A 72,089-nucleotide genomic window follows, 5' to 3' on the forward strand; every position below is an offset into this window, starting at 1 on the left:
TAACCTTGACCGAGCCTGTTTGGAACGCGTGATTGTCACAAGAATATTGCAGGGGCTAATTGCTAATATAAACTTGAGTTCTTGGGTACTGTTCGCAACCGCTATTACACCTATAACCACAGGCAATTAAATGGACACAGTATATGCCATGCCTTGAGCTGCAGCAATCAGTACTGTGTGGAGGCCATTTTTAGTTTAGATGGACAGAAACGTGGTGACACGAGATGGGTGAGCAGTGCCCGGCTCCCCCAAAGCAGCGCGGTTGCCGGGTGCGGGGAGGCACGCTGCGTGCCGCGAGGGGGTCCCTGAGCCCGGAGTTGCCGCCCAGCCTCGCGGCAGGAAGGGGACCCCGAGCGGCACAGCCACCTTTCCGCTCCATCGATCGGCGCATGATATCGCATGCAGTTCCAGTGGCCCAACCGGCAGCATTTTCATATCTCGCATCGCAACGAATGCCACGTTGCAACCACATGCGTTTTGATCATCTCCCGTTTGCTAGCAACCTGGCCTGCCTTTCCATTATTGAATGATTAAAAGTTAGAGAGGTCGTCGATTACCTAGTTTTAATCGGTTGGTGGATTCTTGGATAAGGCTAAGGCCCCCACGGGCCCTAAAACCTTTTATTTCTGAGGAGGCTTGGCTTTGCTTTTGGTGATTCCTATGAAATTCCTAGAATCCAAACAACCATGAGTTAAGAGGACGAACAAGCGCGTAAACTGGTGTAATATATAGATATGTACGTGCTGACCTGATTGTCAGATCACTCTATTGCCAAATGAGATACAATATATGTGTTTAATTAGCATGTTTTCCGTCATAACATACCCCCTTCAGTTAAAAATGCATGGTGTTTTGGACATCTTCCAGAATATATAGGTTGAAAATATAAAAAAGGTACCCATAGATTTGTTTTGAAAAATAAAATACATTTTTTAATATAAATACTTTTGTATTTTGTAGAGATACTCTAATATAAATAGTAGTTAAAGCTATGTTTCGAAAGTCGTGAAGTTTGCCCACGACATCTAAGTATTAGTGACCAGAGTAAGTACTCTGTATAGGAGAGGCGTTTGGTGATTTCCTATCGATTTGATTTTCGTTTGACAATAATTTCGAATCAGGTTTATGCAAGAAACAAAGGCTTTCTTTTGATTTGACGATAATTTCTTTTGACTACGCGTCAGAAGACGAAAATAAAACCGGGCTGCCCCAAAACCGCCAAAAGAGAATATTTTTCTGACCGTTTTTCCATACATGTGCAAGTACAATATACAAAATTTTCCGAGCGCTGCATTTTACCCCTCGTGAAATTACTTGTCTTTGGCTGCCGCTACTTTTTCCGTCACAAAGATGAGGCACCACATCGATCGCGATGAATCCGGCGGTCCAGTGTGGTCGAACAAGCAGTCAACTTGTGTGTGTCGTTGAACCTAGCTGGACCACTGCACTCGACAGATATTGCTAGGCTCCAGAAGCTCAGCCTCCCCTAAAAGGTGGAAAAAATTCCATGTGCATGCACACATCTCCATCCACAGTGAGGTGGTTGCAAGTACCCACTCCTCCATGGTTACTGTAGCAAAACACAATTCACTCCCACCAATTACTGTAGTAGATAGTCCAGCCGAGCCACACGCATTCGAGCCTGCCCAACCATGCCACGCCACGTGGGTGTGTCCTAGTCAAGCTCGCGTGCGCTAGTGGTTGTTCACTGTATGAAAAAAATCTCAAAAATAATAGGTCATAATCGTTATGGATGATGGGTGTCGCACCCATCACTCTGAACGTATCACTGATGACTAGTCATAAGTGACGAGTAAAGACCCGTCACAAATAAAATCATTAGTGATAATCAAAATTTAATCCGTCACTTATTAAGGTTATAAGTGATGGTTTATAATTGTGACCCATCACTTATTACAAGTTATAAGTGAAGGGTCACAGTTATGACCCGTCACTTATGATTGATTTATGTTTTTTCACGTTTTTTGACAGACAAAAGTTAAAAAAATATTATTTCACTCGAGCCATCTCAACGCATGCCTATCACCACTGGCCACGGGTCATTTTTATTTTTTCAGCACTATTTTCTATCTTTACATAGAGCAGGAATCGAACCCGCCACCTCCCCTCGCGCGCACGTGTTACCACCTCAGCTATCGTGTGTTTGTGATGGACATATGATATTTTATCCTTTTACCTTCTTTGCCGAAGGTCATAGGTGATGAATCATAATCGTGACCCGTCACTTATAAATGTTATAGGTGATGGGTCGTAATCTTGTCCCGTCACTAATGACTTATTTTTTATTTTACATATAAAATTTGTGTTAATATTTACATATAAAATATATATTAATATTTACATATAAAATTTGATAGGTGACTGGTTATAATTTACCTATAAAATTGTATTAATATTTTATGAGTTTCTGAGTATCTCATGCAAATGATCGCAAATTGATAGGTGCCCTGGAGTGCATCCGGTAAAACGGGTATAACTTTTGTATATGAACTCGGATTTCGAATTTTTTTACTCTACGGACATCTACAGAAAAAGTTACATCCGTTTCTCCCCCACTTCATCGGGTTCGATGAATTTTTTTAGGCTAAAGACAGCTTGGAAGATTGAGTTCTCGCCCCCTGAAGTTTCTGCATCATTTTCGGAACATGCGTTTGTATCCATAGCCGCCACCACTTACATAAAACTTGAGCAGAAATTGTATATATTCCCTATTCTAATGCTGCTTAGGTGATAAAAAATAAGAATAAAATAAAATAAAAATAAAAAATATTAGTGAACTAAGTATCTATAACTATTATCATTAGTGATGGGTCACAACATAACCCGTCACTTATGAGTGGGCAAGGTGATCCGTCACTTATTACTTGTCATAAGTGACGGATTATCTTGGTCATTTATAAGTGACGGGTTAAGTTGTGACCTGTCATTTATAATAATAGTTATAAATACTTAGTTCATAACTTAACCTGTTATTTATAAGTGGCCAAGGTGACTCGTCACTTATTACAAGTACTATTATCAGAAGTGACAGGTCATGTTACAACTCGTCACTAATTTTGTGTCTTATTTATCTATTTTTCACGTAGTGGCCTAGCTCGTTCGCCCCATGCACCTGTGCCAGCCACGTGACGCTCGTCATATACCGTCTACTTAGTAGTTGTCCAGTAACTGTCATTCCGTAATTCTTAAGTAATTTTGCTATTACTTGAATGCTTTCAAGTATAAATTTACTATGACTTGGATGCTTCAGTAGTTATCAGTAGTGTGAGAATTTACTATAACTTGAATTCTTCAGTAATTTTACTATAGGTTGAATGCTATTAAACACAAGTGTGAATTGTTACTATAATTCAGATGTTTCAGTAGTTGTCAGTAGTGTGAGAATTTACTATGACTTGAATTCTTCAGTAATCTTGCTTTGGGTTAAAAATTTACTATGGATTGAAAATTAAATTTAGTATGTGTTAGAAATTTACCATGCAGCGCGGGTGTTCAGGGTTGGGGCAGGGAGGCGGCGGCCTAATATTGGTAGGACTGACCACTAGATCTATCAAAACGAGCTCTCCTCAGAATATATCTAAAAGCAAAAACCAACAGAAAGAAAACGGCAAAGTTCCCCATGCGATGAACCTTCTCTCCCGGTCGATGCCACACACTACTGGTTTCAGAGTTACGCGGCTGTGATCAATATGTTTCTGGAAGATAGCATTTGTTCGTTGGTCACCCCACATTTTTTTTCCCTTCCGAACACGCTAGTGCATTCATCTGCCATTAAAGCAGGCAATGAACACTCTTTTTGAGCCTGATAAACGTTTCCCTTATTAGCTTGCCATACATATACAGCCAAACCTGTTTTACTTGCTTTGAATAGAATATACTTAATTTGTATTTATGTTGCACACATCCTCATGCAAACAAAATGTGCCCAGAAGTAAAAAAAAAAAAAAAAAACACCTTTTCCTCTTATAGTAAGTTAGTAGCCCATGAATGCAACAACCATTGGATTACTCTCCAAACCTTTTCAAATTAATATTTTAACAATAAACCCTGGCAACTAAATTTTCAAATCTCAATCTTTTGGCCACAGCCCATGGCGTACGTGGCAAAACCATGTCACACCCTGGGTTTTGGTATGACAACCCATTTGCCTCGGCCCGTGGCATGACCAAAAAGTTCCATTTTATAAAAATTAGTGGTCATGATTTCATTTATCTAATATTAATTAAAGAAGTTTAGAAAAAAATCACAACCATTTTGGATATCTACAAAAGAGTAGTATGAAACCATTCAGTCACCACGTACGCAACCGCCACATGCACGATCATGACGTCCATGTGCGCACATAGGATTGGAGTTGCAAGCTTGGATGATACACTACTATTGACATGAAAAGATACTACGCCAAATACTGAGTACCTCATATGTAATATCCGGTAAGCAACATCCAGATACCCTAGTTGTGACGCTGCGTCATCAGATCTTTGTCATCACCCATGCTTGAGAGAGACCCGTCAGAGCACAGATGACTGATAACTTGTCCTTGATCGTCGAGATCCAGAACAGATAGCAATATGGATTAGAAAAAAAGAACATGACTATAAAAACTAGGCAAAACAAAAGTTAATGTAAATTGCGGTTGATCGATCGATTGATGACTCTCAATCGGCCATAATCCTTTCATATTTAAAAGATGACAAGTCTTAGCCGTAAGAGATCAGGCTCATAATTCAAAATGAACAAGACTTATAGATATGATTCGGCTATGCCACACCACCTAATCTCTAAACTTTCTATAACTAACATATATTTCCTAGTCAACCACGTAAACTCTCATATAATTACTCGAGTATCCTTTATTGCAGTTTGATCTTCTTGGATTCGAATACATACTCGACCCAAACATCTGCTCGCGTACTACCTTCTTGATCTGTGTAACTGCTTAGAGACCAATTGCTCAATGCATCCATATACTCGAATATGTCCAGTTCTTCCACCGGTTCAGAGACCAACTGTTGAAATTCACCGTGTTCGGAGATCACCGTGGTCAGTGGTTGCCTGGTCGTGATCACCTGCTCGATGGTCACTTGGTCGGTGGTCACTGGTAGCTGGTCATGGTCACTTACTCTAAGATCACCTCCTACATATTCGATCAGGTCCAACAATATCTCATTAAGCCAATCATCATTAAAATGACCACTATAGATACTAAATCTTATCATCAACACATGCCCCCATGTTTTTGATGAATAGACATGTTTGACACAAAACAATATCCTCAGGTGTTCCTTAGGACGATGGTAAGCAAAACATCGGTTATATTTTATCTAAGTACTCTGTCACATACTAGAATAATACTTCTTTAAGTACCGTTCATTAATAGCTCTATGCAATTTTTTCTTTTGCAAGGTTTCTAATAAATAAGAATTTTCAGGGACGATACGTACAACTCTATATGGACCTTCTCAACTTGGAGACCACTTACAAAACCTATTATCTTTTGATCCAATCAGCAGAATAGTCATCCACACAAGATCCCTAATTTGAAATAACTTTGCTTTTACCTTCTTATTGTAAGCTTTGGCTACTCTTAATTTGTCATTCTCAATTTCTCTCAAAGCATGTTACCTTTCATCAGTCACTTCATCGATCATGTCTGTCATTAGATCATAAGAATCCACAGCCGACAGGTTATTCTGCTCGAAAAGCTTAAAGCACAAATGTTTACTTCAACATGTAGTACAGTCTCTTATCCATAAACAAGTTTATACACAGTGTTACTTTAGTGACACTATATCTAGAGATACGGTGTGTCCATAAAGCTTCTGATAGAACTTCATACCATTTTTAGGGTGTTCCTCTATTTTCTTCTTGATAAGCTTAATCAAAATCTTATTACTAGATTCGGTCTGACCATTGGCCTAAGCATAATATGAAGATAAATTGAGAAGCTTAACTTTTAATGACTCGACAAATTTACGTAGATAATGTAACATGAATGAAGTACCTTGATCTATAGTTAAAGTTTACGGAATACCAAATCTATGAATAATATGCTCCAAAATAAAATCAATCACCTCCTTATGTGTCATGTTCTTCAGAGGAATAGCTTCAACCCACTTGGTGAAATTATCAATAGCCATCAAAATAAAACGATGACCTTTAAACGATAGAGAATGTATTTGACCAATAAAATCCAAGTCTCATTCTCGAAACACCTATGGTTTAATAATAGGATGTATCATACCAACAAGAACTGATTGAATATCACCAAACTTTTAGCATGCCTTGCATTCCTTATAATACCTGAAGCGGTCATTAAGCATAATAGGCTAATAGAATCCAGCTCTTTTCAATAACCACTTCATTTTGCGTGTTGATTGATGTGTGTCAAATATGTCTTCATGTACTTCTCCCATAACAATTTTTGCTTGATCTGAATCCAAGCATTTGAAAAACAAACTATCTACAATTCAACAATGTATATTTGAAGGCTTGTCGCCGAATCCTTATATCAACATTTTTGTTTGGATCCTTCATATAATCAATTAAATGTCTTCTTCAATCCTTAGATTCAACCACTTCAACCTTTTCTCTCACTGAAGAAGACATAACCGAACCCAAAAATTCATGTCCGGCTATACAATTACCAACATTTTTAAGCATCGGTATTTCAATCACAAAGAATTTGCCTCTATCAACTTGATAATCATATGCTTGTTGTGCTAGGCACATGATTAATAGCAAGGTCATCCAAGATAGCAATGATGTCTAGACATTTGTCAAGATAACTATTTAGTGATCCGTCGAAACACCGATAGTTACCGAAAACTTGTTGTACAACTAGCAATGAATCACTAAAAACTTACATATTCTTTACACCCATGCAACTCAGAACTTCTAATCCTAACAAGAGAACTTCATATTTGGCTTGGTTATTAGTAAAAAATAGTCAAAACGATAGGATATTTCAAAAATAGCACCTCTAGGTGAAACAAAAATAAAACCAACACCTTGTCCTACCCCACAAGCCGAACCATCGAAGTATAATTTCCATGGTTTAATAGATACACAGCCGACTTCTAAATCATGCTTATCATCAATCCGATGATCAACAATGAAATTTGTCACAATCTAGTCTTTCATAAATTTCAAAGACTCATAAGTCAAATCGTATTCTATAAGTGCATAGGCCTATTTGCCAATTCTATCACTTAAAATTGGCCTTTGCAACATGTATTTGACCACATTGGCTTGACATGCTACTACGCAAGTACTAGATAGTAAGTAATGCCAACTTTGTACAAGCATAATATAATGATAAGTATAATTTTCAATAAAGACATATCTAGTCTCCGCTTCTAAGAGATGACGGCTCAAATAGGTGACTACATATTTCTTGCCATCAATTTCTTGTGTCAAAACATCACCAATCACGTTCTATCCCGCAACAATGTATAACCGAAAAGGTAATCCAGCTTTAGACGCCTGAAGCACCGAACTAGTAGACAAATATTTCTTGATCTCATCAAATGCAAGTTGTTGTTCCGCCCTACAAGAAAATTTGGTCTCATTCTTTAACCAAAGTATAGGCGTAAAAGCATTGACTTTTCTAGACGAGTTTGATATAAACCTTCACAAGTAATTTACCTTACCTATGAATCTCTGCATATCTCTTTTACATATAGGTGTCCGAACCTTTTTAATAGCCTATTTTAGTAGGATCTATCTCTATACCGTTCTCATGTATTACAGAACCTAAAAAAAATTTAGCCGACACACTAAAAGTACATTTGAGTGGATTCATTTTCAAATCATACCGACACATTCTTTCAAAGGCTAATCTCACATCAGCTAAATGACAATCACTATCATCCAATTTAATGATTGCGTCATAAATGTATGATCCTAATATAACTCCAAGAAAATTAGGAGATTAAATTCATAGCCCTTTGATAAGTAGCACTGGCATTTTTCAACCCGAATATCATAACCACCCACTCAAATAAACCAAAAAAACCGGGACAACAAAAGCCGTTTTAGACATATCCTCTTTGACCATAAAAATTTGGTTATAACCAGCATTATCATCAAGAGAACTAATTATTTTATGTCATGAAGCATCATTAATTAACACGTTAGCTATAGGCATAGGATATTCATCTTTAGGAGTAGCTCTATTAAATATCTAAAATCAATGCAAATTCGCAACTTACCACTACTCTTTTTCTCAATTGGGACAATATTGGAGATCCAATCCACATATCTGCATAGCCTAATAAACCTAGTTTTCAATAATCGGTCTATCTCTTCTTTAATCTGATCATACATGTTAGGATAAAACCTCCTAGGTGGTTGTTTTTAAGGTCTAAATCCCGTTTTAATGGGCAACCGATATTCTACTAACTCTTGGTCAGGCTCCAACATCTCATGATACTCCCAAGCAAAAAAATCAATATCCTCTTTGAGCAGCTCGATCACCCTAGCATTTTAATCGGCTTTCATATTCTTGTTTACAAATGTCTGTCTTGGTACAGTACCATCTCCTATATCAACCTCTTCTAACGGATCAGCTGACAAAAAACCTTGACCTAACTTATCGAACTCATCTAAGTCTTCGATGTCTTCACAAATATCGTTTCTATCTAAACGATATTTTCCATACACTTTTGTAGCCATTATAAATTCCTATGTCTACTCATTAATACACCACATCATTTAACCAATTATCGCAAATCGGCTTTACAACCATGGGCACAATTCCATCTTTAAAGACACTAAGAAAGTCATGATCCAAAAGATTAAGCCCTGACAAGCACTTGGCATTGCCATATCTCCAATCAGCTGAAGCATCGGCCAAAGCAACATAGGCTAAAGTATCTGCATGTACCACTTCTATGTACGTCCACCCATTGAAACAAAAACTGATGCAAAGTAGAGGGAACACAACCATTCATATGAATCCAATCCCGTCCAAGAATAACACTATAATTATCTTGCACCTCGACGACGAAGAAGGTAGTGGATAGTGTCTTTCTTCTAATGGTAAGTTCCATAGAAATAATACAGTTGGCCTCATTAGAATCACCAGCGAACCCATTGAGCACCAAGTTAGTCTTTATTAATTCATCATTATTGAATGTGGCATCGAATTCACTATGGCTCCACTATCAACTAGCATCCTTGAAATTGGCTTCCCATTAATACGTCCCTTCACATATAACGGTTTCATGTGCCGATCCATCTCCTTTGACTTCTCAAAAATAACTTCCTTCGGCCCTAAATCCAATTAAGCCATTGCACCTCCATCTATAGCACGAAACTCTGAAGGTAACATAAAAACCATATTAATATTCATACCTTTGGTTGGTGAAGCATCATTAGTGTACACTGGTGAATCACTATAATCAAGTAACTCTTCATCTTCATCACCATTAGGAACAAGTCCTAGCATCTGTGTAGAAACTGACGCAGGAGCTTTCATTGGTATGGTTGTAGTACCTTGATTTGGTCACCATATTTGCTTCATGGGTTGCACTGGTTTAATCTTATTGAAAGTAGCATCTCACAACCTTTTAGCTTGCTTACTCCATCAATTCTTGCTTGCATAGCCGCTGCAGCCTCCTCTTCTTTGTATGGGATAAGCCTGAGGGACACCATCTCAGTTGTAGGTATTTAGAAAGTGCTTGCTGTTGCTCGCTTCATCACCATTAGCCTTTGGAGCAACTTGGACAATACTAGTTACATGTTTAAATTTGACAAGATTATCACCAAAGACAATCGGTCCCTTGTCAAGTTCTTTAGCAACCACTTTCATTGAACCAATCTCAATAATATTAGCCACAGTGGTCTTTGTTTGGTCAATATTAGAATCTAGATTTTGAGTAGAGACTTCACCTCCTTGATTCGGTATAACTTCTTCACAGCTTTGGTACATTATACATCACTAGATCGATTTATGCCCCCTAATCGGTCATGGACAGGACATGATATTCTATCAAACATTGGCCTCCATGGTGCTGTCCATCCCAGATGAAAAGGAGAAAATTGCATGGGGGAGGAGGCATCCACATACCGTCATAACCCCACGTTGGGCAAGGAGGAAATGGCATAGGAGGGAGTGCCCATAGAAATGGCGTTGATTGCCCAAGTGGCGGGTAAATGGTAGTAGCACAGTCTTCTTGTTATCATCGATGATGATCACACGCTCCATGCCTTGAAGGTGATCCTGGCTGCTTAAACCCACTCGATCAGCTCATATGTGTTTGGACGGACTTATTTTTCTCATGTTTAGACAAAAGTTGTTTAAATGTGGGCTTGGTCTTCTCAACCTTGTCATGTCTCATTGCTTCATTAACCTTTCACTTGCCAACTTCTGGGCTTTTTGATATGATCATTCTTGTCCTAGCATTGTGATCATGCCCCCTGGTAGCTGAAGTGTGCACCATAATTTTGATTGATTCTTTACCTTCGGAAGTTTTCTTAAGTAATATTGCTCTTAACAAGCTTTTGTTTCCCCCCAAAGTCGTAGGTCTTTCCTTGCCAATGATTACATTCTTCCCTTTAGTTGATCCGGCTTGATTTGACTAAATTAGGACACTCTTATCTTGGAAATCGACCATGTTAACTAGGAACAACTATTTGTGTATTTATATATCCGCAAATTTCAATCGTCCATTAATGTCCGATTGAATATGTCGATGAAAAACATTGCGATCGTTAGTTGCATGAGAATAAGAATTGTGCCATTTACAATAAGCTCGTCTCTGGATCTACATGATTATGAGACAACTTAATATGTTTTTCTTGTAGCAATTAATCAAAAATCTGATCACATTTCACTACATCAAAAGTAAATTTAATCTCTTTTTACCGATTGAGCAGAGCAAATGAATGGTTTTGGACTTAGAGGACCAGACCCATTTGGCCACACACATATCAGCATCGTCATCGTCCAAAATTTTTAGATTCGTACTCAAGCATGTGAACATTAAGACGATCAACTCTTATTTTGTCATTTGACCTCTTAAAATCTTTAGACTCTTTAGTCCAGCTTTCTTGTGCTAGAGCTCTTTGTAAGACTTGACTAACATCGTGAAAATCATAACCTTCTAGCTTTTCTTTAAGATGAGATAATAAACCTGAATAAACCAATTCGGCCAAGTCTTTCCAGAAGCATCAAGTTAAAACATCGGTTCTTTGTATCCCTAAATCTTCTAATATAATCAGCAATAGGTCCATTGTCTTTTTTTTAAACAATGTCAAATGCGAAAGTCTTAATTCAGTGTCAGTACTATAAAAATATTTATGAAACTTCTCTTCTAGTTGAGACCACATATGTACAAAATTAGGAGCAAGAGATGTAAACTATATAAAAGCAGTTCCAAATAATAATAAAGGAAATAATCTAATTTTTAGGATATCATTGGTACTGGTTTCACCCAATTGTGTGAGAAACTGACCAATATGCTCCCTCATGTTCTATTATCTTCCCCGATGAATTTCACAAAATTAGGAACTTGAAACCATAAGGGTATAAGATTGTATCATAGTGCTCAAGATATGTCTATTGATATGCACGAGCTTTTCTTCTAACCTCTATATCAAATTATTCTCTTAGCACGGTAGCTACTTGTTCCCGCAAGATTTTAGCATTATCGGCCACAGACTGAGCAAGGTTAGCTAGTGGCTCAAGTTGTGATGTGAGTAAATTCGGCGCATAGGAAGTAATAGGAGGTGGTATAATGAAACATTCTGTAGGTGTCGATCCATAAGGGATACCTAACCCTTAGGGTGGTATTGGCGGAGTACTATATTCTATGGTTTGGTAATATAATGTTTGCACATTAGGATAATCTTCGGCTCTATAAGCTGGAGCTAAAGTTGAAGCATGGTGCTTAACATATGATATTTGATACAGGTTTGGTGTTACATCGGTTCTAATAGCATGAGAAGTGACATAATTAGGTGCAACACTACTCATATAATCTCAATCATCATGAGGGTTATTTAAGTAAGCATAAGAAACACTAGGTAATGTCTTGATAGTTGAAGGAATTAAAGAATTAGCATTACTATTAATAGGTTTTTTAAAACTTTATTCCTAGTGTATTTGTAAAACTAAAAGCCAAATCTTACTAACCAACGTATCCTCAACCATCTTTTAAACACGATTAGTCATAGTTGTATCAATGAATTGATCAATTATATTGGCAATGTCCTTTTGAGAGAGAGGATTGAACACTTACATTGGTTAATACCTTGAGAGAGTTACATTGGTTAATACCTTGAGAGAGAGAGAGAGAGGATTGAGCGGCATGTCTTAGCCATAAGAGATCAGGACTCCTAATTCAAATCGAATAAGACTTACAGATATGATTTGGTTATGGAACACCACCTGATCTCTAAACTTTCTATAACTACATATCTTTTCTAGTCAACCACATAAACTCCCATATATTTACCCGAGTATCCTTTATTGCAGTTCAGTCTTCTTGATTCGACTACATGCTTGACCTAAATATCTACTCGTGTACTACCTTCTCACTCTAACTATCTGCTTAGAGACCAATTGCTCAATGTATCCATGTGCTCAAATCCGTCCAGATCTTCCACCTGTTCATAGACTAACTGCTGAAATTTACTATGTTCAGAGATCACTGTGGTTGGTGGTTGGTGGTCGCTGGTCGCTAGTCGTTGTTACTGGATGTGGTCACTTGCTCGAAGATCATCTTCCACGTATTTGACCAGGTCTAACAATATCTCTTTGAGCCAATCATCATTATAATGATCACTATAGATACCAAATCTTGTCATCAACATATATCCCTTGTTTTTTTGAACAAACATGTTTGACACAAAACAATATCCTCAGTTGTTCCTCAGGACGATGACAATCAAAACATCAGCTATATTTTATCTAAGTACTCTGTCACACACTAGATAATATTTTTTAAGTACCGTCCGTTAATAGCTCTATGCAATTTCTCCCCTTATAAAATTTCTAACAAATAAGAATTTTGGGAACGATACTTACAACTCTATATGGATCTTCCTAGCTTGAGACCACTTGCCAAATCAATTGTCTTTTGATCTGATCGGTAGGATAGTCTTTCACATAAGATCTTTAATTTGAAATGACTTTGCTTTACCTTCTTATTGTAAATTTTGGCTACTCGTAATTTATCATTCTCAATTTCTCACGAAACCTGTAATCTTTTACCTGTCACTTTATCAATTCTGTCTATCGATAGATCATAATAATCTATATTCGATAGGTTATTCTGCTCGGCAACCTTAAAGCACCAATGTTTACTTCAATAGGTAGTACCACTTTTTATCTATAAACAATTTCTACAGTGTTATTTGTCACGGATCATGGCTATGATCACTGGTCATAACCACTTGAAGATCGCCTCATACGTATTCGATCAAATCCAACAATATCTCATTAAACCGATTATCATTTTAATAACCACTGTATATGAGAAATCTTATGATCAACAACTACTACCAATGTAATGGAGCTGCCACGTCACCTAAAGCGATGAACAGAACACCAGTGCTGTTCTTGAAGCATCGATCGATCGATTGGTGTCAGTGACAATCTTGGTTTTCTTTTAAAGAACCAGTGACAACAATGTTGATTTGTTTCAGATGCTCGATTGAGAGTTGACGCGAAACGTTTAATAAAGAGAGAGCGATCAATCGAGGTGATCGCTGCATAGTCGACTCATCGATTGCCTGTAAATTAACCTTTACGTTTTTTCTCTACCTAGCGCGTTTGAACCGTGAAAAAACACACTCTTTAAGATATTTTCCCTTTTTTTTTGGACTGAGAGTAGTGTTCGTAGCTAAGAAGCATAATAAGTAGTAAGTATGTTTCAAATTAATCGTCTTTGAGAACATTCTTGAGATGAAAAAAAAAGATTGACACATTTTTAAGGACGTGCCACATACATCTTTGAATATATATATATACACAATGAGTCTATTCTACGTATACGTACAGAATAGACTTTGGCTGCGCACTGACCAGCCGACCGAGGCATGCTTCCTTCCTCATGTATTCCTAACCGAGTCTTCCTCCCTCCGCGAGCTCCCGATCGAGCTGATCTTTCTTCCGCGTGCCCCTAACTGCTTCAACGCGCGTCCGATCGAGTCTGACTTGTGCTATACTACAATGACAACTTGGTTTATATTTGTGGTTCAGAAACAGCCGAATTACAACATGCTCAACAACATAGTTACAATATGATAAACACTTTAGTTACGATATGGGTTATCGAGTGGGTACTAATTACAACATGATAGATACTCTAGTTACAATATAGCGAACATTCTAGTTATAACATAGTAAACACTACGGTTACGACATGGTAGATACACTAGTTATAATATAATAGATACTTTAGTTACAACATGTAGATACTCTAGTTATAATATGCTTAATACTATAGTTACAATATGATAAACAATTTAGTTACAATATGATGAACAATACAGTTGTAACATTACCGATTACAACATGCTGAACAATATAATATAGGTATACTTCTAACCATTTTATGTCTATAGTTACAACTAATAGTTATAATCACTCTATACTACATGTTGTAACTCCTCTATTTACGTAGATGTAACTGATTGCAATCACTGCTCACAAGGTAGGAGCATGCTAGGTAATTTGGTGGCCCGCGGGATTGGTGGGTGGATCATGCTCTATAGCTATAATTACAATATACCTATAATTACAACATATAGTTGTAATGGCCTTATGCTTATAATTGTAAGTCTTTTATGTACAAATTACAACCGGTTACAATAGTTGCTTACGGAGTCGGCGGTGGAAGCGTGTAAGAGCCTGTTGCTCGATCGGGCGCGTGTGCTCGACCTATGCGTATTCTACATATACCTTGCACAGAATATATATATAGAATCGATTAGATTAGACTAATCTTCTTTTAATTCCTTGGACGAAGCAGAGATGGTCAAATGGGTCATTCGGGCCAGCCTGGCACTGGCCCAGCTCGACACGGCTCAGCTACTGTAACGGGTCGTGCCGTGCCGGCCCGCGTGCCTCCCCCTCGGCCCACGGCACGGCCCGTCGGTCACCGTGCCGTACCGGGCCGGCCTACTAACGATTTCGATCTGGCGGCACGATCGGCCCGGCAGGCACGGTGCCATGGGCGGCCCGTTGGCACAGTCAGCCCGAAAATATAAAAAAATAACTACAAAATTAAAAATATATAAAAAAATAGATAAAAAATAGCTACAAAATTATATATATATATATATATATAATAGAAAATAACCGGGCCTATACGTGCTGGGTCGGATCGTGCCGGACCTTGCCAGGCCTGTGCCGGCCTAGGCTAGGTCGTGCCCGTGCCGACCCGACTCGGCCGAGCCGTGCCGCGCGCTCGGCCCAGGTACGGTCCGTGACCTCGTACCGTACCAGCCTGACCTGTCTCGACTCGGACCGTACCATGCCTGAACTGTACCTACAGTGTTATACCTCAGATTAGCTCAGTAGATACGACTTATTTAGACATCTTTAGTCCGAAGCGTGATGGATAGATATCGTTTAATTTATTTATTTGAATCCTGACTGCCCCAGCTTTTACGCGCTAGCTGCGCTGTCTAAAACAGGTGAGCAAACTAAGGCGGTCAGATGTTCCATGAATAAAATAAATAAAAGAAGATTAGTCTAATCTAAACGGTTCGAACAGTGTTCTTGCCTGCCTGTCTACTACTCTACACAATTTAGTCCTAGATTCTAATCCCAAGTCCCATCCGTCTTTTCAATTTCAAGTAGTGCTTCCAAGCTGGATTGAGTGAAAAGGCCCGTGCAGGCTCCGTGCATGCGTGCATTGGTACTCGTACAGGAACCAGCAGTACATGCAAGTACCAGAGTATTGTCGCGTATCTGGCAGATATACTTTGTACGTAGCGCAAGCTCGAGTGCTCCAAATAAGCAGTCCAAATATTGGGTACCATAATCTGGTGGCCAGAATACAATACAAGTACTGCTGATTTATATGATTATAAATAAGTATATGTTATTTGAATAAGATATGTTTAATGTATAGCTTAGACAACTATTTTCTACTAGACTATGTTTATAAAATTCATTAAATTTGTGATATTATGAAAATATTTTTCAAGATAAATATATAAATATAAATTTAAGATTTTTAAACTAAATATTTTAAAATCTATTGTTAATTAAAATTTAAAAGTTTGATTGAATCTTTTATAAAATGATATGTATTATAATTGGATGGAATACTTCTGTAGTTGAAACATTTGCGTAAAAATGGTATGGTACGGAATGTGTAGCTGCAGTGGCGAAGCCTCATGGAGCAAAGACATCAAGCTTAAAATCTACTAGCCGGCCCTCTCTAGACCTTGAATTTTTATGTTTAGAACTGCACGTCAAGCTTGAAATCTACTGATGGGTTCTCTCTAAACCTTGATTTTCCATGTTTAGAACCAGGTTTCTTAATCTTGGGATTCCGATCCATCTCTATAATTGGATCCGCTTCATTTTGTGTCTAGCTCCGCCACTGGGTAGCTGTAGTATTTATAGTGGTTAGAGAGTACAGTAGTAACACTGTTTAGACGTGAAACGTCTGGCATATATCGATATAATTTGTGCTTACGTTTCGTCGAATCGTAGTCGATAGTTGCATAATCTTCATTTTTTTTGGTTTGAGAACGATAGTTGCATAATCAGTCTTTAACAAAAAAAAAAGTTGCATAATCGAACCGGTGCCTTGAGTCTCTTTCTGAAGAATTTTATGATTTATTTAATTTATGCTTTTCAAAGTCTTGAAACAGCTCCCAAACAACTGTTCCGAGCCGAGCAGAAGTTATCAAAGGAAAGCCAGAATATACTATGCAGATGTAGAGTTGTCGACATCATCCTTGCTGTTGGACTGAACTGGTCGTGACTCGAGACCTGACCAGACGTATTCCGCAGCACTCACGTACGTGGGTCGGTCTAGGTGAATATTCTGACCAGTGAACCGCTCCGGAAATTCAGCAACACGCGTACCAGTGCTGCGTTTGGTACGCAGTTACCCAATTTCTAGCTTTTATACATAGAGAGTATAGTGTATATATATTTAATAATTTTGATATCGTGGTCCAAAGATGAGATATCCGATATATTTGAAGATCTCAAAGATACATACTATGAAACCGATCAAGTAATACTCAGCAATTTCAACTCTAGATTAGTCTAGATCTAATCATCTTTATTATAATAGATCTAGTCACATTGCTTATACTCGAAATAATCAATATACGACAGCATCTACATAGGACGTATGATATTACTTCAATCAGGAGGCCAAACCTATCTACATCATGTGTCTTGTTTCCTATTTGATTCCAGATCTCAAAGTTATCCCTGTTTAATTACGAATATATTGTCGACACTAATCTTCGATAGTTGGCATGCTAGGTAGGGGCATTAATCTGTTTTTCAGGATTAATCATGTCTCAAGTGTGTGTTTATGTCGGATTGTTCGATGCTGGCTTCTGCGACCACTTCGAGTCGGTGGTAGTCAACTTCACATCGCCTCACATCAGATCCAAGATCACCTTCGAAACTCTTGCGTATCGCTGGGATGATCAAGGTGAAATGACCCATATCGGTATCGTCGAGTCCAGCACATTGGACGTATACCGCGAAGTGGGACACCTTGACTGGGATCCTGAGGAGCCTAACATTTTTTGGTTCATAGACACCGACAACGACAGTGACAGTCATGAAAGTAGCAACAACAACTCCATTGATTGCCAGAGTAGCTAAATAGATCGATTCATATTTATGACCAGAGGAGTAGATGGCTTACCCACTAACCGGGAGATCCGAACACCCTGATAAACAATGGTGTAGGAATCCCTGAGGATCTAGCAGCAATGGCTACGACCCAAGGTATCAGTATCGCCGAACAATTACTGTTAGGGACGTCTTCAGCCGGAGCCTTGCAGGTCGCTGACACGACCCGTCATCGATGAACTTTGAAAAGTCAGGCGAACCCTGATATTTGATGTTGTCTTGTTACGTAAACACCTCTTAGTTAGGTGATGCTTCCACCAACAATAGCTCAAAGATCGGGGAACGAACTCACTCAGAATAGTAATCACGGGGCAACATCAGTTTGACCACAGCTGAGCCTTAGCAGTGGGGTCTTTAGCTCTCCGGAGGACAATGTCTAGGGTACCCATCTGCATCTAAGATCCTTCTCTGAGTTAGATCCAATGAATCCCTTAACCACGATGATCAACCAGCTGAAGACTCTGCTCGATGCAGCTCAAATCCAAGCTGCTTGAGTAAACAGCCCTAGCAACTCTAGGCACCCTAGCCGGTAAGGTGTTGGTTTGAGGAGCCACAAATGCAGACACCCCTGAGCAAAGGGATCACAAATGGGAAGCTCGGGTGGTCGACCTCGAGCACAACCCTGGAGGTTGAACTGCAGCTGCACCATCCATAGGCACAGGAACCAAGAAGACCTAAGTAACCACATCCCTCATGGCAGGTGCGACTTATGGGAAGTGATCAATAAATGTCGTGAGGAACACCATGAAGACGATCGTCGTCGCAATGACCAGATATCTCCACGATAGTACAGTTGACATGACTCCATTGTCCAAGGAATAGGCATGACAATCCTCCTCCATCTTCTCCTAAAGAATTCGATGGAGGTTGTGAAACATTCGCACTCGAGCTCCGGTCGATACGATGGCTCGAGAAGTTCAAAGATGGTTCGATCCAGAAGTACGACTGGAAGCTCAACCCAATTGAGTGGTTACATATTTACACCACCATTATTCGAGCAGCTAGCGACTACAACAAGGTAATCGCCAATCACCTGCTAACTGCTTTGATGGACCAAAAGGTCCTGATTGTTGAACCTGCGATCCAACTCGATCCGATCATGAGCCGATTTGAAGGCTCAATTCATTGCCAACTTCCAAGGTATGTTCGAGTGCCCGGGAACAGAAGACGACTTCCATCACCTGAACCAAGGCAAGGAAGAATCTCTTTGGTACTTCATCCAGAGGTTTAGCGACAAGCATAATATGATCCCAGATATCTTCGATGGGTCCATCATCATCGCCTTCAAGAGAGACATCAAGAACAGAGATCTGGTCGGGAAGCTGGCCACCTGGAAAATACAGACAGTCAACGAGCTCTTCAAGCTGGCCAACAAGTTTGTAAAACGTGTTGAAGCCTAAGAACATGCCAAAAATCCTCAGTCTGGCAAAGACAAGCCTAAGTCTTCAAAGAATAGGGGGAAGAAGAGCAAGTCTGCTGACAAGCGCAAGGATCAAGACACGATCGTAGCTGTGGTCAAGAGTAGTAAGTCGTGCAACACTAGAGACAAATAAGGGCTAGAGCCATGGTGATGTGAAGTTGAAAGGATCTAATGGCCCTAGAGGGGTGAATAGGGTACTAATTAAAAACTAAACCAACTACCGATTTAGAACAAGAAGCAACCTTAGCCTAGAAAGCAACTAGACGACCTAGTAAGCTAGAAAGATAAGAACACACATGCAAGCATATAGAACATAAGTAAAGTGCAGAATTGAAACTTGCATGAAAAAAATGCTAGAAGCAAAATGCGGAATGTAACAAGAGTAGGGAAAGAGGACACCGAGTTTTTTTTCCCAAGGTATCGAAGAGTTGTCACTCTCCACTAATCCTCGTTGGAGCATCCACACAAGGATATCGCTCTTTCTTGAGTCACCGAGACTTAAGTGCTCACTAGTGATTGCCACTTCTCCATCTTCAGATTGGCGAGCATAAAACCAAGTACACGAGCTTCCTGGGGCTCTCACAAGAACTCCAAGAACTCACTGAGAACACCTCCAATCTCCACGACCGACTAGGTGTTGCCAACCACCAAGAGTAACAAGCTAACTGGTTCACTTAATCCCAAACAAGCCTAAAACAACAGCTAGATGCACACTCACTACTCTTGGAGCACTAATGGAGTCCTTAATCTTCAATTAAGAACTTGCAAATCACTTCAAGTGCTTTCCCATGCCTCTAGATGATACACAATATGTATGAATGCTTCTGGGTTGCAAGAGAGATGAATGAAACCAAGTGAGGAGGTATATATAGGCTAGAGGTTCAAATCTGTAACACCCTAATTTTTTCTCTAATTCCAAATTTTTTCGTAATGGTTATTAAGGTTCAAATGAATTTAATTATTTTATTCTTAAAGAGAGAAAACCCTATTTTATAGGAAAGAAAAGAAAATGACATAGGATATAAGTGAAAATTTTGCATTCATGCTGAATTAGGCAAATAGTATTTTATTTGAATTCTTGATGAACTTATTTGAAGAGATTTTGTCTGGATTTTTGAATTTGAAATTTGATTTGAATTCTATAGAAAAGATAAAGGTTAAATCTTCCCTCGGGCTGTCTCTTGCTGATTCGGCCCAACATCTCAGCTCGGCCCATCTGCCCGGATTTCCCTCCCGCCCGGGGCCGCGCCCCTGCTCCGGCCCAGCCACCCGTGCCGTGCTCTCGCGCGCCAGACGAAGACGCCTGCGCAGTCTCCGTTTTCCCCTGTGCCGCCGCCAGGTGGGGCCCGCCGGTCGGATCCGTCGTCTCCGAGAAGGACTCCGCTGCGCCGCCGAATTCGAGCGAGAAGCCGACGCCGCCTTAAGAGTCCTGCGCTGTCCCGTGACCACCGAGCCGCCTATATATATGCCCGCCCCCTCCCCGAACTCATCCCATCTGCAAATCGCCGAAAACCGAGCCCTAATCGTCGGATTCGAAGCTCGCCAAGCCGCCATCGCCGCCGCTTCGTCCGCCCTCGCCGCTACGCCGTTCCAGAGCCAAACCACGCAACCCGAGCCCACCATTGCATGCGCCTGCCCTTGCTGAAGCTTTTCCCGCCGTCGCCTTGACCCCTGCGTCGCCGGAGCACCCTCTCCGACGAGTTCCCGAGGCAGCCGCCGCCCCTTCCGTCGTCGATCGCTTTCCTGTGCCGCCAAGCCCGAGGTAAGCCCCAAAACGGATTCCTCGCGCTTCCCTGAACGTTTAACGCCGCTCATCGTCGTCGCCGGCGAACCCTAGCCGATTCCGGCGAGATATCCGGCCGTGCGCCGCCTTGAATCCCTCGGCGCCGCCCTGTCCTTCCCCTCCGGCCGCCCGATATTCCCCGTGCCGTCGGATCTATCCTCAACGATCGAGATTAGATCTAAATCGTACCCCTTCAGCAACCAGTAGCGTAGCGCCACGTGTTTACTCTTTAACCCAGTCAGCTGTATTGCCCCGTCACCCTGCCACCTCAGCTGCCAACTCATCCCTTTTGCCTATGTGTCCAACCAGTCAGCAGCCACGTCATAAAGGAGGTTTTTCAATCTGAAAATAATTCCTGATAAATCCTTTAATTGGTAAATTTTGCAATTTAGCCCCTGAACTTTTCTGAAATAACAAAAGAGCCCTGTCTTTTTACAGTTGGGTCCTTATACTTTTTCATAATTACATTTTGGTCCCTCTATTTTTACAAAAAGGTCCCTGGACTTTCTGATAATTCAATTTAAGTCCTTTTCCTTTTTCCAAATTTAACCCTAGACTTGTTTTAGCCCTAACTTTTCCATCGTAACTCCGATTTAAGCGATTCTTGCGTCGATGGATTCGTTTTTCAGTGCTCTTTCTTGTTAGCAAGTTTTTATCTCGTTGTTCTTTTGCTTTATGCTTTGTTCTTAGTGTATCTTGTTTTCTTGTTTGCCGGTAATTGTGCGATTAGCCGATAGCGTCCCGGATCAATTTGAAGAACATCAAGACCAGGAGCAAGAATACATTGAGCAGCAGCAAGGAGAAGGCAAGTGTCCTTGATCATATTGAACCTATGTTTTTAAATGTTTTGTTTTACAAAATTGTATGCAATGTCTGTCAATATGATGGGTAGTCACCTATGTTAGGGTTTTCCCTAGATATTCCCTTATTATCCCTTGGAACCTAGATGTTTTATGGTTAGTAGTCTTTTATGGGTAGATTGCTTAGCCTTGCTTTTGGGATATTGAGAAGTGTCATAATTTTGACTAATGAACATATGCAGTAATGATGATTAATATGATAATGTTTTAGCAACATGGAACCTTAGGCCTTGAGCATAGGGATGTTGGTGATGGTTGTCATGGTTATGACATTGCTTTAGTGTTTGCTCAAGTAACCTAAGTAAGGACCGGTTCGTGGAGCGACAACCCAAGAAGTAACGTACCAACCACGAGGCTGATATGGGTAAAATGTGACATACTGATTAGAGTCTGTCCAGTGTGCGTTGGGTCAGCACAAAAGGGGGCTTCTGGGTAGGAGCTGCTGCTCGCATAAAGCCTGGCGGTGAAACCTAGTGGGCAGACATGCACTGGATTAGTCTCTGGTTAGTGGAAAGTGTCATACAGTGATTTTTGGCGGCACACCACTGGCGTGTGTTAAGTTTCTTGCAAACACGGCAACATGGAATTCACTGACTCGTGGGTAAAGTTGGACAACCTCTGCAGAGTGTAAAACTGTTATAACAGCCGTGCTCACGTATATGAGAGACTTGGATCCTCACATGATTAGATGGTGGTTTGGTTTTGATTCTGGTACAGGGAGTACTAGATGTTGTGGTCTTGGTCTTAGTGCGGGGAGCACAAGACAGATGTGGTATGCAGGGTGGGGAGCCTTGTATGCTAGTTGATAGATTGTTGGGTTACATTCATTTAATATATGTCTAATGCTTTTTGAGTCCAAATGTGATATTTTTCATTACTCGCATTTACGCAAATAATACCTTGTGTTAGCCTATTCTTGATATAAGCCTGCATGTCATTATTTTCCCACACTTGCTGAGTACATTATGTGCTCACCCTTGCTTTCTCCTACCAAAAACATATGCTGCTCAGTGGAAGACTTTGAGGATTTCCAAGACGACGACCTGGTGTTCTAAGGAGCGTATCTTCCAGTCGATGCCTATGGAGTCTTGGTCGCCAATGCTTTCATTCTGCTGCCGTCGTTTAGATGATGTCGTTTAGGTTAAATTTTGAGTTTTGCTTAGGTAAAGTCTTCTATTGTAAGAGGTGAACGTTTAAATAAATAAAGTATTGCTTTTGTTACTTCACCTATGACGTCCTTATGTGTGTTAAACTTCCTGGACACACATAAGCCGCACTTGGTTTTGGCCGTTAAAACCGGGTGTGACAAAATCTAGCCGTTGCCCCACCACTCACTTTTTCTGTGAACACCGGATGATCCGGTGCCCACGCCTCTATTAACACCGGATGATCCGGTGCCCACGCCTCTATTAACACCGAATAATCCGGTGAGTTAACTTTTTCCACATGCTAATTTAACAATTGTCAGTAGCCGTTGCAAAATGCTTTGGTGTTCTTCCAATTAGCATCACCGGATAATCCGGTGAGTTATACTCTATTTCCTCTGAAAATACCAAGCTTTTGTTAAATAGTCCGGTGATGACTCCTTTAAGTCACCGGACAATCTGGTCAATTCAACTCAGATTTTCTCCAAAAATACCAAGCTTGTATTAAATGATCCGGTGTTTGAATCCTTCAGATCACTGGACAATCTGATGCATATAACTTCAAATTTATCTGAAAAATGACTCTTCTGTTAAATGCTTCGGTGCATAATTCCTTCTATCACGGAGAATCCAGTGAGTTCAGTTGAAGTCTTCTCAGAAAAGACAAATAGTCCGGTGAGTAAAATTCTTCTCACACCGGACAATCCGGTGAGAACAAACTTTCTGGAACTCGTCCAATTCAATCGACTTTGAGTTCTAACTTCTCAACTTCTCACCCATGGATTTCTTTAAGCTACCTATTGCTAGATTTTCGCAAGTGTGCATCCAACTATGTCTAGACTCAACTAGGTCAAGCTACAACACTTAGCCCCCCTTTATAGTATGGTCAAAATACAAAAGAAGACCTATAACTACTCTAAGTGTCTTTCATCATATTGTGATACTTAGAACTAGAAGATCATTAATCTTGACACATAAGTCCTTTGATCAACCAATAGAATTCCATGAGGGACTAAGAAAAACTATTCAATCATTGTGAATTAAAGAATTTGATTTCCTTAAAAATATACGCATTAGTCACAATGATATGATTGTCATTAATCACCAAAATACTTACCACTTACCTAGGGGTCTAGATGCTATAGAAGTGGTGTCCCGTCCATCGGTCTAACCAGCACGACTTTGACAAGTGTCAAGTTATCAACAAGAAGCTTGAAGAGAAGCTTAAGGCTGGTATTGCTGACTATCATAGCAAACAGGCCAAGCTAGACGATGATGATGACGAGCCCAGATTCCACAGGGCCGATTGGCACATATCTTCGGAGGATCTGCCACGTACGAGTCCAAGAGGCACTACAAGGCGGTTAAAAGGGAGGTTAACCTGGCTCTAACTGGGCCTCCCTGATACCTCAAGTGGTCAGAGGTTCCGATCATCTTTGATCAAGCCGACCACCCAGCCGCAGTTCTACAATTGGGTCAGTACCCGGTTGTGGTCCAACCTACTATCCTCAACATCAAGGTTTTCCGAACATTGGTTGACAGGGGTAACTCACTCAACCTCATCTTCGCTAAGATGTTATACAAGATGGGAATCCTAAGGTTGGAGCTCAAGGAAGGAGCGGAGCCTTTCCATGGTATAACACAAAACTTATCGATCATGCCTCTTGGTCAGATCGAGTTACCGATCACATTAGGCGTGCTCGACAACTTATGTACAAAGAAGTTGACCTTTGATGTTACGGACTTCGAGATGACGTATAATGTGATCCTAGGCCACCTAATGCTAGGAAAGTTCATGGCCATGGTACATTATGCATACAATGCGCTCAAGATCAATGCGCAACAGTCAAGTGCGATAAGTAGAGCCTAGGGATGGTCGAGCACTTCTGTCGCATGGTTGCTACCGCAAAAAACATAGAGTCTAAATATCAGAGACATTAAGCCACCGGCAAGAGCAAGGATAGTGCTAAGGACTCCAAGCTCATGAGTCCCGCTAATACTTCCAAGTCTGACAATGCTGCCAAGGGTGAGACCGATGATGGCGCCAAGGACAAGAAGACTAATGGTGGTATCAAGGCAGTGCCTCTCAACCTGTCTGAGCCAGCCAAGATGGTCAAGATAGGAACTTAAGATGTGTTTGCATGGCAACCGTCCGATATGCCAATATGTGTTTGTGTGACCCGAAATAGGAGCTTGAGCTTATCACTTTCCTCCGGGTAAACCATGATGTATTTGTGTGGCAACCGTCTGATATGTCCGGAGTCCCTATGGAGGTGATTGAGCATAGACTAGCTATGGAATCCGGTGCCAAACCTATGGCGCAAAAGCAATGAAGATTCGTGAAGGACAGAAAACAAGCCATCTAGAAGGAGGTTGGGAACTCCTAAAGGCGGGCTTCATTTGAGAAGTGCGTCATCCCATCCCACGTGGCTCAGAATCCTGTCCTCGTGAAAAAGACCAATGGCAAGTGGATGATGTGTCGACTTTACCGACCTCAACAATGATTGTCCTAAGGATCCTTTTCCTCCTTCTCTCATCGACAAGATTGTCAACTCTACGGTGGGTTATGCATTACTATGTTTTCTACATGCTTATTTAGGGTATCACCAAATTAGCATGGGGACAGGGGACAAGGAAAAACTACCTTTATACTCCCTTTGGTGTATTTTGCTATGTAAATTTGTCTTTTGGTTTGAAGAGTGCTAGTGCTAGTTATCAATTGTGTATTCAAAATTGTTTACAGGCCCAAATCGGGCACAATGTCAAAGCTTATGTCGATGATATTGTAGTCAAATCTAGAACCAAAGATGCATTGATTGACAACCTCAAAGAAACATTCAACAACTTCAAGAAGTGTCGCATGGTGCTCAACCTCGAGAAGTGCATGTTCGGCGTTCCATCCGACAAGCTTCTCGGCTTCCTAGTGTCAAGTCGAGGCATTGAGATTAATCCGTGCAAAATCAAAGCTCTCGACCAGATGCGGTCACCTCGAACACTAAAGGAGGTTAAAAAGTTGACAAGATACATAGCATCCCTTAATCAATTCATCTTCAAGATGGGTGAGCGAGGGATGTCTTTCTTCAAGCTGCTAAATAAATACGACATGTTTAAGTGGATGGAAGAAGCGGAGAAGTCTTTTCAAAACTTTAAAATATATTTATGATCTCTGTCTCCTGCCTTGGATCGAGGGAATCCCTCCGAGAATCCCGACCTTAGGGATTAGGGACCTTGCCATAGCGCCATCCCGAGATTGGACTCAAGGGATGGTAAGACCCCGAAGCGCCTGCGAGGCCTCTGTCTGGAATGAGGTATGAATGGAGGGAATGAGGTACGAATGGAGACAATGATGTGTCTAGAGAACAAATTGTTCGTAAGTTCAAGCTATATGCTTTGGTACACTGCAAGCTCTACCAAAAGGACAGTAACGGAATCTTGAAGAAGTGCATCTCTCAGGAAGAGGGCAATAAAATATTGTTCGATATCCAGGAAGGCATATGTGGTAATTATATTTCTTACCGCACCTTGGTTAGAAAACTTTTCTACCAAGGATTCTATTAGCCGATTGCCTTCCAGAATACTTACAATCTGGTCAAAAAGTGCGATAGCTGCCAATATTTTGGAAGGCAGACTACTCGATCAAACCAAGCTCTGCATACAATCCCTCTTTCTAGGCTTTTCTCCGTCTGGGGTTTGGATATCCTAGGATAGTTTCCAAGAGTCTAAGGTGGTTATAAGTTCCTATTCGTCTACTCGAAACATCCCCTATCTCCTTCTACAAATTCGTAAGACCGGGGTTTACTAATCATCGATATAAACAATAAGAATAATCAACGGTAGCTCCTAATTCCCCATCTAGTTTTCGGTTTACAAAAGGCTAAACCATATATGAGAACAATAGTAATTATTGTGAGTTTTTTGGTAGAATAAATGTGATCTGAAATGAAAGATCATGTACATGAGTTTATATAACTCCTAGGACAGTTGAGATCGACTTGGACTTGAATACGAAAAAAAAACAAAAGGCATAAGTTACAACCAATATTTTTTTTTTGACAATTGCCACCAGTCCACGATGAATCTGATAATGAGGCCAGATGCATTGCAAATGTTACAAAATAAGTTTTCCAACGAGTACTTATACAACCCAAACCAACTCCATTTGCAGGATTTATGCTATTTTTTTCTCTTGAGTCTATCTGGATGGGTCAAACTGAGTCTAAGTCAACACTAGTCTTTCTTATCTTCTTTTCTCGTGGTTGGATCCACTTGAGTCTGTGTAGAACATGAAAGGCAAGGCTCCAACGGCCTTGGAAAGTCTTAGATAGCTATATATATGCTTTAGCCATCTTCCAAGCCATGAGTTCCACATCATCACGTATCGCGCGTCATTCGGGATAACCCATGCAACATGCTTTCAAAAGAGCATAAATCTCTACATAATGATCCAAATCTTATGTCATTTATTTTTGTTGGGAAGTAGAATTGATCTTCTTGTTCTTTCCAGTTGGAACAGGTCTCCCTCTCCTCCCTCATGATTCCATCTTCAATTAGTTGTGATATTAAGCACAACCTCAAATCAGCAAGCTTCACATCTTGTTCCTCCTCCTCTAATTGTGCTAGTCCTTCAAATCTGAGCACATGCAAAGTAGATACATTAGGTAGTATACTACTCTCATAAGAACTTGTATTTAGGAATTGATTCACCGTATTCTTAAGGTCCCGTAAACATGCCCGCGTCATTGGTCATTTGGATGCATCGGAGATGATTTCAGCACCTTTTGTAAGTTCATGGTGTTTAGATATACTCAAAAGATTCATAATAATTAATGGAACAACATATAGTATAGGATTGATAGGAAGATTCGCATCAAAAGCGCCACTATTTTAGCCTTAATTACTGACAGCAATACACTCACGTCACGGCTGCAAATACCTAGAATACATAACACGGCGTAAGATGTTGCGATGCTGCAAATCTCAGTATTACAGTTAGCGTAGTGTACACGACGTACTGCATGATAGGTTGACATGCATTGGCAAGGCCTGATGAGCACCTGACGGAGCCAAGGTTAAACTTATCATTGGTAACCGGTCAAAAATCACGATTACCGAGCTTATCGGGCCGCATCGAATTCATAATGCAAGCGGTTTTCAAATTTGAATTAAAAAATTCAAAAAAAAAGAATCCATAAATACTAGAGACAATTCTAAGACCTTTTGTGATTTTGTTTTAAAAATAATCTCGTTTACATCATATTCTACAGGAAAGAAGTTTAAAAAAAAGAAAAAGTTGAAGTGTACAACTCATTTATTAACTCATATTAAGGAAAAAATTAACATGTAAACACATATTTTTCATGTGTAGGGCATATCTTAAGAGGATCTTTAAAATTTGTTTCACTCCATTTAGATTTTTATTAATTTCTCCATAATTTTTATAAAGTTCACAAGCATCAAGTGAATATGTTAAGGAAAAACACTGTAATGAACTTTTTCATGTCTACCATTATTTTTTCTACATAAATCATAGTATAAGTAAACTAATAAAAGTGGTTTCACTAATTTTGGAGGTGTTATGGGTTAGTTATGAATTAATCTAGCTGTAACACATTTACACAATTTTGCATGTTACAATAACTATTTGACGAGTTCATATATTTTTAAAATACATATGATCATTTAAAGAAGACTAATAAAATTAGTTTCATGATTTTTGGATGGATTAGCAAAGAGTTAACTATGCATTTAACTAGGTTTAGCAAATACATTTTCTCACAGAAAATATTTAATTTTTTTATGAGTATAAATACTTTTATCATATAGATCATGTTACAAGAAACCAACAAAATTTGTTTCACTTGATTTGAAGCTGAGATGAATTAGTTATTATTTTATAAGGTTGAGCCAATTTTTTTTTTGTTGAACTTCACTGAAATTTGAAAAAACCACTCGATAAATTGGAAAAACCGAACGGTTATCGAGAAGTGCAATTAATGTGGTAAAACCAGTCGATAATCAGTGAATTCGCTCGGTAAACGGTTCAATTCGAGCGGTTACCGAATGCTGATTTGATCGATTTTTATCTAAATTACAAATTTGATCGAGTGAATTTTGAGCGATTTGTATGACAACCGTGAATTTTCGGTTACCGCCGGGGACCAATTTTTGTGCCTGAAACGATAGTGTGAACCTTGGATGGAGTATGACACATAGGGCAGACATATATGTCTCTGTAGCTAGAGAAAAAGGAAAGAACACCGTTACGTGCTGCCCGGGGCTATTGCAAGTGCCCATGAGCTTAAGGATGGCAATTGACCCCGTCGGGGTCAGGTTCCCATGGGTTTCAGATCCGATGGGGTTGGGTTCGGGTAAAAAAATGGCCCCGCGGGGCTATCATATCGAGGCCTCGACCTGACTCGGGTCCGAGTTCGGGGGTGACTTTACATCCGCGGGGCACCTGAAACCCAAAAATATATCACATAGTGAGAATAAAAAACAGTCATGTCTCCTCCGCTCTGCTTTGCACCTCCGCCTCCCGTCTCCTCTCTCCTTTGCTTTGCCTCCCGCGTTCCAGTATCCTTCCCACCGGCACTGCCACCGGAACCACTGCGCCACCAATCGCTGATGCCCGCAACCCGCTCCAGCTCCCTCCTTCGATCCTCCCATCTCCTGCCGCTGCTCCCTCCCATCTCCACCTCCCCCGATGCCACCTCATCTCCTCATTCACCTCCTCGGCTCCTCCACCTCAACAGGGCGACCACCTCCATAACGCGACCATGGTGGCCACGGTGGCAGATCTGGAGGCGGTGCGGTCACGCAGCCATGGCTCACCATTGGGGATAGATCTGGAGGAGGCGTGACCATAGTGCCTCGTCGACGAGGGAGGGCTCGGCGGTGGCTCTTGTGCGGTGCACCAATGCGGTGTCGGCAAGGGAGGGCATGACGGAAGGTGCCCAGCTGACGACGGTGAGCTAGTGACAAAGGAGACGAGGCCGCCCTCCCCGATCTCCCCGACAACGGTGATGAAGGAGGCGGAAGGGCACTCTTCAGATCAGCGGATCGACCGAGATCTCTCCCTGCAAGGTTCGATACTCAGATCCCTCTCTCCCTCCTCCTACGTGTGACCCCATGTCGCTGACGAGGGAGGGCACGATGACGTGGAAGTGGGCGACGTGGCCAAGGCCGAGGACATCCATCGCATGAGCAGGCGTGGCAGCGCAATGGGGATTGGGAGTAGGCAGGGGACGGGGCGGGCTAGTGTGTACTGAGCGGGGGTTTTGGGTCCCCGATGGGTCTCGGGTCCCCACTGGGGCCGGGGCGAGGGTAATTTTGAACCCGATTTGAGTTTCGGGGCTAGGTCAGGTTTTAGGGTTTGAGTTTCGGGTCAGGTGTGGGTGGTCAAAACCTGACGGAGGCAGACCCGTTGCCATCCCTGCATGAACTAAAGGAGGACTGAATCCTTGCTTGGGGAGTTGAGAACGGAAAGACGAAGGCGCCAACAACTTTTGAGACGACTGACTTGGTTGGAAAGAGGCTCCGGCCACGATAGCTTGATAGCGGAAAATGGAACCAGATAATTCCTTGTATACTATAAGTTTTTTTCAAATCCTTGATTTTCCATAAAAAAGTTTTGTCCCTAATATATCATTACTTGAAAATTGCTTCTCCTATATACTAATGTTGTCATAACAGAGCTGACAGTAATGGTAGAGGAAGGGAACTTTAGTTCTTTTATTCCCTATATATCATTAAAATTAATATCGTTATGCTAACAGTGACATATGTGATAAGAACAATTTTAATTAGTGGCACACCAGAGAGGAAAACTTTGTTTTTTGGACGGATCCAAGATTTTATTAACTTCTAATAGCATACTGGACCCCTGTCGCAGGGAACTCATCTGAGGGGTTCCCTCCCTGACGACGCGATGGCGACCGTGCGTACAACCTCATTACGGCGTGGGGAGGACGTCGAGTGAGCGATCGAGCACCCGCCAGCCAGCGAACGGGGCAGCATGGAGGCGGAGCCATACGTGGGAGCCAGCAACAGACCCGAGGACGCGTGTCTGTGTGCGGTGCTAGATATAACCTGCGCCGCAACCAGCCCGGGGCGAGGGCGGACGGGAAACTGCACCGAGACCAACTTCCTCCGTTCTACTACTAGTCCCCGTTTGGTTCCTCTCCGCGGCTTTCTCCTCTCCCTCGTCCGCCAAAAAATAGCAGAGCGGGAGGGCCGCCGCGGCCCCCGCGCGGTTATATCTAGCACCGCACACGCGTCCTCCCGCGGCCTCTTGCCGTTCTCGGCTTGGCTCGGCTCCCCTCCCCTCCCCTCCCCTCGGTTTCCTCGGCCGGCCACGGACATGGCCTCTTCGGTGGCCGCCATGCCCCACGAGTCCGCCCCATGGAGGGACCCCTCCAGGCCCACCCCCACCAGGGGCTTCTTCAACATCCTCATCCCGCCGCCGCAGCCCTCCTCCTCCTCGGCCGCGAGCGAGCCCACGCCCAGACGCCGGCGCCAAATCCTCGAGCGGTGGGCGGCCGCCGCGGCGGCCGTCACGGCGTCCGCGGCGTCGGCCCCAGCCGACCAGCGGCGCCGCGCCAGGGAGGCCGAGCTCTCCGCTCTCGCCTCCGCTACGCGCCCCGTCGCCGCGCGCGCCGCCGTGTTCCGGGAGCCGTCCCCGGCGCCGTCCGACACGTCGTCGACGGCCGCGCCCGAGCTCCCTCCGGCCGGCCCGCGCGCGTCGTCTCTCATCCAGCACTGGCGGGAGATCGAGGCGGTGGGCCCCGCCACGCCGCGCACCTGCGGGGGCGACCCGGCCGCGGCCTCCGACTCCGACGGCGGCTCGCCGCGCGGACGCGTGGGGTGCATCGTCAAGAAGCTCAGCGGGGCGTCGTCGCTCCCCGAGGGCGAGCTGGACGACGCGGCCAAGGCGGAGCTCCCGCTGTCGCAGTCCGCGCCCCCGTCGCCCGCGCCGATGAGCGACGCGGCGCAGCACTCGGGCGCGATCAATGGCCCCCGCCCGCCGCAGCTCGTCGTCCGGACGGTGCGCGGCCGCCGCGCGATGGAGGAGCTGGTCGCCAAGATGGCCCACCGCCGGAAGCGCGAGGTCGCCGCTCTCGCCGAGAGGCATGTCGTCTCCAGGTTCGCGCACAGAGGCAGGATCCAGGTAAGCCCCCCTCCCTTGTCGCATTATGCATCTGATCAAATTGCCGATGTTAATCATGGATCAATGTACTTTTTATATTTATTTATCAGTAGGATTTTGTGCTGTTTCTTGATCGATAAATCGTTATTTAAGGTGAGCCAAAAAGCGTTAGCTGTTGATTTTGACCCGCAAACATGGGGTCGGATGAGAGTTTGGTAGATCGGTTTCCCAACTGGCGTTGCTGATCAATGTCATGTTCAGAGTCCATTATCATGCTTCGTTTTCGTTTCGGCGGGTTTGTTAGCATGTCAGTATAAACCAGAATGAAATAAAATGATGTTTAATTTTTTGCAGTTGCATGTTGTAAAGTGGTATGCATTTAGTCTTATTTATTTATGAGTTTTGATTCTGGATTTTCTTCCAAAAAAAAAGTTGTGGCTTTAGTGCAACAGTGTTTCACCAAAAGATCCCTAAATCGTTTGGGAACTTTATGGCCGTACTTACCTTTTACAGATCTGTTATTAAATTAGTATGTGATTATGAACAAAAAGGAGATAATTTAGAAGGTACAAATTTCATGCAACTGAATTTGCTTGTGACCTCAGAGTAGTGCTCAGTATAGCACTGATGGGTGCTTCATTCTAAGACCGGCTGTAGCTCTGCATATCTGGTGGATGAGGTGTCTCGAGTGAATAACATCTCTCGTTTGTTTGGTTCTTCTGATTCGTCCAGATAATGGCATCTTATGGACATGTGGATGCTGCACGGTTGTGGTCAAGAGGCCCCATGAACCGTACCACATGACTTCACTGGTTGCTTGCTAGGATATCATGTACCAGTGGCATATAAATATGAGTAATGGCTTGGTGGTTTGCTATGGGGGAGTACAATGCAAATTTCAACTGTTCTTAATGCCATTGTCTTTTAGGTTGGTTTAGTTGTTACCGTACCTGCAATTACTTGGCTCACTTTTGGTTGTTCTTTACTCTGACTCCAGCAAATATTCATGTACATGTTACCTAGGAAAGCTGAATTGCCAGGAATATTGATGCTCGGGTTTGTTAGCATGCCAATATTGATGGTGTGTTCCAGAAATATTGCTATCTTTAGATGTATTGATCCTGTTTGCGGAAGTACTGGTGAAATAGGCGTAGAAGAGCATGTGATCAAGCTAGGAGATAGGTTACCTTTTAATTATGAGACAAGTTTGGTATTTTAGGATTTGAGTGATTTCTTTAGAAATAGAATGAGCTAAGAGATAGAGTTGGATTCGGTTTAATAGTTAGAGCATCTCCAAGAGACACCATATTCTATTCCCTATAGCTAAATTTAGAAATTTTAGTTAAAAAACAGCCTCCAACAGCTCCCCAAACAGGGTCCCTATTTTTACCAGTTCCCTAAATACATCTCCATCCTAGCTAGAAATAGGGAACCCCTCTCGGACTCCCAATCCTATTGGGCCCACGCGGATTACTCGTGGGTGCGGCGGACGCGGTTCTCCCACTCCGTTGTCCACTCCGACCCCAACAGGGAGCAGTTCGGCGCGTTCGTCGAGCAGTTCAACCGTGGCGTGAGGCAGACAGGTTGAAAGATCATGCAAAAAGTTGGCAAAGGCACGGGCGTACGGCTGCAGCGAGTAGTGCGCGGCTCTGACCGCTCGCGTGACCCTGTTTGCCTGTCGTGTCCACGCTTGCATGCTTGCTAGCCAGAGCAGTCACCGGTTCCGGCCGCTGCGCAATGCTGTCCACTCGATGTTCTAAAAAACTTTCATGAGGCAAGGGGAGCCGGAGCCCAGATTGGTCTCCACGTAGCTCCACCGCTGGCGTCGAGCAAGCTGAACAAAGGAAAGAGAGATGACAGGTGAGATCTATCCGTCTGTGACACAGTAGAGGATATATAGGGAATGAGATATTGGGAGTCTATTGGAGATGAAGGAGATTTAGAGAGTGAATATTATTGGGAAGACTTCTTATACGAGCATATAGGGAATGAGTTTAGAGAGCCTCTTGCAGATGCTCTTAGTTGGATTAGGGTTGAGACTCTTTAGTTGGCCAGCTTTATATAGTTGGCATTAGCTGTGTATTAGGAATCAAGCAAGAAAGTAATCAACGTAAAGATCAGAAAATAATCAAAGTAAAGATCAAAAGCTGATAATCAGGGTGATCTAGTTATCCTAGCTACCCGTTTCTCAATAACTGGGAAGTACTTTGATTACTTGGCGTCTTGTTGCATATGCGGGGTACAAACGAGCATAATAAAAATAAGTTTTTGTGTCATTATTCTTCTGAAGGACAAGATTATTCTTTCTGTTCCCTAAAAAAGATTATTTTTTCCTTTAAGGCAAAGATAGGTAAAAGAATAGCGAACTACTGCTGCTGCAATGTTCAGATATGGCATAACCATGGATAAAATTCCTTATCTGCCACTGGAAAATGTAACCATCATTAATTTGACTGCAAATGTACAAGTACATGTATAATGGAAGTGTTTTTTGCAGACCTGGGAGATTTGGGCTTGGCATATTTTATTTTTATGTTTGAGACACTGTTTCCCTGCCATAGTATTTTTAATCATGTATTTACAGTATTCAACTGCACCTAATCCTCAAATGCTCTTTCTCACCTTGCAGTCCATGCTTCGACTGAGGCTACTGCGCCAGGGAGGTACAGTTGATGATGTGTGGACTCTGCTAAGACCGGTTAGGCCACACCAACCAAAACATGTTCCTGAGGATAATACCTTGAGGTATTATCACGTTCTTGGAAACAAACCTGCATTTTAGATGGCTAGAGGAAGTTTGGGTGATACATAGAGATTATGCCCCAACAGGTTTCTTGTTTTGTAACGCATTCATATCTACAAGTTGGCCTTCCTAGTTCCTTTCTTAGATTGTCAATGAAAAGTAAAATGGTTAGCTTTTGTTGTAATATGATGATAATATGTAAGAAACTTCTTATCCATCAAATTTCATAACTTCTTATACCTGATTTTATAGAATTTTCTTATCTATCATATTTCATAACTTCTTATAGATGATTTTATATCTACAATTAATGGACAGGAACGATAGCAGGAGCACAGACTTGGGAGAAGCAAACAAGTACAGTCAACAAAACAATGGGTAAACAATTATAACGAATAGCTTACATAGAGCATGTTGTTTTTATTTTAAGTATCTGTAGTTTTATCTTTTATTATTGTTAACCTATGCCTAATGTAAAACCTGTTTTCATCAAGTGCAGGGCTGATGAACAACATGGTGATGATAGAGTTCCAGCTGAGGAAAAATCTATTGGTGTATGTGTTGAGAGCCTTGTTAACTCTGATGGTTCAGGAAATATACAGTGTGATGAGCAGATGAAGACCAATGAAAATCAGTGTCAGAAAGATTGTGCGAACTTTTGCATTCATAGTCAGAAACATTCTGAAGCATCAAGCTTTGCAAGGTATGGTGAGCATAGCACCATCGATGATAACCAATATGTGGAAGATATCTCCCCAAGCACTACAAGCACTTTGCATGATCTACGAACTCCATCATCTAGAGGTGATAATCTACGAGAAGACAACCAAAGCCTCAATGGTTCCTGGGAAGAGAGAGGATTATGGATGAGCGGTCTTGGTTGGCCTGCACTAATAGATTCCATGAGTCCGGATAGCTGGCATCAGGATGCAATGGGGGATATTGAGAATCACAATCAAGTTCAATTTAATGATCGCCCCTGGATAGACTCCCCGAACTCATGGAGATCATTATGTGTTGCTCCACAATCAGACTGCCGTCCTTTGTCTCGCAATGCTGACATTTGCAATCTTCTTGAGAGGTAATTTCCATTTAGTCCCAGTCTAACTGTTTTGCATATTTTACCTGCAAAATCAGATGCATTTAATCACATATCACTTCCACGATGGTCTTTTATGGTGGAAACTAGTGAGATGCAAACGTCCCAATGCCCCATGCTACTTTGGTTAGCTTCCTATTCATCTCAATATTACCATTTAGGATTAATGGTTTTGTAATATTTGCTGACTAATGTCTAAAGTTGAAACATCAAAACCATTTTGCCATCTTGTTAAACAGGGTTACCATTCGGTTTTAATAACTGCTTGATTTATTTTCATTGACTTAACTGAATCAAGCCATGATATATCTCTTTCTTCCCTGCAGCAAAAAGGTCTCAAAGTCTCTTGAGAGTGACTTCAGCAATAAGATGAACCAGCTCCTGCTAACAGTCCTGCACAAACAAAGACAACAACGGATAATGGATGATTTTGGAGGATACTATGATGAACGCATGCACTGGAGGCACAATGATGAAATCCAGAATGCTGATCAGGTGGTATCTGCGCCGTGTTCATTAGCTCCTGTCTCACATCTTGCAGCTCATCAACAAGAGAGTTGGCAGCATTCTTCATTTGGAAGTCAACATCATGAAAACCAATACTTACTTGTAAGTGAACTGCTGTTTAATGTCAGTTGTGGAAAAAATCATATTCTTACTGCATTCTCTGTTATAGGAAATGGAGGTCAGGGTAAGGGGTGAAATGTCTCAGATTCATCATGAACTATATGAACTACGGAAGTTGGTGGAAAGTTGTATTGCATCCCAAGTAAAGATCCAACACTCCATTAAAGAAGAGGTGTGCAGTGCACTTCGTGAGGCTGGTGAGTTGTGATGCAATTTTCCAAAGTTTGTTTTTTCTATCTGCGACTACTAAAAATTTAGTCCAGAATCTGGTCTGCTTAAAGCAACCCAAGTTTCCATATAGGAAGTAGGGACTATCTGTAAACAACAACAAAAAAAGAAAAGACCATCTGACAGTATGAGAAGTTACATTTGGCTTTTAAGGCAACACTCTGCTCTTTTTTGAGCTGTCAGTGCAAGTGAGCTAGGTTGCCTTGAAAGACCAATCATCTGTCTCAAGAAAAAGACTACAGCTATGTTTGGGGTGACAATATTCAGAAAGAGTTACTCTAGTCTTCAAGCAAGACTATGTGCATAGCTTCTAGGCTTTGCACGGTACCTTTTGGCTGCTTTGCTGAATTAACTGATTCTGCCATGAAGCCTGTAGACTACTTCAGGAACTTAGTTCTACCATCTTAATTGTAATTTATTTGTAATAATTGATGCACACCTTTATACTCAATTCTTTTCCTCTGATGCCATTTCTTGAACAGGGTTGATGCCAAGCCAACCCGACACAACAGCAAAAAGGGGCAGTTGCTGCATCTGCCATCGAATGCAGGTTGACTCTCTACTTTACAGGTAATGATTTGGAGGGATAGATCGTGTACTTTGACTCACTTTAACTAATAATTCATATCTTATTTCTTGCTTATTGTTAGTAACCTCTTTGTTCACAAGAACCTCACATGTTCTCATGCATGCTTAATATAATAATATAAAGAACGCACAATGCTCTGTGCAGCACTGCTAAGTGAGTTCCTTATGATCCATTCAGGTGTGGTCACATGTGCACCTGTTTCAACTGCGCCGATCAGCTGAAATCGAGCAGCAGGAGCTGTCCACTCTGTCAATCTCCTATTGAGGATGTTGTTCGGGCACGCTGAATTTTTGAGCTGTAGGATTTAGGAAAGAGAAAAAAAGGAGCTGGCACTCCCAGATTTTAGATGCGGAGTTTATGAAGCCCTGGTTTTGAGGAGGCTTCTTACCTTTTGTTAACCACACCACAAAGTATACGAGCTAGTTCTTGGAGAAATGTAAATAGGCTTTTTTGCGCAAGAGCAGTGTGCGTGTATTGCCTGAAAGGAAAACGGAGTTTTAATCAAAATGCTGATCCTGTTTCTGATGACTCTTGTCCTATCTGATTCTCAATTGTGTTTGAATCTACCACAGTCGAGTGTTGTGCAGAGGATTGAACTCACGGAATGATATTTCATGTTTTGGTCCACTGATGATGATTATATATATTGAAACTGAACTTATGGCACTTACAATGTCAGATTACAATTCAGCATATGATGGAAAGGAATGGTAGAGGTAGTTCCACAGTCAGGAAAACTGAACATGCAATCAACGGACTAGAGTTTGGCTTCAATCCCGGTAGTGCACAGGTGTGGTGTCACGAATGCATTACGCCCTGAACTCTCTCTGGCCTACAAAACGCCGCGAGGGACGGTCGGTGTCTGCGGAGGCGAGGACCCTTACAACGGCGTGGGTGCCGGTGCAGAGCTCGACGTCAAGGAGAACCGGACGTTGCGGGACGAATTCCTGCCGGACGCGTCCGTGGACACCTTTCCCAACGATGGCCGCGGCGGCGCGCCCACCGGCCTCTTCTTGAGCACGCTCTTCCGGATGCCGTCGCTGTCGAACACGAACGCGGCGCACACCGGCAGGTCGGACTCGTCGTCGTCGTGGCAGCCCAGCATGAGCTCCAGCGGCAGGTCGAAGTAGGACGACGAGGCCCCGCCGTCGAGGTCCAGGCCGCGCGAGGACGTCGACAGGGAGCCGCAGTCGAACCGCTCCAGCGACACGGCAAGCGACATGGTGTTCGGACGTGCCGTACCTGGGCCGGAGTACTCTTCCACGGCGGCCCTGCCGAACGTGCCCGGGTCGTCGGACTCCGCGGCGGCCCTGCCGAATGTCATTGACGCCGAGCGAACCGGCTCCGTGGCCGACGGTTTTCTCCTCCTGGTCAGCCCTGGGAGGTACAGACAGCAGTTGAACCCCGCGTGCGTCGCCTGGTTGCGACGTCCGTTCTTGCCGCGTGCGTCACCGATGGCGTAGCATGTCCGCTCCTCATCGGCGCCCGCGGTAGCGATGAGCGGCACGTCGCTGCCCCAGCGCTGCGGCTCGCCCGCCCTCCGCTCCGACGACGAGAGGACGGCGTTGAACCCGCCGTCGCTCAGCTCCGTCTCACCGCCGGCGGAGGACCTACTCCTTGGCAGCAGCGCCTTGGGGGACACCTGCGCCGACGACGCCGCGTGCGCGTCGTCCCATCCTGTGGGCGCGGCCGGAGCCTTTAGCCGGCCGTCGGCGGACAGACGCGGGGATGGCGCCGCGGGGCTCGGCACGCTCGCGCTGCCGAACGGAGCCGGCGATACGCCGCGGTCAGCGACGGAAACGGAGGGGATGGGCAGCGGCCTGTCGATGTCGAGCCGGGAGAACTGCCGGAGCGAGAAGGGGTCAACGGCTATGTCCTTCTCCTCCGGCTCTTCCGGGCGTCCTTGCCATTGCCACCGGAACGCCTCTCCCCGCGCCACCTCGATCTCGCGCGTGGTGCCTCTGTCCATGTCGGCAAGCGTGTTCGCGTTGGCGAGGGAGAGGAGGTGGTTAGATCTTTGTCCGAAGCTAGCTAATGGCGAATCGGCGATAGAGCTTCGACACCAGTTAGGGGTCAGTGGAGTGGTGGATCGCACGCAGTAGCATGCGCGTTAGTGGCTGCGGTGTTGGTGCCCACTCGTGGTCTTGGCGCGCAGTCTTCTTCAGTTTCGGAGGTTGACGTGATCTTCTTGGGCCGGCAACGGCGCTGAGGATCTTCTTTTGGACCCTCTGCCATGAGCCGATCACATCCATATATGATCAATCCGCTCGCACTAGGCCGGCTATCAAGGCATATCCTCGGGTTAAAAATACATGACGTTTTAAACTTTTCACTGTATTTGACGTGTAATTTTGAGCACTATTTTTTATTAGAATATAATTATAATATCTAATAAAAATATAATATAACAAAAGTATTTTCCAAAATAAATCTACGTATATAATTTTTATATTTCCAAACTAAATATTAGAAGCTATTGACAATCAAAATTTTAAAAGTTTGACTGAATCTTGATCAAAACATCAAATATTTATGATAGGAGAGAACTATGACTTCGAGAACACATTTGTGAATTGTGATCCAATAGAATTATAGAGCATGTCGTGGTTCTGGACTCTGATTTGCTAATCCCTGTAATTGGATTGAGAATGAGACTATTGGATAATGACCTAGCCGAGTTCTTTAAAAAAACACTAGTGACCCAATTAAAAGTGGTCTTCGTCGAGAAGGTGTAATCATGTATCGTGTGGTGCTAGTTTTATCAAAATGAACGAATCGGTCTGTAGAGTTCACACTATTATTATAACCTTAGCGAATCTTGAGCATTCAACTAATTACTCAAGCTGGGACTTCGGTCCTATTTTGATCTTGGAGCTCATTTGAGAGCATTTTCACCTCCTTCAACAGCAGCTAGCCCCAGTGGGAGCTCTTCATACTGTGACTTTGAGAACACACTTGTGAATTGTGATCCAGTGGTGCTAGTTTTATTGAAAAGAACGATTTGATCTGTGGAGTTCACACCATTATTATATCCTTAGTAAATCTTGAGCATTCAACTAATTATCCAAGCTGGGACTTCGGTCCTATTTTGATCTTGGAGCTCATTTGCGAGATTTTCACCTCCTTCAATAGCAGCTAGCGCCAGTGGGAGCGATCTTCACACTATGACTTTAAGAACACACTTATGAATTGCGATCCAGTTATATCATAGACATCCTGATGTGGATATGGACTATGATTTTCTAATCCCTGTAACTGGATTGAGAATGGGACTATTGGATAAGGACCCAACTGTGTTCTTTAAAAAAACACTAGTGACCCAATTAATAGCGGTCTTCATCAAGAAAGTGGGTAGCCAATATGATCCTTTTATGGTATGTATGTAATTTTGGTGATTAATGATAATATAGCCAATGAGATCAACATGTTTGTTAAGTATATGCCTTAGCAGGTCTCATGAATGCAATACATGAAGAAGTCACCACAGCTAGGATAAAAGATTTATTGAATTAAAGAAGTCCCACGAAAAATATACACACCGAATGTTTTAGCGCAAGGCAGCTGTACACACCAGAGTTCCTGGGTGTTTTGTACACACCAGATGATCCGACGATATGAAGTTATGCACACTGAAGCATTCTAGAAGGAGTTCAAGTGTTCCACACACCGGATGATTCGGCGCATAAAGTTGTGCACACCAGAGGCTTTGCTGGAACATTTTCCATAAGGTTTTCCATGGGCCCAATAAAGATGGAATTACATACGTCGGAAGATCCGGCGATGGTATCAGAGGCATCGCTGGAGGATTAACGGCTAGTGACAGCTGGTATCGGCAGGCTGCGAGGGTGGACCACACACCGGATGGTCAGGTGTTCAGAGAAGCTACACGCACGAACATCCAGCGTTAAGGAAAAAATATGTTTGAGTGGAGTTCCAACAGCTAGTTCCTACTGCTGTACACGTCGTATGGTCCGGTGTTTGTAATGTTGTTGACGCTGGATCATCCAGTGTTCACGGTCTTTTGTGATCGTTGGGGCAAAGGCTAGTGCGCAGATTTGTGGCTATAAATACCCCCTCCCACTCAGCCATTTAAGTGTGTTGGAGTCTAAAAAAGCTCATATACACTTGAGAAGACATCCAAGCTACCGAAGTGTTAAAAGTGATCATCCAAGGTAATTAAACATAAGATTAGGAAATGATTAGTGCTAATAGCCCTAGAGAGAGTTATTGCTAGGTGTTGCTGCCTAGAGAGGGAAGAAAAGAGTGACCATACATTGTACCAAGTGGTACGCCAGTATCTTGGAGGCTTGGTGACTCGCCGGCACTTTGAGTCATGGAGGCTCAAGCTTGTCAACCCTCCGACTTGGGGTGGAGCGGCGGTAAGATTCTTATACGGGGATACGGAGACCCTTGTCGTGGTGGCTCAAGCTCTGAAGTGAAGACGATAGCAAATGACCAGAAGAGAGGCTTGTTGTGAGGCCTTGCCTTGGTGGCTCAACCTAATTGAGGCCTAGGTGGCTCAAAGGGTTGTGATCAGGTGTTGTCTAGGAGTTATATCCTAGGTGGCTATTCCAACGTGGATTAGGGGTGTCATTTATGTTATCGATATCATGGGATAAAAATCTCTTATGCCGAGTTTACTCTCTCTACCTTATTTATGTTTTCGTATTTATATTCTTGAAATCTAACTTTGCATGTTTACCTTCCTAGACTAGTTTTCTAGGATTGGCTATAGGTTACAAACTTTTTTGAACGGTAGAGTAGACACACTAAATAAATATAGAGCACATTTAGATAGAATTTGATATAGGTTTATCTTCTGAAGTTTTTAGAGCTGATTAATTTTAAATGTTTTAATTCACCTCCCCCTCTTAGGACATCATTGATACCCCTTTAATTGGTATAAGAGCATTGTGCTATTAATAGGCTTAACATCCTAGATACTTGTGGCGTCCGGGGTAGGGATGGATATAGGTAGTGCTCTATGTTTTGACGGCACTCACTTCCTCCGTTGAAAAATTCTAATGACTTGTGATTTGCAAGCAAAAGATTTAGATATTTGAAGAGTCATCAAGGAGGAGATGAAGGAACATCTCACAAACAAAGAGGGCCAATTCGATGCATTGGCGAAGAATATCCTTTTATCTTATCTATCTATTGATGCATTCAATTGAGTATATTCTCTCACTAATGCACATGATATTTGGCCTAACCTCATTGAAATACATGGAGACACAAAGGACATGCACAATGAGAAATATCATGTGCTAGTCTCTGAACTCAATAGCATCAAACAACTTGCCCATAAAAGTGCTAATGACATGTACTTACGAATATTCTTATCAACGAGATCAATAAGCTAGGTTTGACACCAACTGGAGATGATCAAGTGGTGAGAAGAATACTTTAAGCTCTACTTCCAAAGTACAAGTTGATAGTATCTATCATCTACGACAATAATGATATTTGCAAGATGACTCCAAGCCAAATTTTTGGTAAGATCACCGCCCATGAGATGACCATAAACATAGAGGTTGAATCCTCCTCCATATCCGGTGCTAAGAACCTTGCCCTCACAAGCAAGCAATCTTCTTGCCCACACATGAAAAAGAAGATGAGAATGTAAGAGCAAGAATCAAGCTCAAGAGAAGATGATGGTGACGAAGGTGAAGAGAGCGATGAAGAAGATGAGCAAAGCACCTCAAGTTATGAAGAAATAGATCTCAAAATCACCAAGCTTATCTCAAGATTGGAGAATGACCTCAAGAGGATTAACGCCAAGATTAATCATCCAATCTCCATTAAAGACTTAGTCAACATAATTGATCATATCAAGAAGGAGAAAAAGACTAAGAACAAGAGGAAAACAAAGGGAAGAGGCAAAATATTTAAAAGCATAGGAAGATGAGTGAGTGAAGATGAATGTTCAAGCTCAATGATAAGAGCTTCACCATCCACTCCTCCAAGAGAAGTTCTTCCTCAAGGTCATCAACATACAAGTCACCACACAAGTGTCTTATGGCAAAAGATATGGAAAGCGATATAAGTGATGATGAATCTGATGAGAATTCACCCTCTCGAGAAGAGCTTCTTGAATTGATAAATGAGCAACAAAGAAACTTAAAGAAAAAAGCTAAATAACCTAAGAAATTCAATGCCCTTAATGACATTCATGTTTCTTTTGTTTTTAATTATAAATAATTATTGAGAAAATTTGAATTGCTAAACAAGAAGTATGAAGAGCTTAAGGCAAAACTTGAGGGTATTGAATCTCAACGTAAGGCTCCTTTGAAGTAATCTACCTCTACCTTTAATTTCAATTCTAAGGTAGATAATTCCACTTCTTATGATGATTTGATTGTTCTATCTAGCTCAGTCCTTTGTAATGAGACATGTGTTGAGAATTTTATTATAGAATCATGTAATAATCTTATTGCACAAGAGAATGATGAGCTGAAGCAAGAAGTGGAGAAGCTCAAACAGGACTTAGTGAGATTAAAGAGCAAGAATCATGTCCAACCTCTTCAAGATAACCGTGATAACATGGTGAATAAGCTTGTGAATGGGTCCACCGTGACATAATTCAAGTATCATCAAGAAGGTCACAAGTCCTTCCAATACAAGCAAGTTAAGAAGGAGACTAAGGAGAAGAAGGCGATGAACCTCTCAAACAAGACCTCTAACTTCTACAATAAGCCAAACAGCAAGATCAAGACGAAGAGCAACCACTACAAGCTCAAAAAGAAGAACAATGGTAAAGTGGTTGCACACATGGTTGGAAGAAAGGACCGGATGTGGAATCAACCCATTTGGGTGCCCAAGAAAGTCATCACCAACATAAAGGGACCCTAATCGGTTTGGGTTCCAAAGAAGACATGAAGTCCACGAGTTGGCTCGGGGGATTTGGAGATTTGACTCATAAGATGAAGTGAAGGTTCATGCAAAGAAGTAAATTGGACACGTTGATGAAAACCTTGATCACCATATAACCAAAATCCCACATCCAAAAGTAAAAGAGTTAATGCACTACTAGAGAAATAATTTGTACAGATGGTTCGGAAACCTCGTGCAGGATGCTTTTTTGAACCGTTTGTGAAAAAGAGTCTGTATAAATCAAATTTGTAGTGATGGCTCGTGACTGGAGCCGTTTGTACTAGGAGAATATCACAGATGGCTCGCAAGTAGAGTTGTCTGTGAAATTGGTTTAGTACAGACAGCTCCTGTGTCGAGCCATCTGTGAAGTAGCAATAGTACAGACGGCTTCCATTTCTAGCCGTCTGTGATATGGGAATATCACAAACGGCTGTAGCTCTAGAACTGTCTGTACATACATCTGTACATTACTAAGTTTATATATTACTGAATGTATTCATAACAGATCATTCAACAACAAATTCACAGTCCATTCAACAACAGATTCGTAGCAGATCAAACATCTTCATTCAATATCACAAAGTCATACACATATCATGCAAAGTCGTTATGAAACTCACAAAGTCACAAACATTCATTTATACAAAGTCACAAAGTCATACACATATCATGCACTTGACCTTTATATTTGTCATTTTCATTCAAAGCAAATCAAAGCATTCTTCATTCTTTATTCTTGAGTCAACCCCGTGCCTGACAATATATAAACCAACAAATTAGCTTTAGCGCACTGAATTAAAAGGAAGTAATGAGTTTATTTGTTTCATTTTCTATATCATTAGCCATAAAGGTATAATAAATCAATAGGATGTAAGATGCAAGCATTTATAATATATTAAACTGACCAGCTTCTGTTGAGATTACAAACCTTAGCTCCTAAAGTGGTCGCAATCATGAAATTCCCCGCTCTCCTTTATTATCTCCGCACGTATGAAATAGATGAGCCATTTTTTAATATACATGAGATTGTTCTTATCAAAAATACTTGTAGAAAATTTATACGTCTGTAGAAGAAAATTAAAATAGTTAGGCACGATGATGAAAAATGAATTTTAATATACTATAATTACACTAACCGACGGATATACCAGTGGACTAGAGCCAACGATTTGCAGCATATACTGAGCAACATAGTACCCACAGAGGTTGGTGCCCTACTACTGCTTGTGACATTGCAGAAATTTGTGCACGGTAAATTTAGTTCTATGGAATGCATATTATAATGGTAAATTGATGTGTGACTAAGGAATTATTACCGGGAACTTATGTTGGTGGGTCATCAAGGGTTTTTCTCTTCGTACAAGCCTGCCCATTGAAACATACTTCGCGAATGTCCTTGTCAGATAGTCTGTCAAATCTGAATACCTCTCTGTGTTGTAATTCCTGAGATCGATGTATATGCAGTGTTGATTCTGTGGAAATATACAAACTAGTATCCAATGGTCTCGGTAGTTGTATTGTAGAAGAATAAGGTCCTTCATTCTACAGAGAGCGACCATGGCCTCCGCGATGTATTTCTCGACCTCCCCCGAAAACCATGTGATTATTGACCCACATACGACCTGTGGGTCGAGGAATCCAATTCTCGGATTCTGTCTTGGCTTCTTAAATCATACGTCTACACATAACAGTAATGTAAATGAATGAACGTATTAATGAGTTATGAGGTTCATTAAGTATAGACCGCGATTAATAACACTTATAGTGTCCAACATCTCATTAGGCTGACGTCGAGTCTGTCACGACAGTATAGGAGGAATAAATCCTCGAAGGTCACGAGGAAGGTACCAGTCGGTTGTAGGAAATGTTACCACTGGTACTTAGCACTGAAACCATGAGAAGAGAGATGTTTCTCCTCATGGATCCTTCTCATGTATAGATCGTGCAAAATCATACTTGATCAGCATAATTTCTCAAATGTTTTCTTGCTTAGAAACAATTGTCCTGCCACATAGGTGTTCGACAGAGGTTCTTCTTCTACCTCATTTCTCTTGTCCAACTTTTGTTGGCTCTGCGCTTTCTAGGAGGTGCCATTTTGGTGGATTGTTTGCTAGATTTGTTGGACAATTTTGTTGCTCATGTGGTGCAGAAGGAGATTTGACCTTTGGTGGAGCACGACAAAAAAGAGAAGTTGTTGTCGTCGCGTACTGGAGACAGCAACCGTCGAGGCTGTGGAGGCGGTGGAGGGACAACCAGTGTTATAAACTTCTTCGACCACTGGATGAAGGAGTGGGCGGCCTTCCCGAGTGGATGGCCTCCCAAGTGTCCTGACGTCGTCCTCTGGAGGAATAGGAAGTGGAAGGGATGTGCAATTCTCATATACCATGTCCATTGACACCCTAGCATAACCAGGCTATAGCGGAACTCCGTGAATCTTTTGTCCTCCGCCACATGAGAATGCCAAGCCTGTGCCAATCTCAATGATATTATCAGAGCCAATAGTGGTGGGCAGTACGAGCTTGCACTTTGTGGCCACCTCTATGTCGTTGACGGAGTATCTCTTGCTAAGGACCTCTTTTAGAATATTGTCCAAAGGGGCGTCACCTTCAAATCCATCGATAGGGAAATCATGTTCATAGAGCATGTTATCTAGAGCGCTAAGTTACACAGATGTGCAGCTACTCCGGTGTTGAGCCAGTGGAGATTCAAGTGTCATGGCTACATCCTGCTGCCTGAAAGCCCGTACTCGCTCCTCAACCCATTGTTCCATCCTTTCTTCCATCCTTTTTGCAAGCATATCCATCTTTTATTTCATCCTTGCTTCGACCTTAGCAACATTCTCCATTATCATCCATTCATGCTCGGCTGCTTCGCGCTCAGCTTTGTTTCTCCTTCGGCTCCTATATGAATTGGCGTCGTCAAAGAATCCCAACTTCCATAGAACAGAAACATCTATGCCACGCGTGTGACCCAGGTTCTCTTTGTTTTCTAGAGTCAAGGTTAATATGTCTTTTTTTCCAAGATGGCTGGAATGATCCTTGAGTGGATTCTTCTGAAAGTTGCAGGATCCTTTGGGCCACTTACTCGGTTTCTGGCTTCCTGAAGTGATGGAACCATCGGACGAGCATACGGCCCTTCCTCGGAACCAATTCCGGCCCGCCTCTATGGGATCTAGGAAAATGGTGTGAAGCGGATCTCCCGAGCTGCCTGCTCATCCTCCTTGTCCCAGTCCAACTCTTTGCGTTTGTACCCACTGGTGCTGAGCCTACGGGGGTGCGTGTTGCGTGACTGGCACGCCTTGTTAGCTTGACTCTGCTGCTAAAATTCCTCAGACTGGCACCTCACCACAAACTCTGTCCATTGATCTGCTAAGTACCCATAAGCAATATTATTGGGGACAAGATCATGCTTCAGCTATATATTATATAGCTCACTCTTGAAGGTCTTTCATGCCTTGCCCATCTTGGCTATTATCTGTCTTTCCACGGTCTCCAAGGAGCATCCTTCAGTGAAGTCAAATTGGGTTTTAATTGTCTCCCACAAGAAGGTTTTGTCGCTCTGTGGCACAGCCTTCCAGTTTGGGTAAGTTATCCTGATCTTTGTCCTTCCAAGTGAGACGCATGCTCTACAAAATACCGCCTGAACTTGCTGAGGCTTTTTTGGCACACCTTCCTTGTTGACATGAGTTATGGTGTAGTGACTTGTGGGCATTTGGTTTTTTGTCTCGTCCATCTCACTTTCGCTTCTATGTCGTAGTTTGTTCTGTTTGCTCCTAAGAAATGGTCTCTTTAGCTTGTTCAACAGTGACCTCTTCTTGTTGAGGAGAAGAGGTACAAGGCAGTTCAAGTTCATCTCCAGATACCATCTTCAAAATAGTAAAAGTCGTATGCTTATTAGGAACTTGTTATAATAGTACAAGTTTGTTATTGCTATTCTTTGAAGAATTGCTATTTAGAGAAGTTATAGAGAAATGTTTTGCTATATATTAAGCTCCAAATTACTTTAGCTATGACACATTCGATAAACAAGTTTTGTATGTTGTATAAAATGAGATAAATAGAGCATGAATAACAATATTCCATAAATAAAGCTACAAGAGTAGTACAACATAAAAAGATTGAACATGATCTTGCAAGAATTTGCTATCAGCTCATCAGATAAGACAACATCCGTCATGTATGAAATAAACTGAACAGTGCAAGGTTGAAACTAATTGCTCTCCGATATTCCTTAACAGCTGGCCCCAGAACAATAAAGTTCTACTCCCTAACTGTCCAATATACACATCACAAATTGGACAAGAAAACTAAGATCACAACTAGATGTAGAACCTGAAAAGGAATTCTCTGAAATTACCTACTTTCTCTCTTGACGGAGCTGTTGTTCTAATTTTCAATCACTGAAAAGGAGAATCAAGTTCCAGCAGCAATAGAAATCTAACAGAGCAATAGACCACCAGGAAGAAATTGCAATTACACAACCATCAAATTCTGTTGCTCTTTCTGTTATCAATCAAAAGCTACAGCAGTACATGCCCAGAGATTACAGCAAATAGGCTAAGTACCAAGAACAACAGAGCCTAAAAGAATTGGCATACAAGAACTAACCATAGAAGGCTTATGCCCGATCTCTAGTACAGCCTATGCCGATCAAAGTATTAGAGAAAAGCTCAGGTCTACGACTATTGTACTTAGTTAACTAACCCAATTTCAATGCCGATAAAAGTATCACAGAGCATTTTTCTTCACCAAGCCATCTTCTAAAGCTTAAATTCCAATTTTTATTTTTAGCTTACCCTACAGAGTTAACCCAACAAATCAAATGAAGCTGCACGAAGGCGGGTCAATAGCTATGTGAAGGGCTTACTGGTAGCTGGCGGCGAAGTGGAGGGCGACTGAGCGGTGAAGGGAAGGGCAATCACCGAGGATGGAGGAGCGTCGGGGAGGGAGGTCTCCAGGAGGGGGGTCACCGGGTTAGGGAGGACACTGTCGTCGGCCAGGGAGGAGTTATCGGGGAGGGGCCGCCGAGGAAAGAGGACGCTGTCGTCGGCCGGGTAGGAGTTGTCAGGGAGGAGCGCAATCGCTAGGGAGGACACCAGGGAGGAGCGTGGTCACCGTAATCGCCAGGGAGAAGAGGCGGCTAGAGTTTAGGAAAAAACTTGGCGGCAACTCGGGTTGAACGGTATTTATACCTGCCTTATTACAGACAGGTCATAAGTTCGAGCAGTTTGTACTAATATTAGTACAAACAGCTCTGTCTAACAAACCGTCTGTACTAATATCATGTGTACAGACGTCTCGTTATATATGTGTACAGATGTCCCGTTACGTATGTGTACAGACGTCTTGTTATATATAGCCGTATGTACTGATATTAATACAGACGGCTCATTACACATAGCCATCTGTACTAATATTATGAACAGTTCAAAATAATAACTCGCCTGTACTATTGATTTTCCAAACAAATCACTAAAACTTATAAAATTCATAAATAATTCATATGAACTCCAAATGAGATGAAATTTTTATGTAAATTTATGGTTTAATGTGTACTATTAAATGATTTAAATATCATCCATGTTACTATAACTCAAAATTTAACATCAACATTAAACATGCTATTGGTCTCGGAAGCTGTTCTTCGTTAAGGTCGTTGTCGTCTAAGAGAGGGAAGTAATCAAATTTAATTGTACTCTTATTATTACTTGTTTATCTTAACACCATGTGATAGTACACATTAAAACAAAAATTCATATAAAAATTTCATCTCATTTGGACTTCGTATGAATTAGTTATGAATTTTTCAAATTTTAGTCTACTGTTTGAAAATTAATAATACAGACGGTTTGAAAAGCAATGTCTATATAATAAATAGTGCAGACAGTTCTATTTTACAAACCGTCTAAGCTAGTAATTTTTTCGAGAATTCATTTTAATTTGCATAATTCATATCTAATTTCTACAAACTCCAAATAGGATGAAACTTTTATGTAAATTTTTTGTTTAATGTGTACTATCACATGGTGTAAGTCTCATTTATGTATTTATTAAGCTGAACTAAAACTAGCAAAATACATAACTTAATTCACTCAAACTCTAAATTAATGAGATCAAATTTAACATATTACTTTGCAATATATAGGTACATAACAATTGAGTAACATTATATAGCTTTAATAATTAGCTCTTCTTAATGATCGACACGTAGATAGCAAGTGGCTACGTGAAGCTTCTGATTCTTTGTCCACGGCATTCTCAACTCTGACAATCTTTCTTTTTCCCTGGAGGACTACGTGAAGCTTTGGATTTGCTCGGTCTTGCACATAGAAGACCTAGATAACTTTCTTAGTGAGTACAAATGGTTCGTCTTTGTATGCAACACATTCGAGGTCGACAGTAGTCATTCCGTACTTTTCTACCTTAACACTTGAGAGTGCGACTCAATGGCACCGAAAGAGGAGGATCTTGAAACGTACATAGTCGAGTTTCTAAATCTCCTCTATGTACACATAGTACGCACAGACACCATGTTTCTCGTGGAAGGCATCTATGCACACACCGCTATTCTCTATCGTGCTCTTACTATCCCGTGTTCTGGTATAAAAGGTGTACCCATTTATATCGTATGCTTCAAATTTCACAATTGTGTGACTTGGCCATCTTGCCAACAAGTCAATATTGTCCTCTGTTGAACTATTATTACTGAATCGCACTGCCAACCAATTGTTGAAGCTGCGGTTGTGCTGTTTTGTGATCCAAGCCTCTGTACGACCTAGATTCTCTCTGCGTAGTATGTCCTTATGCATGTCGATATGCGGGGATACTTTAGTCATGTGTTGCAAGACCATGAAATGGGCTTTAGATAATGTGGTAAAGTCAGCAATGATTGATTTCCTACCTATGATCCCCTCTCCATCTAGTCTCCTCTCATGGTGAGACATGGGCACACCTATTAGTTTGAGTTACTCCATGCAATCGATGCAAAACTCGACTACTTCTTGAAAATTTCTATGTACCTCTCAAACGTGTACATCTAACGTAGGAATACTGGGCCACATATCTTTATCTCTCTTACGAGGTGGACGATAACATGTACCATGATATCAAAAAATGACAGAGGAAAGTACATCTCAAGATGACAGTGTCTTCACCACATCGGTCTGTAAAACATCAAGTACTTCAGGATCAATGACCTTCTAAGAAATTGTGTTCAAGAAGTAACACAACTTGGTGATTGTGTCTTGCAGATAGGTCAGCTGGATATTTCAGATTGCAACAGGAAGCATCTGTGTCATCAACACATTGCAATCATGGGACTTCATGCCAACTAATTTCAAATCTTGCATCTTGAAAAATTTCAAGATGTTGGTAGAATAACCAAACAAAACTTTCACACCATATAAGCACCGATACAGTTTGATTCTCTCGACCTTTTACAGATTATAGCAGGTAGGAGGAAGCCTCGTTCTACCTTTTTTCGGATGGCTCAGGTGCCAACTCGGGCTTGATCTTCATTTCAACCAAGTCAAGCCTTGCATTGAGGCCATCTTTCGTCTTGTCTGGAATATTAAGTAAAAGACAAATCAAACTTTCACACACGTTCTTCTCTATATGCATGACGTCGATGCAACAACGAACTTCAAGGTGCTGCTAATACAGTAGCTCCCACAACATCTATCTCTTCTTCCACATGTCACCGACATTTTTTTACTCCCCTTTCCAAACACAACATCGAGATCTTTAATCATATCGTGCACCTCTTGACCACTGTAGTTCCTTGGATATAAATCTCTCTCCCACATTTCGTGAATTGTTCCTTCATATTGTGGTACGGGTGATACCTGTTAAGAAACCTACGATGGCGCATGAACATTGTTTTGCACGAGTGGGGTAGCCACATACTTACGGTATCATCTAAGCAATGAGGGCACATCGTGTCTACTTGTTTACTCTGGCCCAAAAGGCTACGTAATGCAGGCAAATCATTAATCGTGTAGAACAACATGGTGCGTAGGGTGAAATTCTCTCTTTTGTACGCATCTCATACTTGCGCCCATTCGAGCCACAATGTTTTTAGATCTTCCACCAATGGTCGTAGGTATACATCAATATTATTCTCAGGTTGTTTCGGACCTTGGATAAGCAGTGACATCATCACGTACTTTCGCTTCATACATAGCCAAGGAGGTATGTTGTAAATACTGAGAACAACTGGCCAAGTGTTGTGCCTGCTGCTCATATTCCCAAAAGGATTCATCCCATCCGTGCTCAAAGCAAACCTTATATTCCTCAGTTTTGCACCAAAGTCATAAAAGATCATGTCGATGTTTCTCCACTGGGGAGAATCGGCATGGTGCCTTAGTTTTCCATCTTGCTTGCGGCCCTCCGAGTGCCAGTACAACAATTTGGCCTCTTTTCAATTCGCAAACAAACACTTAAGACGTGGAATTATAGGCAGATACCACACCACCTTAGTAGGGATTCCTTTCTTCACCTCGTTGTTATCTGATTGACTCTTATTCTTGTATCGAGATGCTTTGCATACTGGACATAAATGCAAGTCTGATAGATCTTTACGGTAGGATATAGTCGTTCGGACATTCATGTATCCTTTCTACATCCATCCTCAATGGACAAAGAACCTGCTTAGCTTCGTATGTGCTTTTAGGCAGCTCGTTTCCATCTAGAAGCATGTCCGATAAGAGTTCTAATAGCGTCGTGAAACTCTTGTCTGACCAATCATCGCTTGCTTTCAATTTAAGCAGTTCAAGCACGGATGACAACTTGGTGTATTCCAATTTGCATCTAGGGAACAATGGTTTCTCTGAGTCCTCAATCAAGAACATGAATTTGTTAAAGTCTCTCTGAGTACCCAAGTTCACGTTTTCATCGTACAACATCTGGTCCAACCTATCATCATCGTCTGCACCACCACAATCATTATCATATGCACCAAATTCCTTATCATCTTCTCTTCTTATATCGACTTTGGGTTCTTCGATGATACCAACATCTTCATGTAACACATTCTATTCTTCACCATGTTTGGTCCAACACTTATAGTCTGGTTTGAAGCCCTTAATAATCAAGTACGCTTGGATCTGTAGGGCTACGTTTTGTCTAAGAAAGAATATTTTGTTTCTACAATTACAACAAGGACAATATATAAATTTAACACCCTTCTTCAAACGATCCTCCTCGGCAGCTGCCAGAAAAACCGTCACACAATCAAGGTACCCTTGGTTCGTACGAGAATCATACATCCAGTGACGATCCATCTAAAATGTATGAACTAAATTAATATCAAATTAACATAATAAAAGAGAGCAACCAAGCTTTTCATCGAAAAAATAGAGCTACCATGCATGCATGCATGAATAAACCATATAAATGATAATTATTTCTAAAATAATTAATAATTATCATTATATTATATACATGAATACCTAAAAATAAGGGCAAACATTTATCTAGAACACTAGATTAAAGCTAGCCATTTATAGTAACACATAATTAAACCTTGATCTATATTTTGAGCATCACTTATACCTAGAACAATTAATATATTGTAGATCATCATGAAAAAAAATCTAAATCTAGATGTAGATATAGTTGATCTCTCAAGACAAAATTAGAACACAAAACTACATCATCTAATGAATAGAACAATATTATGTCATCATGAAAAAAAATACAAATCTAGATCTAGATCTAGCTAGCTCTCCAAACCAAACCTAGACTATCTAAACCAAATTAGAACATAATACTTACCTTGGAGTAACAAACGCATATGAATCTTCAAGTTTTCACCAAAATCTAACAAGTTTTTGGTCAAAATCGTCTGCCTCTTCCTACAAAAGTTGCGCACTGTGTTCTTCACTGCTCTGCAATGTTGTGGTTTGATCTGGAGGTAGGGGATGATATACTATTTATATTACAAATGGCTTTATATTTGGAGCCGTCTGTACTGAAGTGTCCCACCTCCCTCAGCTATTTTCTCAGATGGCTTGTATTTGGAACCGTCTGTATTAATTTTACGGACGATTCCTGATTAGAGCCATATGTGATATTTGTTTTATTATAGACGGATCTAGATACAAGCCTTCTGTATTAATACTACATAAGAATTCAAATGGAAACTGTCTGTACTAAAAGCGTCCCACCACTTTTGAACGAGTCTCATCGTCATTACAGACTATTCTTTTTTGAAGCCGTCTGTGATAATATTTGCACAGATGGCTCCATAGAACCATCTGAATAGGGGTATCCCACTAAATCATTTCTGTAGTAGTGATGGTAGCTAGAACTTTTGTTCATGCATTTTGTTTTTTATCTAGTACAGTTGCCTTATGTAGAATTGCATGTGCATATTTTATTTCCTTGCAATGCCTAGTGTAGTTTTTTCACATGTTAGGTTGCTTGTGTTTCTCTCTAACTAATGAGCAATCTATATGGTTTATTAGTTTTAGGTTCTTTACATGGCATATTTTACATTTGGTATCCCTATGTGCCATGAGTCCAATCTATATGATAAATTTCTCATTGTTATTAATAACAAGTGCATGTCTCTCACAAGTAACTGATACTTGTATGCACATATTTAGAGGAGCATATCCTAGGGTTGTGATTTTAATACTAACATGCGTTGCAAGTTGTATCTTTTGTAGTCTCATGGAGCATCTCTAAGTCCCCAGAGGTATGCAATATTTATTCATCAATTTGGTATAATTGTTAATTCATTCGTACATTTAAGTTACCTATATGCATAATATAACTTAAACTTCTTATCTCTACATATTATCTTGTTGTGCATATGTCTCACTCTGATCATATGTATGCACATATATAGGGGGAGTTTAAACTATATTATGTTATTTTTTTTGAATTGTGATCCACGTGTTTTCATTTCAAATGATATCCACATTGCTCATTGCATTCCTACAGTTGGTATGCATACATACAGTGGTATCATTCCTTTCAATTGGATCCCTGCAAGTGGTATCATCTATTGGATCATGGTTCATGAAGATCTCTTCTGTATGCTCTAATGTTTCTCTTGAGTTCAACATGTGTTTGTAGCCTTTTTGAGATTGTTGATAAATGGGAGAATTTTAATGACCAAAGCAAGTTCAAGTTGCATGATACAAGATTGTTGACAAAGGAAGAAAGCATGATGTAAAAAGCACGCATGGAAGGATTATAAGTGATATCAAGGCAAGAAGCATGCAAAGTAAGAGTTCTTGCATGAGTCGATCAAAGGAGATAATGACGATAGAGAAATAAGGAGAATTATCTCCATGACAGTCATAACAAAAAAGGGACAAAGTGAAGGTAAGAAAAAGGTATGACAAAGATGTGATCTTTTCTTTACAATTGATCAATCTTCAGGTGGTATCAATGGTTCATTTTCGTGAACACTTCAGTTGGTATCAATGGTTCATTTTCCATTGATATTATAATTGATTTTCTTACAATTGGTACCATTGGTTGTTCTTACCATGCATCCAAGCAAAGTGGTAAGACTTTGTACTCTTTACAATTATTGTTATTCATTTTTTTCCTTTTGTATACTTTATATTTGGTATCATTTATGTTTTGCCACTTGCTTTGGTTGTATTGTCATCAATCACTAAAAGGGGAGAGATTATAGCCAACATGATCTTTTTAGGGCATGTATGTGATTTTAGTAATTAATGATAATATAGTCAATGAGACTAACATGTTTTTCAAGTATATACCTTAGTAGATCTCATGAATGCAATACATGAAGAAGCCACCATAGCCGGGAGAAAAGATTGATTAAATTGGAGAGGTCCCATGAAAAATATATACACCGGATGGTCCGGCGTAGAGGCAATTGTACACACCAGAGTGTTTTTTTGGGTGTTTTGTACACGCCGGATGGTCCGGTGATATGAAGTTGTGCACGTCGGAGCATTCTAGAAGAAGAAGCTCAAGTGTTTCACACACCGAATGGTTCGGCGCATGAATTGTGCACACCGGAGGCTTCGTAAGAGCATTTTCAGAAGGTTTTCCTTCGACCCAATAGAGATGGAATTACACATGTTGGATGGTCCGGCGATGGCATCGGAGGAATCGTCGGAGGATTAACGGCTAGTGATAGCTGGAATCGACAGGCTGCGAGGGTGGACGACACACTGGATGGTCCAGTGTTCAGAGAAGCTACACGTCGGAACATCCCGCGTTAAGGAAAAAATGAGTTCGAGTGGAGTTCCAACAGCTAGTTCCTACTGATGGACATGTCTGATGGTTCGGTGTTTGTACTGCTATTGATGCCGGATCATTCGGTGTTCACAGTCTGTTATGACCGTTGGGACAATGGCTAGTGCGCAGATTTGAAGCTATAAATACCCCTCACTCAGCCATTTGAGTGTGCTGGAGTCAAGAGAAGCTCATATACACTTGAGAAGATATTCAAGCCACTAAAGTGCTAAAAGTGATAATCAAAGGCAATTAAGTACAAGATTAGGTAGTGATTAATGCTAATAGGCCTAGAGAGAGTTATTGCTAGGTGTTGCTGCCTAGAGAGAGAATCAAAGAGTGATTCTATATTGTACCAAGTGGTACGCCGCCACCTTAGAGTCTTAGTGATTCGTCGGCACCTTGAGCCTTGGTGGCTCAAGTTTGTCAACCTTCCAACTTGGTGTGAAGCGGTGGCAAGACTTTTGTATGGGAACGCGGAGATATTTTTCTTGGTGGCTCAAGCTTCAAAGTGAAGACAACAGCAAGTGACCGGAAGAGAGGCTTGTGGTGAGACCTTACTTTTGTGATTTTTTGGCTCAACCTACTTGAGGCCTAGCTGGCTCAAGGACTGTGACCGAGTGTCGTTCGAGAGTTATAGCCTAGGTGGCTACTCTAATGTGAATTAGATGTGACATTTATGTTATTGATACTACAGGATAAAAATCCCTTGTACCAAGTTTGCTCTCTCTACCTTATTTACGTTTCCACATTTACATTCTTGCAATCTATCTTTGCATGTTTATCTTCCTAGACTAATTTGCTAAGATTGGATATAGGTTGCAAACCTCTTTAAACGGTAGAGTAGATATACTAGATAAACCTAAAGTACATTTAAATAGAAATTGATATAGATTTATCTTATGATGTTTTTAAAGTCCATTAGTTTTAAATATCCTAATTCACCCCTCTTAAGATGTCAGCTATCCACTTTCAAGCTGTAATTATATATCACGTGGTGCTAGTTTTATCGAAAAGAACAAATTGGCATGTGGAGTTCACACCATTATTATATCCTTAGCATATTTTGAGCATTCAACTAATTACCCAAGTTGGGACTTCGATCCTATTTTGATCTCGAAGCTCATTTGCGAGCATTTTCACCTCCTTCAACAGCAGCTAGCAGTGGGAGCGATCTTCATACTATGACTTTGAGAACACACCCGTGAATTATGATCCAGTTGTATCATAGAGAGCATGATGTGATTATGGACTATGATTTGCTAATCCCTGTAACTGGATTGAGAATGGGACTGTTGGAAAATGACCCAACTGTGTTATTTAAAAAACACTAGTGACCCAATTAATAGCGGTCTTCGTCGAGAAGGTGTAATCATGTATCACGTGGTGCTAGTTTTATCGAAAAGAATGATTCGATCTGTGGAGTTCACACCATTATTATATCCTTAGTAAACATTGAGCATTCAACTAATTACACAGTGTTCTTTAAAAAAACACTAGTGACCCAATTAAAAGTGGTCTTCGTCGAGAAGGTGTAATCATGTATCGTGTGGTGCTAGTTTTATCGAAATGATCGAATCGGTCTGTGGAGTTCACACTATTATTATAACCTTAGCGAATCTTGAGCATTCAACTAATTACTCAAGCTGGGACTTCGGTCCTATTTTGATCTTGGAGCTCATTTGCAAGCATTTTCACCTCCTTCAACAGCAACTAGCGCCAGTGGGAGTGACCTTCATATGGTGACTTTAAGAACACACTTGTGAATTGTGATCCAGTTATATCATAGAGAGCATGATGTGGTTATGGACTATGATTTGCTAATCCCTGTAACTGGATTGGGAATGAGACTGTTGGATAATGATCCAACTGTGTTCTTTAGAAAACACTAGTGACCTAATTAATAGCGGTCTTCGTCGAGAAGGTGTAATCATCTATCATGTGGTGCTAGTTTTATCGAAAAGAACGATTCGATGTGGAGTTAACACCATTATTATATCCTTAGCAAATCTTGAGCATTTAACTAATTACGCAAACTGTGACTTCCATCCTATTTTGATCTCAGACCTCATTTGCGAGCATTTTCACCTCCTTCAACAGCAACTAGCACTTCGTACCGTGACTTTAAGAACACACTTGTGAATTATGATCCAATTGTATCATATAGAGCATAATGTGATACTGGACTATGATTTGCTAATTCATGTAAGGTTTGAGAATAAGACTGTTGGATAATGATCTGACTGTGTTCTTAAAAAAATATTAGTGACCTAATTAATAGTGGTGTCCGTTGAGAATGTGTAATCATGTATCATATGGTGCACATCTTATCGAAAAGAAATCGGTCTGTGGAGTTCACACCACTATTCGTGCAGCATCGTTTCTTCAGAGTCGACGCTGTACAAATCATGCGTTATGGATTGATGAAGTATCCTATCCATCTCACCGATCTTTATGGTATAATCATATTTTATTTTGACTATGTGCAAGACAGCAACAGTGTTGTTGCAATGTAAGGCACTTTGCTTTGTCATATCTGAATTCCCATAAAAGCTGGATTGCAATCTTCTCGCTGCGGAGTTACACAAATTGTTGTAGGAAAAAATATGCATGCATTTCCCGACAAATTTCACAATGCAAATGCTGCGTCTCTTAATCCGGTAGAGTTGGGGAACTGGGAAACAAGAAATTCGGGATACGAGTTAATCGGAGAAAATCTTTTATTGAAATACGATTTCTGCAGTTGCCAGTCCTCGTATCATCAGGCCGGCAAGCACAATAATTAATTAATTTATCCTCGAGTCTACGGATGACGAAGGCCGCAAAAATACTCAGCAACGTCGTTGTCGCGGGGAGCCGTACGTGTACACGTGGCAGCGGCGTCGATAGGACAGTCAGACTAATGTATTTGGAGCGGTTGCAAGGTCAGGATCTAAGCTGGCACACCTACTAGTACGGGCAACAGCACAAGTGTGGTCATATATAAAATTAATTTAGGATATTTTAGAAGAGAGAAGCAGACCATATTATCCAGAGTTAGCCTCCGTAGTAACGCGAAGTAGGCAAAGTACGGATGTCGGTGTAATCTTTGGAGGGACCTGGCGGTGAATGTATAAAAGAAAAATATTGAACGTTTAGGTATGAAAGGTAAATAATATAAGATTAAATGTATTTTTGAAATATATGAAAGATAAATATTTGTCTAAGTATAGAGGTAAATATTGGATGTCTAAATATGTTTTTGGAAGGAGAAACATGGCCAAACAATGTACGATGACCGTTTGATCAATTTAGGTGGACGATGAAGATCGATCGGATCTGATACAACTCGTGCATTTTATCTATATTTATACTCCTATAAAATAGATGAGTTGTGACAGATCCGAATGATCTCCAACGTACATCTTACATGATTAAACAGTCTATAGTCAAAGTTGATCTCTCGTCTCCTCCTCTCTCTCGTCTCCTCCTCTCTTAATTGTTTGGAGACCTGCAATTAACAGATACTAGCAATATTAAAAAGTCTATATCTTCAATAATAATTAGATATATATTAGATATAGAATGCAAGAGTTATACAAGAGTTTTTATATCTACCATCCACGAGTCTTAATCATATGGCCCATATTAGTACTGGATCCTACTAATTACATAACGTAATCAAATTTATTGATTCCCTCCCCTAGCCAACAACCAATCACCTCTCATGTCTGGTATGGTTACATCCAACTCCGAGCTCACTTCGTTATACTGCATGTTGAAGGTTAGCTCTACCTCTAACCCTTTCCTTTTCTTTATATGCTATTTCTTTTATCTGTGCAAAGATGTACATGTTTCCTCTATCTTACATTGAGAAGGTTTAGGTTCCATTTGGAACAGCTTTAGATCTAAATTATTTTGGAGATGGTCAAATCTAGTTAAAAAAATCTTGGAACTTGAGATATAGGTGGATTGAGGATATTTAGTTGAGCCATCTCGTTTTTATTTTTAGACTAAAAATAAAGTTTAAATCACTTTATTTTATGATACAAACTCTAGATCTAGTTTGGATTTCGAAGTTAGAGATATGCCAAACATACCTTAGAGATGCATTCTCAGTTTTTTTATTTTTTTAATTATTTTTTGTAATTTTTAATTTTTATTATAATATTATTGATTTTACATATGTGTAATATTGCGTAGTTGTTATTATAGTATAGATAAGCATAGGCTGCGAGGGCGCCAGAGTGACAGGAGGGTTATGAAACCCGAGTGCGGGACCCACATGGGAATAACAATTAGGAGCAAGTTATCCGGGTAAATTTGGAAATTTAGACAACATACGCGACCGTATTTGCGAAATTAGACAACATGTCGACGTATTTGCAAATCTAGCACTCGTATTCGGTATCTCAAATTCCGAAATTTGGATTTCGGTAACTCAAATTCCGAAAACACCCCGGGCCCACTGAATTCGGCAACTGAGGTGCCGAATACGACACTGTGGGCCGTATTCGGCACCTCAATTGCCGAATTCAGTGCATCATGTCACTTTCACGTCGTGTCGATGCTTTCGGTGTGTGCGTGCCAGCGGGATGCTGCTTTTGCGCTTAATAAAAAGCCCTGGCTCGCAGAAGAGAGAAGGGAGAAGGGAGAAGAGAGCAGCAAAGGAGAGAATGGAGAAGAGAAGAGAGCAGCAAAGGAGAGAAGGGAGAAGAGAAGAGAGCAGCAGTGGAGAGAAGAGAGCAGCAGCGGAGCAACGCTAGGAGAAGCAGCTCGAGCAGAGGGGGCAGCCGGAGAGGATCAACGCGAGCAGCAGCCGCGCTCAATTTCCTTAAGGTAAGTTCTTAGATTACGTAGTTAATTAGTAATTGTAATTAGATTTTTCTTAGTTCTTTCAGAAGTATATTAGTCCTTTCGTCAGTATATTGTTAAATTCATTTAAGTACATTTGATTAATTATATTATTTTGATAAATTAGAGTATTTAAATTATTGATTTAGTCGGGTTATATAATTTTTATTAGTAAGTGTGATTAGATTCTTTACTTAATATAGTAACATGAATTTACGTGATTTAATCTAGGTAATTAGTTTTATTAAAGTAATATAATTAATCAATTAACTTAATTAATTAGTTTAATCACTTAGGTTTGGTAAAACCGTAGAAGATAGTGTCTAGTAGCAACAAAGATGCATATTAGTTGTATATTGCACTATTTAATTAGTATTATTTTTGTACTTATTATTTATTACATGTACATTTATTTAGGAGATACAGTATGATTTTCCATATTTATTATGGAGAACGTCCCACAATTTTGCACGGGAGATTTGTAACAATTCAGAACTGCCAGCACATAGAGAGTTCGGTTGAGGTACCTATTGATCTAGATGGCCTGAAATCACATATTATACGCCTTTTGCGTGTGAACCAGCAGTCCCATACTGTTGTCCTAGAGGGTGTACGGCCGCGGCTTGTTCCAAATAGCTCGGTCGTTGTCCATACGTTGTTCGAGATGAGTAGGAACAACGCATGGGCTTTGTACTCACGCAAGGCATTGGAGGAGAACTTTGATATGGCGGTGTACGTAAACATAGTGTCACGACTGGTGCAAGGTGATGCAGTGACCACTGTGGAAGGCTCAGGCCAGCAGGTGATGCATGAAGAGGATGGAGGGCATGTCGGGGAGGGCAGTTCCAGTAGAGAGGGAGGTAGAGTGGACCCTTGTGAGGTCGATGCAGGATGCATGGATAATGAAGACGGTGGTAGCGGGGATGAAGAAGCTGCTGACAATGATGACCCGGTCCCGGCGATCCAGTACTTTCGTGGTACTGGGCTCCTGGAGTGTGTCGTCGTTGAGTATAACACCTTATCTAACCAGGGATACCAGAATAGCGACATTCAGGTCGGGCAACAGTTTCGTAACAGAGGGGAGGTCATCCACTTTATTAGCAACTATGCTGTAATAACAAGAAGGGACCACAAGTGCGCCCGGTCTAACCCTACGGAGTATGAGGTCAGGTGTACCAAGCACCCGAATTGCCCTTACTTCGTACGAGCACATCAGCCGAAATATGAGAACTATTTTGTGATCAGTAGACACACCCCACATACATGCAGCGAAGAGGCTATTAGGAATGTGAGCCACGCCGTTGATGCGAGGTTCATAGCCCAACTCCTCATCACGCTTATTGGCACGGAAATTTGTTTGTCGCCAAAATCGATTATGGGGGAGGTGCACACTAAGACTGGCATGCTTATCAATTACCACACCGCGTGGCGAGCGAAGCAGAAGGCGTTGAAGATGCTGTTTGGAAGCTTCGAAGAGTCATACAACAATGCTCCGAGACTGCTGCAGAAGATTGCCATGACGAATCCAGGGACTCAGTGGGCCATGGCGGATGAGCCGATCAGGCTAGATGATGGGTCATATAGCACCACTGACCGATACCTCATTAGGTTATTCTGGTCCTTTGGACAATGCATCGAAGCATTCAGGCATTGCAGGCCGGTTGTATGCGTGGATGCCACATTTCTGAGCGGCAAGTTCCATGGTACCCTTATGAAAGCAATGGCGGCGGATGCAAATAATCAGATCATTCCTCTCGCCTTTGCAATGGTTGAGAGTGAAAACAATGATAGTTGGCTGTGGTTCCTCACCTTGGTGAGGACACGTGTCGTGGGAAATAGGGAACGAGTTTGCGTCATCTCAGACCGCAACAAGGGTCTTCTGCATGCGTTGGACGTGCTGCATGATAGCACAAACTGCTCAATTGCATGGCCTGATATGGAGAGAAGATGGTGCATGCGACACTTGGGCGCGAACCTGTACACAAGGTACCGCAGCAAGTCGCTTGTAAAGAGATTCAAAGGGCTATGTCTTCAGAACCAGCAGGCGAAGTTCAACGAGATATGGAGAGAGTTAAATGAGACCACTCGCAAGATGATGGCAGACCAGCAAGCAGGGGAGGATCAACTGCGGGCGCAAATGGTTGGGGGCCAAACTATCGTTAGTCGTTCACGTGGTACATTTAGCCAGTAGATAGCGGGGAAGCCGGCGGAGCGTTGGGCCCTTATCCATAACACTCATGGTGCCAGGTTAGCGCATAAAATTGTAATGATCATATTGTACCGATTCTTATGCAAATAGCCATTCTAAAATTATTGTATCCCATGTTAGTTACTCTATCATGACAACGAACATAGCGGAGGCGTTCAACAATGTCCTAAAGGGAGTACGGGGCCTCCCGTTGTGTGCCATTATTGAGCTCACATTCTACAGAACGGCGGACTACTTTCGAGACCGTGGTAATGCTGCTATGAAGTGCAGCACACGGTTTGCACCTAAGGTGGAGCAAATCATATCAAGAAGGAGGAGCAAGGCACACTTTCATCGGTCGAGGATCTACGACTTGGCCAACAATGACTTTGAGGTCATGTGCCACCGTAGGTATGCTTCAGGGTATAGCGCCGGGGACACCGTGCAGCAATGTCAACTTGGACCTAACGAGGTGAAGTGCACATGCAATAAGCCAAAACTGCACTATATCCCGTGCTCACATGTCTTAGCCGCTTGCAGGGACATAGGTGGCAATGACGGATCACAGTACGTATCACCGTACTTCACGATCGATGCATTGAGGAGCACATGGCTTCCAAAGATGCGGTCCTTTAACATCGGAACCAACTACAAATCGATCGAGGGCCCTAAGTGGGTACCTTATCCACGAGCACGACGCACAGATCCTGGAAGGCCTAGATCTACGAGGCTGCAAGGTGACATGGATGAAGCAGATGCTGTTGATGGCCTACGCAGGTGCAAACTTTGCAAACAACCTAGCCATGACAGGAGGACTTGCCCGACCCATCAGTAAACTATCAGCCCACTGTCGAACTGAACTGTCTTAGAGACTTTGTATTGTAAAATGTTATTCACCTGTTAGTTGTACTACTTATTGTGCATTATGTGGTTTGCACTGTACCCCTTTAGACAAGAAGTGACCATTGTATTGTAAATGTAATTTTATTTATTTATTTCGTGTTTCTTAAATATTCATGAATCCGTGTTTTGATGCAGAGACAGAGCGTAGGTAGTCAGTGAGCAAGAAATCTATTTCGGGATCCTCTAGTACAGGCTTTCCATGGACACCTTCAACGATCGCTATAGCACTTAATGCCTCCTTACAGGTTGTGCGTGAAGGAAACGATGATCCCTTAAAGGAGAATAACATAATCCAAGTCGTCTTATCTTATTTCCATTGATTCGAACGGTCCTCTTCTGCGTCAGGCTTTCCCGGAAGACGAACAGTTGATCAACAAAGAAATCTCACACTTCCTAGCGATGTATATGCTCTTCGGCGGGGGTGTGATGCCTGGTTCGCGTAGAAGACGACGACAGTCAGCGAATCAAAGGGGTACAGAGGCGACCTCTATGATTCATCCAGATAATGACGAGGACGAAGACGATGACGATTTCATGCCCCCCATGCCTAGACGTTCGAACAGAAATACAGGAGAATGTTCTAGGAACACTGCAAGAGGACGTTCACGCACAACATCGAGATGCCATACAACTGATAGGGAAATAGGACGTGGTACCACCTCGGAGAAACCTCAAGATGATGACGACGACGACGATTTCATGCCACAACGACCCCGCCCTCCGAGGCTTCCATCTCCGGAGGACACCGATGACCCTGAAAATGATGATGGGTTTGCTCGTACTCATTGTTACAACTTCCCAGAACCACCTCGGAGACGACAACCATCTTACCCGGATAGCTTTGACCATCGCACCTGGAATTCTTACGCTAATTTGCTTCGCCACTTTTCTTCGTCCTAAGCATCTATTGTAACCCTATATATTTTATTCCCTTAAGGCATGTTATTATGTTCTTTAGGCGTATCGTACATGCTAATGTTTGTTGTTGTCCGCTCTTTATGTGTAACCTCTGTACCGGGTTCTATGCTACTTATGCTTTACAACTACTATTGTTTCCTCTGTACTATAATATTTGATGCAGATGGTCAGATGAAGCTTTAATAGCACTATAATATTTGAAGTGCATTACATAACAAATAATTACCTATCCGCAACATAACCCTTCCACTCCTCCCTTGCGGGACGCGAAACTATTAACGGGGCGCCCCTGATTGGTAGCCCGGTCAGCATGGCCACGTCCCTCAATGTTACAGCCATCTCGCCAAAAGGAAAGTGGAACGTGTGCGTCTCAGGATGCCACCGGTCGACGAGACCTGTGAGCAGTGTCTCATCAATCGCCGGCAGAGGTGTCCTACCACCGACCTCCATGGGAGCTCCGGCCATCATGAGAGTAAAAGGTAGTAGTCCCGCCCGTGCGAGTGGCTCGTGGAATCGAGGGTCCAACTCCTTAATCTTGTGCACACTCCGGGCTCGTAACGGACCCAACTGCATGAGTTATCCAATACATGTACAGAGTTAGTTCAAAATTATCGTGGCAATAAAATAGCACATATAAACGTGGTACCTGCTGTCCTGTGAATATCATCCTTCCCCTATGGTTCTCGTCGTACCGCTGCTGAAGAAGCTCGGAAAGACCACCATGAGCCATGATAATGATTTAAGGCTTCATGGTTCAACAAATAGGTGAACAACAGATTAGAATAATCTAAGTACTCTAATTAAATAAACTAAGTACTCTAATTAAATAAACTAAGTACCCTAATTAAATAATCTAAGTAATATAATAACGTAATTAAATAATCTAAGTAGAATAATCTAAGTACTATAATTAAATAAACTAAGTACTCTAATTAAATAATCTAAGTAATATAATAACGTAATTAAATAATCTAATTTGTATAATCTAAGTACTCTAATTAAATAAACTAAGTACCCTAATTAAATAATCTAAGTAATATAATAACGTAATTAAATAATCTAATTAGAATAATCTAAGTACTCTAATTAAATAAACTGTACTCTAATTAAATAATCTAAGTAATATAATAACGTAATTAAATAATCTAATTTGTATAATCTAAGTACTCTAATTAAATAAACTAATATAATTAAATAAATGTAATTGAACAGATTAAACAATCTACTTCCGAAAGAACTAATCTATTTCGAAACTGACTAACCAAATAAGCTAATTACTCTAAATATTATTACTAACCTAAGTATTAAATAGGTAATCTAATAACTAATCGGTACGAAAGTGAGTGATCTCGAAGTATTAAACTGCCGCTGCTGCTGCTCGCGTTGCTCCTCTTCTGCTGCTCGCGTTGCTTCTCTTCTGCTACTTTCTCTACTCGAGATGCTGCTCCTCTGCCGCTCCTCGCATTCCTTGCTCCCTTCTCTGCTCTGCTGCTGCTCTCTTCTTCGCGACCTCAATTTGTTTAGCTCTCCGCAGGCCAACGTGCATGCATCCTGCATCAATAATTCACCGGCCGGCCGAACTCACGGGATGGAAAAAACGAATGACGTGACGTGATAATGATTGATGTGACATGGCAAAAAGAAAGATGGGATGCCGGCCGGCTGTATTCGGCAACTGAGGTGCCGAATACGGCCCACAGTGCCGTATTCGGCACCTCAGTTGCCAAATACAGCCGAATACAGGGTGTATTCGGCAACTGAGGTGCCGAATACGGTCCACAGTGCCGTATTCGGCACCTCAGTTGCTGAATTCAGTGGGCCCGGGGTGTTTTCGGAATTTGAGTTACCGAAATCCAAATTTCGGAATTTGAGATACCGAATACGAGTGCTAGATTTGCAAATACGTCAACATGTTGTCTAATTTCGCAAATACGGTCGCGTATATTGTCTAAATTTCCAAATTTGCCAGTTATCCGGGGGTGATCCGAGTAGAAAATGACACTGTCGATCGAGCTATACCTACGCCCATAATTCAGGGTTGGTCATAACAGGGTTACTATGCCTTGAAAACCATAGTTCTTAAGGTGTTAATATTATTTTTTTCTCTTTGAGACTATTGAGGTAGATGTTGAGATTTGGCTCGACATCATTTTGCCACGCTTCCGCTGAAAACTCGAAAGTTTAGGTGCCCGCAAAGTACTCGAAAGTTTCACGCATAAGAAGCAAGAAACTTTAGAAAGACTGGAAAGAAAATTCTCAAAATGGTTGAAAGGAAGATGAGAGTTGTTTTTATAACTGATGAGCTTTTTTTTAAGTAGAAGCCGAGAGGTTTATTGACTTAACATTACCTTACAATCTGGCCAGAGGAGAGGCACGAGGAAGAAGAAAGTGTTTGTTGCCTTCAACTCTAACAAAATTGTAATGGCTTTGAAGTCGTTTTGACATAAACATATAATATCATTTTATATGTTAAATGTAATACTTTTACATAATGACAAAATTTTATTCTAGGAGCACATCTATTAATATTTCACAAGTACTCATACTCCCTCTGTTAAAAAATACGAGGCGTATTTTATTTTGGCTCGGTCTTCAAAGTAACTTTGACTATTATTTTCTCATAAAATATATAGTTCATAGCTACAAAACTAATATTGTGTAAAAACGTGTTGAAATATGAATTTAATAGTAAAATTTGTGTGCACTAAACATATTTATATTTTGATTAATTATTAATCAAAATATATAAAAGTTTGATTTTTTTCAAAACAAAACGGAATTAAAGCACTGTTTGGTAGAGCTCTTAGAGCAGCTTCTCGAGTAGAATTAAAGAGAGCTTTACCTGTAGTTTTTAGTTTTTAGCTTTCTAAGTAAAATTTGTAGGAGCGATGGTCTTAAATGAACTAGATATTGAGAGTTAAAAAAATAATTTTCACTAATTCACTTCTTACGCAAAATCATTTGGCTCGTAAAATTTATCTTAAAATATTATTATAAAATTATTTTTAACCGCAAAATCATTTTCTTTCCACCGATCAGGGCTCCTCGAGCAGGCCGCGCGCGTCGCCTATATAAGACAGTGCCGGCCGCTTGCCGTTGGCCGCATCCACCGTGACCAGACCGCCCGCCCTCGTGTCGGAGCCTCAGCATCGAATTGTCCCCGCAATCCTGCAGCTCTCACCAGACCCAAGCCAACACATGGCGACGGCGTCTGCGGCGGCGAAGGAGGAGGTGATCGGGAAGCTCAACGTCCGCGTGGTGCGGGGCACCAACCTGGCCATCGCCGACCCTCTCACCCACACCAGCGACCCCTACGTCGTCCTCCAATACGGCGCTCAGGTCCCCACGCCGGCCACCCTCTCCCTCTTCCTCTGTCTCTGGTCTTCTTTCTTTTCCTGAGTATTGCCTGGATCCCCCTGTGATCGGGGCCCCGCCTGCCGCTGCCGACGACCACCGTGTAGCAGGGCGGCGGACGGCACGCACGTGGTCCATGGCCAGTGCCGCTGCCGCCGCAGCGTCCTGGGGAATGGGGATCGGGGGTCGGGTGTGTCGATCTTCCCTGATCTCCCAGGCGTCTGAGCTGTGAATCTGCTCACGTGCCTGATAAAAGAACATATTTTTTTGCGGCTTTTGTTTCGGGGAGCGTTCGTTGCCGTCTCATCCTAGGTTCTTGTTTCGGATGCTGGTCTGTAGATTGGCTGGCAAGTGATCCATGGGGTCTCTGACTAGCAGCTGAACACGATGCCAGAATTTTCTGCTGCTGTTCACAACGAATCGATGGCAGTGATTCTTGCAACTAACCGATTTTAGACCGACTGCAGTTCTAGCTTGGTCATTGATCGCAAAACCGACACAATTAGGCGTGCTCTGCGAGCGGCCAATGTTATGGTTTGTGGAATGATTGAACTGTAGAGTAGAGCCTGCAATTAATTAAGTTCACCATGAAATGATAAAAACTGTGATGACATATCTACTTTAACAAAGGCATGTCTAATTCAATATGGATGAATCCTGCACAAGTTTGGGAAAGATCACTCTGCACCTGTACTGTAAGCAGTACCTTTGTGATCTGCATACTAGTTACAGGATCAAATTTGCATATCCCTCAGGGCATTGGTCTTTTTCTGTTTCCAGGGTTGACTGATGATATGTAGCTAACATGACTTTCCTTTGTGTTATAGTCAGATGTCAATTTCTAAAAGCAAACTATGGGGTATATTATGTTTAAGTTTCTTTAAGATTGTTTTATGTGTCCTCGAGGATTTAGCCCCCTGTTGCTGCATCACGCGATTACCAACTCAACGCGTAGTACAATGCCCTCAGTAGTCTCGAATAAAGAACTCATGTTCTATTTTATTCAGCTGACTTCAGTTCCTACGACATGAACCCATCCAATTTATGGCTGTTATTAACGTTTTGTTTTTGCTGGTGGTACAGAAGGTGAAGACTAGTGTCCAGAAGAAGAATCCCAATCCAGTATGGAATGAAGTACTGCAGCTCTCTGTCACAGACCCTACAAAGCCAGTGCACCTTGTAAGTTTGCTATTCGAATTGCTTCATCACAGTCTGCTCTCCAAAAATATATGGATGCTTAAATATATAGTATAAAAAAACTTGATGTTGTTACCAAGTTCAATATGTTACTGTTTGACAAACCATTTAAATCTTCTATTAACGATTTCTTAATCTGACAAGAAAAATTGAACACAGAAAATTTCCTCTTTTGGGCAAAAAAATAATGGGTAGGGAACCATTTCTGTCATAGGTCCACTGATAGTTGCTGCAGATATGAACCGAATTGATCACTTATGTTTCTAACTGTGCAATAACCAGGAAAAGGATTATTGATTTCTGAATTTCTCATATCATGCAGGAAGTTTTTGACGAGGACAAATTCACAGCAGATGACAGCATGGGTGCGGCAGAAATCAACTTAACTGACATATATGACACTGCAAAGTTGGATCTGAAGCATGCTTCTAATGGGACTAGGATCAAGACAATCTACCCAGTTGGTGTAAACTATCTTGGCGGTGAGAGCCATGTTACATGGAAGGATGGCAAGGTTGTCCAAGACTTCATTCTGAAGCTGAAGAAGGTCGACAGTGGCCTGATCGTCCTGCAGCTGGAGTGGGTTCATGTTCCCGGCGTCAAACTGTGAGCCGTGTCTGAACGAGGGTCGCGATCGCTTTGAGGGAGCTGCAGTTGTAGTTGGTCTCTATTCTGAGTGTCTCATTGTGTAAAAGTGTGCTGAATGTTATGATTTGCAGTGTGTGTGTGATGTGTGCGCTGTTGGTTTTGGTTTGAGTGTGATGTTTACATTTATATTTGAGGTACTTCCTAGTGTGGGTGTGAAGTTTGTGTTTCAAAAATAAGGAACGCCCTGTTGATGTCATATGGAGTGAGATGTAAATTAAGAAATTAGAAACGAAATAGAAGCGATTGGGCGACAATTGGTTTGCATAAATTTTCAGTTTGTTTCTGCAAATGTGCTTACTGGCTCCTATCAGAATTTTCTTCTAGGGAAAGCAGAAAATCTGTAGATAACTGGTGTTTATATCATATCTTTCTTTGGGAGGAAGGCAATTGAGGTTTACATGATGGAGAAAATCTGGTGGCTTCATTAACCAAACATGATAGACTCCGCTTCAATAGCCAAACATGGTAGACTCGAATTCGCATCATTGGGACGTGCCCTGACTGAACTATTGTGCACATACATGGATACTAGTGTATGAAATCAATTGTGCATGAGAACCATCAGGATTATATGTGAGACCTCTGTTGTCAGAGTGAGTTATTGAGCACTGATTTCCTCATTGTCCGAGAGGATTATCACATCGTTTGTTTTATCGTGTTCTTTCTTCGTCAGACACATCTCCACCAGGAAAAATAAAAGGCGAGGCAACGAACGGATCATACGGCAAGAGCAACAATTTAGTATCTCTGATATGATTGATCTGAATGTCCTACACAGTAGAAGAAACATAGAAATCATCCATTTCCCAAGAAGGCCAAACACAAAACTACCACAAGATGTAGCTAGTAACGCTGAAAATACAGCCAGTTGGGAATTCACAGCCTAGCTAACGCTGGAGATGGCGCGACAAATCTTCTTTCAGAGAGGTACAAGGGGAGGAAGAAGATCAGGGTGTAAACACCGTGCTTCAGAGAGGCAGCGTTTCTGATCGAAACTGGTTTTGTTGGAATTTGGCCAATTGAAAGGCCTAATTCTAGAAAATTCAAAGCAATTTCTTCTCTCTATTTGTGTCAACCTTGAGTAACAATTAATTAGGTTAATTGGCCGGATACTAGTGGCTGTTTATGATGTTTATTTCAGCGGTTTCTATGGCTATTTATTAAGGTTAATTACAGTTATATAAGATGTCCAGGCATTGGTTTTTTTTTAGAGGCAATAAGTATGTGAACAAATCAATCTCATTCCTCTTTTTCTCTTCTTATAGTTGCTGTGTTGTTGTTGTTGTTGTTGTTGTTGTTGTTGTTGTTGTTGTTCAAAGGGTGAGCAATATCTCTAAGCTATTGCGGTTGTGAAGCCTGCACGAGGGGGCAATAAGGTTCTTGGTCAACGCAACTACGTGACCACATGTGCACTGCTTCGTTGACGATCTGCACTGCTTCCAC

The 72,089-nt window shown here is 41.6% G+C and overlaps 3 protein-coding genes across 3 annotated transcripts; 2 read left to right on the forward strand and 1 right to left on the reverse strand.

Annotated features, from left to right (window-relative positions):
* Positions 1 to 31,189: 31,189 nt before the first annotated feature.
* On the forward strand, positions 31,190 to 38,033 carry LOC133890850 (uncharacterized). Its single transcript, XM_062331455.1, has 8 exons — positions 31,190 to 32,243; positions 34,852 to 34,967; positions 35,284 to 35,343; positions 35,465 to 36,046; positions 36,391 to 36,673; positions 36,741 to 36,888; positions 37,402 to 37,489; positions 37,686 to 38,033. Exons 1-8 carry the CDS (start codon positions 31,437 to 31,439, stop codon positions 37,792 to 37,794), a joined length of 2,193 nt encoding a protein of 730 aa, XP_062187439.1. The 5' UTR covers positions 31,190 to 31,436; the 3' UTR covers positions 37,795 to 38,033.
* A 355-nt stretch (positions 38,034 to 38,388) lies between these two features.
* On the reverse strand, positions 38,389 to 39,529 carry LOC133890295 (uncharacterized). Its single transcript, XM_062330710.1, has one exon. It carries the CDS (start codon positions 39,475 to 39,477, stop codon positions 38,389 to 38,391), a length of 1,089 nt encoding a protein of 362 aa, XP_062186694.1. The 5' UTR covers positions 39,478 to 39,529.
* Positions 39,530 to 68,534: 29,005 nt separating this feature from the next.
* On the forward strand, positions 68,535 to 70,914 carry LOC133891644 (GTPase activating protein 1-like). The gene is made up of 3 exons (XM_062332377.1): positions 68,535 to 68,786; positions 69,885 to 69,980; positions 70,321 to 70,914. The coding sequence occupies exons 1-3, from the start codon at positions 68,646 to 68,648 to the stop codon at positions 70,606 to 70,608; spliced, it is 525 nt and encodes a 174-aa protein (XP_062188361.1). The 5' UTR covers positions 68,535 to 68,645; the 3' UTR covers positions 70,609 to 70,914.
* The last annotated feature ends 1,175 nt before the right edge of the window (positions 70,915 to 72,089 follow it).

The sequence above is a fragment of the Phragmites australis genome, chromosome 14 (assembly GCF_958298935.1).
Source record: "Phragmites australis chromosome 14, lpPhrAust1.1, whole genome shotgun sequence".
Classification (NCBI taxonomy): domain Eukaryota; kingdom Viridiplantae; phylum Streptophyta; class Magnoliopsida; order Poales; family Poaceae; genus Phragmites; species Phragmites australis.

Bases quoted from the DNA above. Each gene is read 5' to 3' on its own strand.
- LOC133890850 (XM_062331455.1), top strand. From the start codon at position 31,437: ATGGCCTCTTCGGTGGCCGCCATGCCCCACGAGTCCGCCCCATGGAGG. The intron at 36,047-36,390 runs GTAATTTCCATT...TCTTCCCTGCAG, and splicing joins ATTTGCAATCTTCTTGAGAG to CAAAAAGGTCTCAAAGTCTC. The intron at 36,889-37,401 runs GTGAGTTGTGAT...TTTCTTGAACAG, and splicing joins CAGTGCACTTCGTGAGGCTG to GGTTGATGCCAAGCCAACCC.
- LOC133891644 (XM_062332377.1), top strand. From the start codon at position 68,646: ATGGCGACGGCGTCTGCGGCGGCGAAGGAGGAGGTGATCGGGAAGCTC. The intron at 68,787-69,884 runs GTCCCCACGCCG...CTGGTGGTACAG, and splicing joins TCCTCCAATACGGCGCTCAG to AAGGTGAAGACTAGTGTCCA. The intron at 69,981-70,320 runs GTAAGTTTGCTA...CATATCATGCAG, and splicing joins CTACAAAGCCAGTGCACCTT to GAAGTTTTTGACGAGGACAA.
- LOC133890295 (XM_062330710.1), bottom strand. From the start codon at position 39,477: ATGGACAGAGGCACCACGCGCGAGATCGAGGTGGCGCGGGGAGAGGCG.